This window comes from Hibiscus syriacus, unplaced genomic scaffold, assembly GCF_006381635.1.
Source record: "Hibiscus syriacus cultivar Baekdansim isolate YM2019G1 unplaced genomic scaffold, ASM638163v2 tig00111398_pilon, whole genome shotgun sequence".
Lineage (NCBI taxonomy): Eukaryota > Viridiplantae > Streptophyta > Magnoliopsida > Malvales > Malvaceae > Hibiscus > Hibiscus syriacus.
Window position 1 is genome coordinate 1289218 of NW_024063081.1, and position 60948 is coordinate 1350165.

The 60948-nt window shown below is 34.2% G+C and overlaps 4 protein-coding genes, 2 non-coding genes and 2 pseudogenes across 6 annotated transcripts; 4 read left to right on the forward strand and 4 right to left on the reverse strand.

Annotated features, from left to right (window-relative positions):
• Nucleotides 1–3351: 3351 nt before the first annotated feature.
• On the reverse strand, nt 3352–3424 carry TRNAA-UGC. The gene has a single exon. It is a non-coding gene; the product is annotated as a tRNA-Ala (tRNA).
• A 12768-nt stretch (nt 3425–16192) lies between these two features.
• On the forward strand, nt 16193–16968 carry LOC120161007 (histone H2AX-like). The gene is made up of 2 exons (XM_039171316.1): nt 16193–16486; nt 16589–16968. The coding sequence occupies exons 1-2, from the start codon at nt 16289–16291 to the stop codon at nt 16808–16810; spliced, it is 420 nt and encodes a 139-aa protein (XP_039027247.1). The 5' UTR covers nt 16193–16288; the 3' UTR covers nt 16811–16968.
• Nucleotides 16969–17168: 200 nt separating this feature from the next.
• TRNAA-UGC lies at nt 17169–17241 on the forward strand. The gene has a single exon. It is a non-coding gene; the product is annotated as a tRNA-Ala (tRNA).
• Nucleotides 17242–20165: 2924 nt separating this feature from the next.
• LOC120161241 (serine/threonine-protein phosphatase BSL1-like) lies at nt 20166–26231 on the forward strand. The gene is made up of 21 exons (XM_039171508.1): nt 20166–20549; nt 20640–20700; nt 20800–20878; nt 20981–21060; nt 21163–21257; nt 21677–21776; nt 21876–21945; nt 22531–22632; nt 22748–22829; nt 22919–23089; nt 23535–23721; nt 23813–24014; nt 24091–24258; nt 24332–24570; nt 24719–24803; nt 24900–24998; nt 25074–25273; nt 25354–25429; nt 25608–25743; nt 25818–25957; nt 26043–26231. Exons 1-21 carry the CDS (start codon nt 20345–20347, stop codon nt 26124–26126), a joined length of 2661 nt encoding a protein of 886 aa, XP_039027439.1. The 5' UTR covers nt 20166–20344; the 3' UTR covers nt 26127–26231.
• Nucleotides 26232–26365: 134 nt separating this feature from the next.
• Nucleotides 26366–27793, reverse strand: LOC120161092 (protein VAPYRIN-LIKE-like). The gene is made up of 3 exons (XM_039171376.1): nt 27521–27793; nt 26637–27330; nt 26366–26538 (listed from the first exon to the last, which is right to left on the reverse strand). Exons 1-3 carry the CDS (start codon nt 27791–27793, stop codon nt 26366–26368), a joined length of 1140 nt encoding a protein of 379 aa, XP_039027307.1.
• A 4379-nt stretch (nt 27794–32172) lies between these two features.
• On the reverse strand, nt 32173–33422 carry LOC120161242 (annotated as a pseudogene).
• A 6143-nt stretch (nt 33423–39565) lies between these two features.
• LOC120161093 lies at nt 39566–45274 on the forward strand (annotated as a pseudogene).
• A 532-nt stretch (nt 45275–45806) lies between these two features.
• LOC120161000 (probable indole-3-acetic acid-amido synthetase GH3.6) lies at nt 45807–52067 on the reverse strand. Its single transcript, XM_039171309.1, has 4 exons — nt 52047–52067; nt 47540–47913; nt 47343–47450; nt 45807–47215 (listed from the first exon to the last, which is right to left on the reverse strand). Exons 2-4 carry the CDS (start codon nt 47845–47847, stop codon nt 45877–45879), a joined length of 1755 nt encoding a protein of 584 aa, XP_039027240.1. The 5' UTR covers nt 47848–47913; nt 52047–52067; the 3' UTR covers nt 45807–45876.
• Between the last annotated feature and the right edge of the window lie 8881 nt (nt 52068–60948).

A 60948-nucleotide genomic window follows, 5' to 3' on the forward strand; every position in this document is an offset into this window, starting at 1 on the left:
AAAAAAATCGTTGTTATTCCTAGAGGTCATGGGTTCGAGCACCTGCGAATGTAAGAGTGATTGAACATTCATTGTCAAATGATTGAGAGTATTTAGAACATATATTACTTTGTAGTCACCTTAGCTTAATCAAAAAATAAATACATTTTGTTCTAATATTTTCTTTTAGGGTAAAGAATATCAAGGTTTAAATTATTTTTAATAATAATTTTGATCATTAAGTTTTTTAAAATTATTTAATTTAATAAAATATTATAAAATATTTATTAAATTTGTCAAATAACTATAAAATGTCGTTGTAATAGTATAATAGTTGTATTATATTTAGAGTAAAGAATATCAAGGTAACTAAATTATTTTAAATGATAATTTTGATTATTAAAATTTTAAAAAATTGTAAAATTTATTATTAAATTTAATAAATTATCTATCAAATTTATCAAAAATTTATAAAAAGTTATTTTGATCTTTTAATAATTTTATTATAAATTTATATCATCTTACAATATTTTAATAAAATTTAATAAGTAATTTTTTTATTTAAACGTAGTCCAATAACTCATGTAATTTATTTTGTTTTATGTTTTGATCCTCTTGGATGTATTAGTATATGATTATGATGGTAAATTTTTATATGATAAAAATGAGCACGAAATACGGAGTAATACTTGCTCGTATATTTGGTTCACGGAATGTAAGATTACCAGTGAGAATAAAAGATTACCAGTGGGAATAAAAGATTATCAGAGAATAAGATTACTGAGAATGTTGTATTTTGTGTTTGGTTGGTTTAGCAAGAATGTAAGATTACAGTGTTTGGTTAAATGAATAAAATATTATTGGAATGTATATTTGACCAAATTGTCTTTATTATATATATATATATATATATATATATATATATATATATTAACAAGTTGAATTCTACTATAATATTATTATAATTAATTTATATATTTTCTTTAAAAAATTAAATTCATAAAATGTATATAATTTTTTTTACAAAATTAAAAAGATAAATAGATTTAATGAAAGGGTAAAATTTTATTTTAACCCTCGAATTTCATATAAAATTTTAATTATAGATTTTTTGGTAAATATAAAATAGTTTAAGGATAAATTTATAATTTAACATTCGTAAAATTTTTATTTTCAACAAAAGAAGAAAGATATTTTCGAAAAAAAATTAAGGAAATTTTAGTTCAAAACACCGGTAATCCAACAATACGTAAGGGAATTGAGGTAATCACATTCCCGATAATATATCCCAAAAAGCCACTGTTGGTAATAAAAGATTACCGGGAATAAGATTACCGACCAACCAAACGGGAGAATGATAATTCCATTATCTTGGTAATACAATATTTCTTGAATCAAACGGGGTTAACTGTAGTTGATACAGTACTCTATAGATATAAAGAAAGACAAAATGAACAGAGGCGTAGAAGAAAAATGAAGGAAAGGGAAAGCTATGATTTGGTACTTGCTATTTCCAACCTTTTCATGTCATTCTTTATTCCCCGGCGTGATTAAAGTAATTGTTTATCTTCCTATATTCTCAACTACGATGTATTATGTGATGAGGGTCTTTTTTAAATTCAATATAAGCAAAAAACATAAGTTGTAAGCTTACTATCGAATGTTGAAGTTGACGCAATGGTAGAAGCATGTGTAGCCTTCTGGAGACTCGAGTTTAATTTCCTCCCGATAGTTACTCTCTTTCAATTTGTTTTCCTTTTGTCTCGTCAAATATTATCATATGATTAGAGGAAAAATATTTAAATTAAATATAATTAAGTATAAAAAGTCATCCAATTGTGTCATAAGATACATGCTGTTATATAATTGGAGGATTAAATATATTGAATTAATTTAAAATTATAATCAAATTGATGAAATGTGTAAATAATAATTAATAAATGTGAAAGTACTTGAATCTCAACTTAAAAATATTACATTTCATGGTCTACATTGGTCAAAGGAATTAATTAATCAAATTTCAAAATACATAAGCTTAACTGAGTGTACAAAAATCAAAACTTCATGAACTTTTTTTAAAATATTCAAAGAATTCACATCCTTAAGCTTCTTTTTAAGAGTTAAATAAAATTATTAGTGAGACTTGAATCATAATTTTGATGGATATGTTAATAACGAGTACTTAATTTAACCTACTCATGTTAACTTATGTAACATAGATTTATTTTAATCATTTGTATCTCTGTTCCTTAATTGATTTTGTTACCAATAAACGTATCTTAACTTTTGAAACAATATCCTTTTGGGGTCCCCCATCCAACTACTATCATGATTTCCCTCTTAAAACAAAGCAATTAGTCATGAGTAATGTTTTATCAAGGGTAATCAATGGCACTACCCCTTCGTCAATCAAATATGCTTTATAAATGAAGATCATGATTAAGGTAGAGAATGATGAGGAAAACAAAGCAAATGATTCTAAGCTCATAATTTTTTAGTTATTAATACTGCACAGTAGTTATTCGAACTTAAAATCTCTATAAAAAATAACATTTCCTTTAATTACTGAAAAACGTAATATATTTATATATAAAGGTGAACCATTTCTTTAAATTATACATATTTTATTATCTTATAAACTGTTCTTTTTAGAACCTTTAACTCGATAACTTTTATTTTTATTTTAAATCTTTAACGGTTATATAGAAAAGTATAATGATAAAATTATCTTCAACATTTGTATTGTTTAACCCCAATTTTTTTTAGAGTATTTTAAGTCGTCCCTAAGCTGCAAATCTTCACGTTGTGGTGCTCAAGAACTGCCAACTAAAACAACATTCTAGTTTAAAGGAGTAACTTAACATGTAAGAAGAATCATGAATTAGCAAGGGAAATTCCCCTTGATACAACTGACAAAGAAATTATGTTTCCTTCAAAGGGTGAGAAATCCAGGCGCATTTCGAGTGCAGTAGATGATTTAGCAGGAATATCACAGTAATATTCCTGGCACTTTGGCCCTTCTCTAATCCAACTCATTCAAACTATGACAATGATATGTAAACAAACCCCATTAGAGAAAAACTTTGCTTCGTAATTATGTTTCCTACATAACCAGAATGACCATATCGATCCACACAAAAATTCTTCATCAGTAGAGTTCCAGTTTGTTGGATACATGAGGCAGCAGCATGAGTACGGACAAAACTAGGCAGAGCCTTGAAACTGTCGGATTGAGAGCAGATGAACCCACATTCCTCTTTCACGTGAAGACCTTGGGAAATATTGGAGGGAATTTCCTTAATCTCATCAGTTGATATGAGATAAAAGCAATGCTTCCAGGATCTGCAATAGCATCCAAAAAACGACAGCACTTGGAGATGCAGGGGATCGAACCCTGTACCTCTCGCATGCAAAGCGAGCGCTCTACCATTTGAGCTACATCCCCAGTTGTCCAATTAGCTTTAATAATATTTTTAGTTTATTAAATACTAGATGCAAAATATCATTTTGCTTTTGATCAACTACACAATTTGGCCAATCTTAAAACATCATAAATATAAGGCATGGTAGCAGGTAAACCCAAACGCAACTTAAAGAAAGGAAAACAGAATTTGAATACATCGTTTTATATTATGTGTTTGATTCTATGAACAAGAATGTATGCATTTCAGTTCGCAGAACCTATATGCTATCATTTGAATGTTGAAGAAACAATGTAGCGACACTAGACACGACCCCTAAAAAACGAAAGAAGATCGTCTAAAATTCTTGTGAAGCCCATCCAATATCACCCTTTCCTTTACCACTCTTCTTCGGCAACAGATTCTGATGAATGTTGGGTAAACGCCACCGTTTGCAATCGTAACAGTCCCCAAAAGTTTTATCAACTCTTCATGAACCCCTATTCAAAAAAACTCTTCATGAACCCGTTACGCAACCTCAGAGGTGAAAAGGGAGTATTGTTTTCTTAGAAATTTCAGGTTCAAGTAGTTATGTACTGTGTATGGTCAATAATTAAAATATATTCTAAATATATATTATAATCACACCAGACTATTAAAAAATAGATTAATATAAAAATAAGTGTTCAAATTATATTATTATTTTTTATTTTGGTGCCTAAATTATTTTTTATCAATATAGGTGCCTAATATTGTAAATGTTACTATTTTAAGTTCCCGTCCGTAATGGTCGTTAAAATATTCATTTGAGTGACACATGTCATGTTATAGCAATTTTAAAAGTTTTGTTTAAAATAAAATAAAAACTTTAAAATAAATTTTCTTTTAAGAGAATCCATATTTTTCAAAAATCTTTAAAAACTCGAAAACTTTAAAATAGTTATTTTAATTTCTATACTCACGTTGGCAGCCACCATTTCAATCCTGTCGACTGAAGCTCTACCCGACGACATAACCACCGTAACTAGTGATTCCGGCTGCCATCACCAAATGTTAATATTGGGTAAAAGGAGAGAAAGGGGAAGGGGAAGGGGAAGGGGAAGGGGAAGGGAGGGGTTGGGGGGAGAGAGGGGGCAGCAGGAGGGAGGGGACTGGGGGAGTGAGGGCTGTGTTTTTAAAAAAAATATTTTTTAAATATAATAATTTATTTTTATTTAAAAAAATAAAATCTTGAATATTACCATAATACAACACGTGTTACTTACCGTAAAAGGAGCCATTAATTTCTCTATCTAAGATACGAAGCAATGGAGGCGAATGCAACAAAAAGAATAGTAATCGAACCAGCGAAAGAGGAATTCATCTTTTCGCAACGATATCTGTTGCAGTTTATTTTTTTCTGTAGATTTTTTGGAAGTCTATAAACCATACTTTAGCACAAAGACCAACAATCGCCCTCACCAAAGTAAAAGAGCTGGCATTGGATACATTTTCACAATATATTAGTACCCTGTTACTCATAAAACACATGTAATCATATTTTATCAGATACATAAATCTTTTTATACCTCTTTTTGCCAATAAGTCTTGGTTTGATAGTTTTGGGATGACATTTCCTTCCATTTTCCTAACACCAAAATTAAGTGTTTTAAAATAAAATTAATTTTTATTCATCAGACATACTGTATATTTATGATAATTCATAAGAAATCACTTTACGTCATTGTTTATTAGGGTCATTACCAATCTTAGTTGATCTCAGTTATTCCTAGCACAATCTTAGCATTGTGCTTAGTCTCTAGATTCAAAGCTGACCGTTCACAAAATTAATGATTTAAACAAGTTTCCAAACGTTTTCAACTTTCTTTTCTTTCGTTTGTTTGAGTGACCGTTTTAAATTAAAAAGTTATTTTCACCTTGAAATCTTTATTCTATATTAGTTCACATTTCAATTTCATTTTTTTAACTATAATTCTCATTCTAAATTAATTTTCAAACTTTTGAAAGTTTTACATTTATCTATGAATTATAACCTTCATTTTATATCGGTTCTCAAACTTTTAAATGATATTATTCAAATATTCAAAAGTTTTAAATTAATTTAGAACGAGGATAAATTTAAAATGTTCAAAAATTTTGAAGATTAATTTAGAATAAGAATTAAAGAAATCAATAAATGCTTACTATAGTAACTTACATATTTCTCTCGTTTATACTCTACTATTTTCACCGCTATTGAGCATAACTAGTTTTGGACCTCCATTTTCACCACTTCCATGGCTCCAATCAGTTCCTCTTCTCCCTAATTACCGATCCTCTCTACTTCTGCCACCACCCGCCACCGTATAAGACCGTAAATATATCCACAACAAAACATTTAAAAAAGGCAAGCCTCCCCATTTGCCGATTCCTCTTCTTTCTTTTTTTACCTTTGCACATTCTCTTAATAACTTACCAATAGTTTTTAGAGAAAATAACCTCAGTGACCGAAAATTCCTTATAATATACGATTTTAACCAACTTTTTTACGATTTGCCAAAATGGCCAACAAAATCGCAATGCGATCTCTAAATCGCAACGCGATCTCTAAATCGCTACGCGATCTCTAAATCGCTACGCGATCTCCATTATCGCAATTCAGTTTCCAGATTCGCAACGCGATTTTGACCATCGCATTGCGATTTTCGAAATCCGCATTGCGATTTTAGATAATCGCAATGCGAATATGTAAATCGCAACGCGATAACACGTGCTCGCAACGCGTTTCTGACTATTGCAACGAGATTCGAACTATCGCAACGAGATTCTGACTATCGCTTTGCGATAATATAAAAACGCAATGCGATTTTCAAAGCACCATTAGTATCGCAACGCGTATTTTATTTTCAAATTCCAAACACGAATATTTACCCGTAATCGTAACTCTTAACCTAAAACCCTAAATCACAACTCAATCCCATCTCCATCTCTCACTCTCTACGGCGACATCCGTCCCCATCTCCGACGAAATCCATCCCCATTTCCGGTGAAATTCGTCCCCATCTCCGGCGAAATCCGTCTATCTCCATCTCTCAGATCCAACCTCGCAATCATTCACGATCAGAAATGGAAAATCAACCAAATCAACCACCGAGGGTTAGTTTTTTTAATTATTTTTATTTTGAAATTTTTGCATTATTATTAGGTTTTTCATATTGAAATTAATGATAAGTTTAGTGGTAATTTCAATAATAGATTGCTACCAATACTGCTACTGTTTAGTTTTTAACCCTGTGAAGTTAGTATTTGTCTTTGTTTTGTCTTTTGGTTGAAGTAATGCAATTCATTCAAGTTTCAATTTTAGACAATGACCATTTGAAACCGAGAATCGCAACGCGAAATGAAAATCGCAACGACAAAATTCGCGTTGCGATTATCTCGTTGCGATAGCCATTTCGCGTTACGATAGTCAAATTCGCGTTGCGATAATCATTTTCGCGTTGCCATTTTCATTTTCGTGTTGCGATTTTAAGTTTCAGAAACTATTCTTCTTCTGCAAATTGAAACTTGAATGAATTGCATTACTTCAACCAAAAAACAAAGACAAATACTAAATTCACAGTGTTGCAAAATTAAGTTTGAAGAATAAACTACTACGCTTTATGTTTATTATTGTTTTTGGTATATCTTCACAGTGTAGTTTTTGGTATATCTAACTTGGAATGTTTATTGTTTTTGTAGAATTTTTTTTCGGCTCAATTGACCTTAAGGAATAAAATAAGCCTAGTCACTACAATTGCGTCGAAGCTTTCACCTGTACAAAGACAATTGTTTGAGGATACTTGCTTCAGACCATGGCTGAAAGTACAACATCCGGGTGGAGATGCTATGTTGACCCATTTGTGGCTTCAGACCATGACACGCGATCTACCCGAGAGTATAGAACGTGGTAATGAAGAGATATGGTTTCATTTTCCACCGGCGTATACGTGTTTTGGGCGGGAGGAGTTTTGCTTAATCACTGGTCTACGCTTCGGACACGATGATGTAGGTCGATACACTAGTCATATTACCCGCCCATCATGGTTATCCCGAGTTTTTCCTGAGCTGTCAATGGAGAAGTCGAATTTACACGTCGACGACTTGATGAGAATATTTAATAAGAAAGATGGTTTTACTCGGATGGATGACGTCGATGTTATCCGAGTATGCCTTTTAGTACTTTTGCATACCGACTTTTTAGGTAGAGAGGGCAGACAACCTATTCCTAAGGACCTAATATTATTGGTTGAGGACCTAAATGCATGGAACTTATTTCCGTGGGGTTCGTATCTATGGAAAGCTACCTGGAATAAGTTGTCGTCTGCCTTTGATGACCGCAAAAGTTTGTGTGACGATGGTTCCAAATACACTTTGTCAGGTTTTATTTGGGCCTTTAAGGTAAGAATTTCTATATAATGTTTCCAAAATTATAATTAATTATTTTAACAATTACTAATGTTTGTGTATTATATTGTTTGTAGATTTGGATATTTGAGGCTTTTCCCGACATGCAGACATATGCATTCAAAACTTCAAATGATATTCCTAGGGCTATTTCCTGGAAGAGGAAATGGCGGCTATTGATTTGGGAAGAGTTACTACGGTATACGACAATAAATGATGTAAGTTAACACAAATACTACCATATATAAACAAGTTATTACTAGTACACGTTTAACTTTATTTGAGCTTTTATATTGTTAGGAGGCCAACACTCCATTACAGAGGCTGACACCCACGGAGGCTGAGCTTGCCACTGATTGGTGGCAAGCTAGTAAGCGTTTTTTTGATGGCACGGATGATGAGCAGCCTCCACTTCGAGAGCCATCACCTTACCCAGAGCCATCACCTGATCGACCACACTATACACCTCTACAACGAGAGCCATCACCTATTCTGTCACATCATCGAGCCTCTTCTCCACCATCACCTCATGATAGGCGACCGGCAAAGATACCACGACATTTATCTCCCTGTTCTCTACCTCCACGGGATGAGTTAGGGGAGTTACGTGATGAGGTCAATGCCTTGCGTGAGGAGGTCAGTACTTTACGCGATGACAGTGGTGAATGGCGTAAGGAGGTATCAACTTTACGTGGTGAGGTAGCGGCTCTATGTGAGATGGTAGCATCGTTGCAGAATGAGGTTCATACTCTACGCAACGAGGTAAGTTTAAGATTTTTCATTTAACTTGATTTACTCGTAATTTCACTTAGATTAACCATTTCACTTGGATTGCTTAGTAAATTCATTCGGTTGCTGCCAATACTGCTAAACAGTTCTAAAATAACTTAGTATTTGTCTTTGTTTTGTCTTTTGGTTAAAGTTAGTAAATTCATATTTGTCTTTTGGATTGCTTAGTAAATTCATTCGGTAGTAGTTTATTCTTCAAACTTAAATTTGCAACATTGTGAAGTTAGTATTTGTCTTTATCTTTTGGTTGAAGTAATGCAATCCATTCAAGTTTTAATTTGCAGAAGAAGAATAGTCGCAACACGAAAATGATTATCGCAACGCGAATTTGACTATCGCAACGGGATAATCGCAATACGAAAACGAATATCGCAACGTGGAAATAACTATCGCAACGCGAATTTGACTATCGCAACGGGATAATCGTAATGCGAAAATGACTATCGCAACGCGAATTTAGTTTCGCGTTGTGATTTTCTCGTTGCGATAGTCATTTCGCATTGCGATTATCTCGTTGCGATAGTCAAATTCGCGTTGCGATAATCATTTTTGTGTTGCGATTTTAAGTTTCGTGTTGTGATTTTAAGTTTCAGAAACTATTATTCTTCTGCAAATTGAAACTTGAATGGATTGCATTACTTCAACCAAAAGACAAAGACAAATACTAACTTCACAATGTTGCAAATTTAAGTTTGAAGAATAAACTACTACCCTTTATGTTGTCCTTGAACATGCAATAAACCTATATGTTGTCCTTTTAAATGTTTATATAAGTGCTTACTTCCGGAATGTTATCTGATGCATTTTGTGAACTATGATAGAATAATGACTTGGGTGAATACCGTGCAAGTTTGAAACATATTTGTCTTTGTTTTCACTGTTTAATATCATGTCTGTTTATTTACTGATTTTATGTATTAATTTATTTTTAGCGGCCCGATAAGGTGGATGCTTTACGTTGGGTTTTTCTTGCACGACGGGGTTCACGCATCAGATGACGTGCACGTGCCATTAACTCTCCGTTCACCCCAATAGTGCGAATACTCCGTAAGAATAAGCCCGACTCATCTGTAATCGTTCAAGAGGCCTCTCCTATCGTTCAAGAGGCCCATATCATCCCTCAAGAGTCCCCTCCCACCGTTCAAGAGGCCCCTATCATCATTGAAGAGGTCCATCCCAACATTCTAGAGCCCGATTCACACGGTATATTATATCGAATTATTGACAAACCTCTTCCCGTGCCAGACATGATGGATGAATGTTGGCTTTCGTATAAGTTACCGGCCAGTACCATTCCGGCAGATAAAGTGGAGAGGAAAAAACTACCGGAAACAATTCTGGATAATACCCTTTGGGCTAAGACCGCAGTTGATTTTTATCTACATGAGCGGAGCCAGGGGTGTTACGCTGACATATACAAACTCAACGATGATATGCATTTGTTGATTGATCGGTCTTGGTGGGGTGTGTTATTAGGGGTTGAAGACAAATGCTATTTCGATGGGGGGTAAGTCTTATATTTTTCTTCTTATATTTCATTTTTATTAATTTTTTTTAAAATTTATGCAATTCACTAATATATGTCTTTTTTTGTAAACAACATATTGATGCATGGATGTCACGTCTTCTAATAATAAGGAAAATCAAGAAAAATAAAAAAATACGCGATATACAATTATGCCGACGTCTTTTCACGTAGTTCACATGAAGAATCAACGACAGGAATCATATGTGTTGGCTAATGGACAAGCTAAATTTTATCCTGCATGGTGGGAGGTCGATAAGGTTAGTATTTATTTTTTAAATATTTTAAAGGTGTTTATAAATAAGTACGCAATTGAATTATTACTTATGATTGTAGGTGTTTATCCCTGTTTTGGAACGTACTCATTGGCTTCTCGTCGAGCTTCAACTTCCATCCCTGAAGACAATAGTATATGACAGCATGATAAATTACATATCATTGTCTGATTTGAGAGATATTATTAAGGGATGGAGCTCTCATTTGGCTAAATTCTTGGATGAGATTAATTATTGGACTTATTCTGGAAACAAGAAGCCAAAGAAGTTCAATATTACAGTTATCAGAGACGAGACCGCGCCACAACAAAAGCAAGAAGCCAGAGGGGATTGTGGTCCTCTCGTATGCATGTGCTTGGAGCGTTTGACGACATGAAGTACAGAGTTTCTACCTCCCACCGATAGAGATAGAGGTGCAGTAGGCTTGTGATTTCGGCATTTTATGACTAGAACGATATATGCGAGACGCTGCCTACCTGCATTCGCGTTATGAAAGTGTCCATAAACAATTGGTAAGTCAAATTCAAGTGTTGTTAAGTACCTAGAATTCAATATAATTTGTTGTTTGTTGGTTTTAGATGTGTAGAAAGTGTTGTTTGAGCAAATGTTTGGTTTCTGCAGGTTAATCCTGAAGTGAGCTGCGTGAAATTGATGTGCATAAACAACTGTCTGGGGTACACTTTTTTTATTGTAATTGATTCTTAAAAGTCTGACTTGTTTAATTGATAAGAAAAATAATATAATAAAAGTTGATTTGTTTAATTGATGTGTAAATAATTCTTATTTGTTTAATTGATGTGTGAATAATTATTATTTGTGCTTGTTTAATTGATTAAAAGTTGATTATTGATGTGTAAATAATTCTTATTTGTTCTTGTTTAATTGATTGAAATGTAAAAGTTGATTTGTTGATTTCAATCTGCATCATATTCGCGTTGCGATAGTCTAATACACTTTGCGATTTTCTCGTTGCGATAGTCAAATTCCCGTTGCGATAATCAAATTCACGTTACGATTATCTCGTTGCGATAGTCAAATTCGCGTTGCGATAGTTAAATTTGCGTTGCGATAGTCATTTTCGCATTGCGATTATCTCGTTGCGATAGTCAAATTCACGTTGCGATAGTCATTTTTGCATTGCGATTATCCCGTTGCGATATTCAAATTCAAGTTGCGATAGTCATATTCGCGTTGCGATAGTCAAATGAATGTGTAATAAGTGATAATAACTGAACAAATCATAGCAATGTTCAAACTCAAGTTACTAATATGCATGGGCCTAACTGAAAATGTTAAAAGTTTACACATAAAATACACATAATACAACGTTTGCATTTAAAAATCACCTAAGTTAATAGTCCCAAAAGGTGAAGCCGGTTGTGATTGGGATTTTGATTGTTATTTTGATTGCATTTTGCTTGACACCATATGAGCTTTGGATTTTGATGATGATCCATATTTTGGTAGAGGAAAAGATGATTGTGATGGCACTGGTGATCAACAGTCAACCTTGTATGACCACTTTCCTTGCACCGACTACATGTCGATCTCTTCTTCTCTTCACCCTTAGACGGTATACGATCGTGACTTTTTGGTCGGCCAGGTAGCCTTCTGTCCATGGCTGGTGGCAAAACTGTTTGTAAGTCATCTGGTATGTCCCACTCAGAAGGATGTGGAATATGGTAGATAATCTTGGCATAAGTCTGTTGATATACTTCTGTAGTATAGCAATCCATAGCATATGCGCTTGAATCATCTCGGTTTAGATGAAAAGCAACTTTTATAACATGGCCACACGGATAACCAGATGTTTGTCATTTCATACAACTACACATCTTTGAATTTAGATCAACAAGTCCATTTAAGTTATTATCCAGTACTTCAAACAAAGTGTTTGAACATGGTTCAACTCTCCATGACGTTGAATTCACAACACGTTTTGTTATCTTTTTTTCAATCCATTATGTAACACGATGTTCCAATGTTCCTGTAAATTTAAATAAATAATACTTAGTAAATTATATGATAAGTTACGAATTTAAAGAAATAATATCTGCATGGTTTCTTTTCTTGTAGTACCACTGTTGAATAGAGGCTCGAAAAAACTCCATTAACATAGTAATGGGTAATTTCCGGGAATGACGACTTAGAGCGTTGATTGATTCTGCACTATTAGACGTCATGAAACCATATCTTGCTCCAAGTTGGTGTACTCTTGACCATCTTTCAAACCCGACATCTTCTAGTGTTTGAGCACACTGAGGCAAAACACATCTTAAACAATTTATATGCTTATTAAAATCCACTTCTCGATAAGCTTTTACAGCCTTCCAGTATGTCCATTTGTGATTTTTTATACCAGAAAACCTTGATTTTAGATTTCTATATAAATGAACACCACAAAGTCCATGAAAAGCATCTAGGAAACACCTTCTAACAACGTTGTCAATTGAGTTTGCCCTATCGGATATGATTGTCAGATTGCTAATAGGACCTATGCAATCCCTAAGATGCCCCATAAACCATGTCCATGAATCACAGGTTTCAGATTTGCCAACCCCGTAAGCTATTGGCAATATCCCATTGTTAGCATCCATGAATACTGCTAATAAGTTTACTCCAAGGTATCGACCTTTCAAATGTGCTCCGTCAACTATAATAACTGGGCGCATGCAAGTAATAAACGAACGAATCTACAAAATAATATACATAAGAAATATAATCATTTAAATGTGAAATGCATGTAACTAACTAAAATGAGTCAACAAAATTATATTGATTTACTAACCGTAGCACCAATGGCGATAAACAGCAACTCAAAGCTTCCATCTCTATCTGTTTTGATATGAGTTACCGACCCAGGATTTTTCAGCTTTAAATTGTGACAATAAGCCGGCAGTTGGGCAAACGATGCTTCTGGAGACCCCCTCAACAATTCCAAGGCATAACATTTGGCTCTCCAAGCTTGAGAATATGAGATACTAATCTTGAACCGAGCATTCCTGTCAGTCATAATTTCATGTCCCCGATATACCCTGCCATTCAAAAACATTAACTCAGCCAGAAAACCACCCAACAACTTTTTGTTTGCCTGTCTATGGTGAGGAAAACTTGGGTTATTGAACATGTATGTTTATCAATAAAAGTCCTAACTTAAAACATTTCGCAATATTTTATCCTCTTTGCAATCATACGCCACATACAGTTTTTGTCAATCATACACCTTGTTTCGAAACGATCTTTACTTGATTTGTTAACTTTTAGTTGATAGCCATCTTCCACACATTTCGTATACAAAGCTATCTTCAAGTCTTCATTTGTATCAAAACAATCATCTTTCTTGATACGAATAATTTTTGTGTAACAATCAACTGCTATTTTTACTAACTCTTCTTCCGGTATCTGAAGTAATTCTGGCATATTCCAGTTATACTCCCGTGGCATTTTCTTCGGGGATTTCTTCTTTTTCTTTTTCTTCTTCAGGGTTATATGTATTACAGAATGGATGTTCAACATGTTCATTCGCAGTCGTAACTTCCTCCTCGTTATCATCAACAACATCTTCCTCGGCAGCGGCTGTTTCATCATCAAAATTCGGGTATTGACCAATATCAAAATCATTACACGCAGGGTATGTTTCTTCTTTTGAAACATCATCAAAATCCGAGTATTGACCAATATCAAAGTTCGGGTATTGACCAAGATCAAATTTCAAATACCGACTAGTACTCACAATTTTTTCTGTTGGCTCATCATCGTCTAACTGGTTAATACGAAAATCGGTAAATGTGGTGAAACAAAATTTGCTTGGTGATGAAATTGTGGTGAAACCATTAAATTTTGAGCACCATAAATTAGGGTTGAAAAACTTAGTTGATTACTACCTGCTACTGACCCAACTTCACTACTTCTAGGTTCAACAACATACAATGTAACATCATTTTGCGAAACGCTAATGTAAGCAATGAATCGTTCAACATCTTCATTGTCGGTTAACAAATAAACTTTACATTTTCTCTGATAAGATAGCCTAAATCCACTTAAGGGCTCTAAATTGAATTTATTTGCAACACGTAACATTAGAGTTTCATAAGTTAACTTTTTTAATGACAGTTTTAGTTGAAGATTCATGGGTAAAGGCATATATTATAAAACACCATGAACATTCTCCCATGACCCTCCAAAACACAAATATATCCAAACATGATCAACATTAGATGATTTCATTATTGTAAATTAATTTACTAAACAAACGAGCTGCGAAACTAAAACCTGTTACCGGATGGGGAAGGATGTCGTTGGATATAGAAACGGATGTCGACGGAGAGAGTGATATATGGAGATGGAATGAGTTACGATTTAGGGATTTAGGTTATGAGTTGATGCTGCTACGTAGTAGTTATATACCAATTTGTGTTGCGAAACTAAAACCTGTTACGAATTTGAAATTCAGTGATGCGTTAGTCAGAATCGCGTTGCGATAGTCAGAATTTCGTTGCGATAGTCAGAATCGCGTTGCGATCACGTATAATCGCGTTGCGATAGTCAGAATCGCGTTGCGATCACGTGTTATCGCGTTGCGATTTACATATTCGCATTGCGATTATCTAAAATCGCAACGCGGATTTTGAAAATCGCAATGCGATGGTCAAAATCGCGTTGCGAATCTGGAACTGAATTGAGATAATGGAGATTGCGTTGCGATTTAGAGATCGCATTGCGATTTTGTTGGTCATTTTGGCAAATCGTAAAAAAGTTGGTTAAAATCGTATATTATAAAGAATTTTCGGTCACTGGGTTATTTTCTCTAGTTTTTATCCATAACAATCTTCTCACATGAGTTTAAATCCATAGTTTTTATCCACTCCTGAAATTATGGGAAAAGGCGAGAGAAGAAGGACGAGAGAGGAAGAGGAAGGGAGAAGGGAGAAGGGAGAAGGGAGAATGGAGAAGGGAGAAGGGAGGGATTTATTTATTTTTTTAAAAAAAATTTAATATGATAAATTGTCTTTAAATTTTAAGTTTTAAAATTATCAAAATACAATTAGTATCACTTAAAGAAATATTTTTATTATTATTAATATATGGAAAATACAAGTCAATATTTATTCGAAGATAAACTCTTAGCCATTTGATATTAAATGCTCACACCCTAGCACTTATGCTGCTTTAACCCGATATCTCAAGGAGCAATAACAATTCTTTTACTACCGAGGTCGCTTGATTTGTACACTTAACGGGATTTTTTAATTGTCGTTATGGTCGAGACACTTAAAATGATAACGTTTATAACGTTAGGTACCTGGATTAATTGAAATATAATTTAGACACTTAAATAAAAAAAATAGTATGATTTGAGCACTTATTTTTATATTAAGTCTATTATAAATATTTACAATTAAATTTAAATAGAAACTTAAAAATTTGAATCGACTCCAATCTTATAAACTTGATTCGGCTAAAAAAATTGAAGTCAACTCCAAGTTAAAAAAAATGAGGTTCCTCAAATCAAATAATTCAAAAAAATTTTATTTTATTTGACTGAAAAAAATTTCAAATCAACTTCAAGTTAAAAAATTGAGGTTAGTCAAATCAAATAATTCAAAAAAATTTAACTTCACTCGACTCAATTGAACACTCACTCTTAATTGAATAGTTAAAATCAAAATTAAAAGGTAATAAAAAATCAATTATTGTAATTTCTACGTCGGCAATCCGTGGCTCCCCTTTCTGATCCAATGAAAACTCGCAAGCAGTTTGCCACTCGCTTTATAAACGAACCTTTTTACGTCCTTATTCCAATTGATCATCATCGTTACAAAAAAACGCTAAAATTGAATTTTCCATAATCCCAAATCATTCCCAATACAAATAATCTAGGGTTTTAAACGAAGATGAGCTCTTCAGGATCAACAAAGGGAGGCAGAGGCAAGCCCAAATCCTCCAAATCCGTTTCCCGATCTCAGAAAGCCGGCCTCCAGTTCCCCGTTGGCCGTATCTCTCGCTTCCTTAAAGCCGGAAAATATGCTGATCGCGTTGGTGCCGGTGCCCCCGTCTACCTCTCCGCCGTCCTTGAGTACCTCGCCGCTGAGGTACGTGCCCTTCTTTTTTCACCCTATTCTTTTAACATTCCCCTTTCAAATGCAAATAGGAGGAAATTTGACTGTTTGGGTAAAAAAAACTTGTGGTTGCAGGTTCTTGAACTCGCTGGAAACGCGGCTAGGGATAACAAGAAGAACCGTATTGTTCCGAGGCACATCCAACTGGCCGTGAGGAATGATGAAGAGTTGAGCAAACTTTTGGGGACTGTTACGATTGCAAACGGTGGCGTTTTACCCAACATTCACCAGAATCTGTTGCCGAAGAAGAGTGGTAAAGGAAAGGGCGATATTGGCTCTGCTTCACAAGAATTTTAGACGATTTCATATCTTTTTTTAGGGGTGGTATGAGAGAGGGAGAGTCTGTTGTCGCTGGGTTGTTTCGTGAACATTCAATTGATCCAGCATAATTTTGATCTTGGCTGGCTTTTGCTTTTGTTAAATATAGCCAATAGGTTGTGCGAATTGAAATGCTATTCTTGTTCATATTCTATCTTCCTTTCATTTTGCAATAGTTTGCCGTTCTTTCAGTTAAGCCTGGGTTTACCTAGCATTGCCTGCGATGTTTCTGGTGTTTTAAGATAATCCGAATTGTGTAGTTTGGTGATAAATCAAATTTAGGTTTTCAGCCTGATATAATAAAATAAAAAAATTTCTTAAAGCCTGTTTTTCGATTGGGGATGTAGCTCAAATGGTAGAGCGCTCGCTTTGCATGCGAGAGGTACAGGGTTCGTTCCCCTGCATCTCCAAATCTCTTTGTCCTTTTGCTGTAAAAGATCAAATATGGATGTGCTGTGGTTTTCTCTAGTAATAATTACTTTCTGACAAGTCTTCGAAAATTTACAACTTCCCCGCTACATATCTCAATCCCATTAAGAGTTTTTGCTGGTCTTTTTGTTTCCAAGCGTTATGCTCATATTTAGTTCTGCAAGTATAGGTATCTAGTTCCTCAGTATGCTGAGGCTGAAGGGAAGCCTGAGGGATTTTCATGGTTAGCTTTGCTTCTTGCCTTATCAGATGTTTAGTTTAGGGGTTGGTGCCTTCTCAAGATCAGTGTCCATTTTGATGTCTTTTTGCCCATCATACTCGATCCTTGTTTATGTTTGAGAGTAGTCCAGATGTTTATAGGGCTTTAGCTTAGTTTCCTTGATAAGAAAGATGAAAAAAGGGAACTTGTTCTCTTGTGTTTTGGCCTTTGATCACACTTATTTTAGGGTGGCGAGCCTTGGTTCAGTAGTAGGCAGCACTTCAGTTCAGGGTCTGCATGAGACTAGATATTTTCTAAACCAATACAGATATGTGATAACATTTGGTTACTTGTGCGGTAGATTAAGTTCAAAGTGAAAAGGAATTCCTTTTCTTGTTAGCCGTTAAATATACCTTAAGGTCTGTCGATCTGAATTGTAGCAACTTAGCATGGTGAAGCTTTATAGCATTTGGTTGTGAAATTAGCATGGTTAAATATACCTTCATGAAGAAAATACAGATTCATAATATGCTTTTCAATAAATCTCGGTAAAAGAAGAGTAAATTAGTACGAATTTATTTAATAATAAGAGAACAAAATTATAATGATGATTTTTTTATTAACTATGTGATAATAAACGTTCATACCCCTACATACACAGTACTTTAACATTGGATCTCGAGGGATAACAACAATTTATTAACCACTGAAATCGTTTGATTCAACTATAATGATGATTCTCGGTGACAAAGGCAATGCTAGGTAAACCCAGGCTTAACTGAAAGAACGGAAAACTATTGCCAAATGAAAGGAAAATAGAATATCATGAAACCCTTGTTTTATATTATTCGTTTGATGCTATGAACAATAATGTAGCATATCAAATGCCCTTTCATGTTTATGGTGTTTTAAGATTAGTGAAATTTTACTTTATCAAAACGAAAATAACACTATTTGGTGTGGGGATGTAGCTCAAATGGTAAAGTGCTCGCTTTGCATTTTGAGAGGCACATGGTTCGATCCCCTGCATTTCCAAACGCCATTTTCTTTTTGCTGTAAAATAATCAAATGGATGCTCGTAGCGGAGATTGGAAGCATTGTTTTCCTTCTCATATCCACCGATGAGATTAAGGAAATTCCCGCCAAGGTCTTCACGTGAAAGAGGAATGTGGGTTCATCTGCTCTCAATTCGACAGTGTTGAGTTACTACTCTTCAACTGAACACAAGTATATTCATCAACACAAGCATGCCTTGAGCTGCTCATTATGCAGGCTCTTTATACAAGAATTGCAAGCAGTTACTGCCACACTAACAGCCTAACTAACTGCTAACAGACTCCTAACAATTGCTGACTCAGCTAACTATTATTTACACAGTTTACACAATTTGCACGTATACAACACACTCCTACGTGCATGTATATACCTCTAATAGACAGTTTCAAGGCTCTGCTTAGTTTTGTCCATACTCATGCTCTGTTTTCCTGCTGCCTCATGTATCCAACAAATTGGAACTCTAATCCTTCATCTATCTGGGGTTTTTTCTTTAGTAATAATTAATTACTTTCTGGCAAGTCCTCCAAAATTTACTATTTTATTATGTGTTTTCCATTGCTGGTTGTTTTTGTTTCTAAGCGTTATGCTCATATTTATCTTTTTTGAATGTATAGGTATCTAGTTCCTCACTATGCTGAGGCTTAAGTGAAGACTGAGGAATCCTTGTGTGGATATGGCCATTCTCGTTATGTAGGAAACATAACTATCTAGCAAAGTTTTTCTCTAATGGGGCTTTACCTATCATTGTCGTACTTTTAAATGAGTTGGATTAGAGATGGGAAAAGTGTTTAGATACCAGGAATATTACTGAGGCTATATGATATTTTTGCTAAATCATCTATTGCAATTGAAATGCGCCTGGATTTCTCACCCTTTGAAGTTGTTTTCCTTCGTAATCTATATGCAAAGAAGTTGTGTATAATTTCATTGACAGTTGTACCAAGGGGATTTCTCTTGCTAATTCATGATTCTCCTTGCATGTTAAGTTACTCTTTTAAACTAGAATGTTGTTTTAGTAAGTAATTTTAAGTACGAGAAGAATTGCAGTGAGTTAGTTGTGAGAATACGATGATTCTCTTTATGTGGGCAACATAATTATCCAACTTTGATATTTAGGTATAAATTATATGCAAGTGAAATTAGTTTGAGATTTAATGAGTCATACAATCCAACCATGACTGAGATATTGAAAGTTAAATCATTTTGGTTTTGAATTAAAGGAATTTGCTTGGTGCCAAACCTCACTTCTCTAGATTATTTTGTGAATAACATCAATGACAAAACTTCATTGATTTTTGGTACAACTTTTCAAAAAATGAAGTTAAAAAGGAAGAATTGTTGGAGAAAAACATCTATTCTTCACACCAAAACACGTGGTTATTGACAAAAACTTCGAAGAAAATGCTAAATTTTTCTTCAAACGTGTCAAAGTGATGCAATCAGGTAGGAGGAAGAAGCGTCACGGAAACCGAAGCATTGACCGAGTCGAGCCGCCGGGTTTCATTTCAACAAATCCCATTCTAGAACCCATCATTGCGTTTTTAGCCTTTTGGAGGATTAGAAAGCGAAGTTTGAGGTTCAAATTCAACAGTACACAGATTGCCATTTTCCAACGCGGATTCATTCATTTATTTCAAAATCAAACAGATTTACTTGTGTAAAGAAGAATGAATCCGAGAAAGGAGAAAATAAAGTTCATAAACTTTTAGTTTCGTACCCTTTACTATGCATGAAAAAGTAATTTAATTTTCTCGAAACACCCCGGAAAAGAATAAGAAAGTGGAAGAAAAAGTGCGGGTTAGGGGCTTAGGATTAGAGTTGGGTCCGTGATGGGTTCGAAGCCGTGGCTACAGCCGGCTCCCATTTATCGGACTTTGGAGAGTTTTTGGGACTCCGATGAGGATGCTCCTGGTCCTCGGTGTAGTCACACTCTAACTGCTGTTGCTGCTACTAAGACGCACGGTCCTAGACTTATTCTCTTCGGTGGTACCACCGCCATCGAGGGTGGCGCTTCCGCTTCTGCTCCCGGAATCAGTTAGCCTCTTTCTCTCTGTGGATTGTTGTTTATACTTACAATTTGTTTTTTATAGTAATTTTTCCTCAAATTTTTTTGGGTGGGGTTAGGATTGGCGGATGTTACGAATTCAGTTCATTCCTACGATGTACTTACTAGAAAGTGGACCAGGTGATTATTCTTTTCCTTTACCTTGTCATCTTAAGGGATTTTTTGTTCGAGTTGGAAATTTTAGCTGGTTACTTGGACTGTTTTTATTCAATTGTGCAGAATCAGACCCGCCGGCGAGCCACCTTCTCCTAGGGCTGCTCATGCAGCAACTGCTGTCGGCACTATGGTCGTGTTTCAGGTCAACAAAAACTGCAGAATGGTCGCTAAAGATTGCTACTTTCATATAAGTTTTTTTTTTTGGATTGGTCTTTCTAAATAGTTGTTTGCCTCTGTTGGTTAGGGTGGAATTGGTCCGGCAGGGCATTCTACTGATGATCTGCATATCCTTGATCTGACCAATAATAAGTTTAAGTGGCACAGGTGAGGTTCAGTTGTGTGGCTTTTGAAAATTCCTATTTGTAAATTGTTGTTTCAATATTATCTGATTTCTCTTAATCCTTTTGGCGGGTTTTCTTTGGCTAGAGTGGTGATGCAAGGGCAGGGTCCTGGACCTCGCTATGGCCATGTTATGGATTTGGTTGCTCAGAGATATCTTGTCATTGTAAGCGGCAATGACGGTATGACATTTTCAATTTTCTAGCTGTATTCTTTATTTACTTTTGTAGAAGAGACCATAATGCATCGAGTTCAATGAAGATACAGAAATAAACTTGTTTGTCTTGGTCAACTTATTCACTTTGTTGATTACTCTCTTCAATCTTCAATAGCTTTAGGCAACATCCTTTCCCTCTTAAATCCGTCTAGACGTTAGTTTGCTAGGTAGAACGTGGCTACTTTGATAAAGTGTTCCAAAGTATTTCCATCAGTATTACTATGTGGTAACACATTGCCTGTCTTACTATGTGGTAACCCAGATTGAAGAATGGTGAATTTTGTACGTTTTCAAGTTTGTCTCGTGATTTTCTCATGGTTTTGTTTGTTTGATTGCATTGATATCCGAGCAATGTTGCTCTTATTTCCTTTTATTTTTAAATAGGAAAAAGAGTCCTTTCTGATGCCTGGAGTCTGGATACTGGACAGAAACCATATGTATGGCAGAGGCTAAATCCTGAAGGTGATAGGCCATCTGCTAGAATGTGAGTTTGCTTATTGTTAACAATATACAAGCTATTAATGTATCTATATTTCCATAATATGTTTTCTAATTGTTCCCATTATTTATAATATCTTTATAGGTATGCAACCGCTAGTGCCCGCTCAGATGGCATGTTTTTGCTTTGTGGTGGAAGAGACTCTTCTGGGGCGGTATGATCTGCTCTCATTTAATTTATGCTTTAGGTTCACGTTACAATTTTTTGCTGAACTTATCAAGGTAAAAAGAGAGAGACTCTTAATTTTGTTTGGTTTGAGCTGTTGAAGTCGAAGTGATTGTACATAACCATTATTTAATCAGTCTTTGTTCTAATGACAAGATTGAGGCCCCAAGAATTTTGAGATCCCAGGTTAAAGTTTTGGCATGTGAAAATATCATTTGTGGGTTCAAGTTCAGCTTTATGCTAGTTTAAGTCTCACCAGGTGTAGGTTCAGATTTTCTAGTCTAGGCCCGAATATATTCCGATTATCAGTCTAATAGTGTGTTTTAATGATAGATTTTGGTTGTAGTTATTCGGATTGTAGTATTAATTGTAATTGTGATTTTACTTGTAACACTTCAAAAAGAAAAAAAAATTATGTGATAATGCTTAACATAAAGTTTTGATCTTTATGTTTTGTAACTTTGAATAGTCTATATCTAGCCTGGTATGATTTCCTGTCCAAACTATTCTAAATTGTCTGCCTAGGGGTGAGTTTCTGTTTTCGAATTTATCAATTACATATGTACTTTTACAGCCTTTGGCAGATGCACATGGACTGCTTATGCATAGGAATGGTCAGTGGGAGTGGACTGTTGCCCCTGGAGTCTCCCCTTCACCAAGGTATCAGCATGCTGCTGTAAGTATAAAGCACAGCTATTGAATATACTTGTTAAGAACATAAGACAACTTCAATATGTCTATGACACCTTGTTCGTTTAAAAACAATCAACCTGATATTTGCTTGCTAATAGGTTTTTGTTGGTGCACGATTGCATGTTACTGGAGGTGCACTTAGAGGAGGACGTGCTATAGAGGGTGAAGCTGCCATTGCAGGTAAGCTTCTGTATGTATTCTTGAGGTAATTGTCTGGAGTGTGTGTTTTGTGTATCTCAGGTTTCTTTTCTATGTTCTTTGTTTTATAGTACTGGATACTGCTGCTGGAGTCTGGCTGGACAGGAATGGACTTGCTACTTCCTCATGGAATGCTAAGGGATATGCTGAAGATGATCCTTCTTTGGAACTTATGCATCGTTGTCGCCATGCATCTGCTTCTGTTGGTGTTCGAATATATATTTATGGTGGCCTTAGAGGAGGTAATGATGTTAAAGTTTTTTCTGAAAGTTGTGTAAATGGACTTGTTATTATGAACTGGTTTCATTTTGTCTAGTTAACATAAAAGTAGAAGTCCAATTAAGGTAAAGTTTGGGAAGTTGACTTCAGTGAGCATGGGTGATGTAGTTACCAAAAATAGAACTGTAAGTAAGGACTAGCACCAATATGGTCTAGTATTGAGAACTTCATCGTAGGTTCATGTGACTTCTTACTCTCAAGCCACTGCAAACTCATGCTTGTCTGCATTAGAAATTTGTGTATCCGATATGCACACATACTCTCGCAGCTATATGACATCTCTGCTTTTTCCTTGCTTTTGACAGTGATAGATAACAACTTTGATTTGTTTATCTTAACCTTTTGTGTTCACATTTTTCCTTTTTGAGCTATGTTTAATTGCATAATAAATTATTTTATTTTCCACAGATATGCTCTTAGATGATTTCCTAGTTGCAGAAAATTCACCATTCCAGTCCGACATCAATTCTCCTATATTAACCTCTGAGAGAGTCTCAAATTTAACCAGCCCTAGGTTTAATCAACCTAATTTAAGTTTGTTGCCAACAATAGCTTCAGATAATATTCCGGAGTTCTCTTCATCTGGGGGCATGAGGTGTGACTTGAAGCTCTCTCTCTCTCATTCATGTGAGTATATACACACCACCTATGGGATTATCGATTGATGATGAATCTTTATCTTATAGCATAGACAAAAATTCAATGGAGAAATTGAGGGAGGCTTCTGCTGCTGAAGCTGAGGCAGCAAATGCTGTCTGGCAAGCTGCACAGGCTGCATCTGCTGTTCCTCCAGAGGAAACATATGTGTCTAATGGCAATGCACCTGCTTCCGAAACAAATTCAGATGCTAGTGGTAATGAGGCTGGTGTTCGCCTTCATTCTAGAGCTGTATGTATATCGCAAACACGTCTGAATAGCTCTCTAGGTGTGCATCCACAATATTCTTATGGTTCTTTTACTTCAGGTTGTAGTTGCTAAAGAGGCGGTAGGGAACCTGGGTGGGATGGTTAGGCAGCTATCCTTGGATCAATTTGAGAACGAGAGTAGACGGATGATTCCCTCTAATAATGACCTTTCCTATCCTACCAGAAAGTTTGCTCGACAGAGATCTCCTCAAGGCTTGCATAAAAAGGCAAGCATTAAATGAGTTTATTTGTTTTCTATTTAAAAATTTATTGTAGCTTAATGTTATATTTATTTTTCAGGTTATTTCTACATTGCTTCGACCCCGAAACTGGAAAGCGCCCACTAATAGGAGGTTTTTCTTGGATTCATATGAAGTGAGTGAGCTTTGTTATGCTGCTGAACAGATTTTTATGCAAGAACCTACAGTGCTTCAGTTGAAAGCTCCAGTAAAAGTCTTTGGTGACCTTCACGGGCAGTTTGGTGATTTAATGCGGCTATTCGATGAGTATGGATTTCCTTCAACAGCTGGAGACATTACGTAAGTTTGGTAGTTACGCTGCTTGTGCAAGTTAGATGAATCCCCGTCATATTTGAATCTTTAGGCGTATGACTATTACTTCCTACTTTATCATAGGTTCTGCTATTTTTCTCCAAAATTTCTTATTCGACGGTGTTTTGTTTTTTAGGTACATTGATTATCTATTTTTAGGAGACTATGTTGATCGAGGACAACACAGCTTGGAAACAATAACATTGCTTCTTGCTCTTAAGGCAAGCTTCGGGATCAAATGAGCCTTGGTTTAACTATGAATGTGTCTTGTGTTGTTTCTTACTGAACTAGTTATCTTGTTTGTTATGATTGTGCAGATTGAATACCCTGAAAATGTTCACTTGATTCGTGGAAACCATGAGGCTGCTGACATAAATGCGCTCTTTGGTTTTCGTATTGAATGCATTGAGAGAATGGTCTGAATGAGCATTCATATGTCAATTGATTATTTACTTTAACAAGAAAATGTGCTTATTACCATCTATCTGTAGGGGGAGAATGATGGTATCTGGGCATGGACACGCTTCAATCAACTATTCAACTATCTTCCACTTTCTGCTCTTATTGATAAGAAAATTATCTGTATGCATGGCGGCATAGGAAGATCTATATATTCAGTTGAACAGATAGAGAAACTTGAGCGGCCAATAACAATGGATTCAGGATCCATTATTTTAATGGACCTATTATGGTATGTATTTTTTCAAACCCTTGCTCTAATTTATATATATTTTTCTGCAGATTAATCCCGACTTTCATTTGCCTGGTCAGGTCTGATCCAACAGAAAATGATAGCGTAGAAGGTTTGAGACCCAACGCCAGAGGTCCAGGTCTAGTCACTTTTGGGGTATGAATGTTATTGCTTTATGTGTAAAATAGTTATCAATACTTAAATTTGATAGATATAGGAGCCGATAATGATTGGCGCCAAGGTTCAAACTTTCTAGTTTGAATTTACGCAAGGGATACTGCCTTTTCCTGTTTTGTGAACAATAACCTACAATGATTTATGTTGCCATATGCAGCCTGATCGTGTGACGGACTTCTGTAAGAAAAACAAGCTACAACTTATTATAAGGGCTCATGAATGTGTAATGGATGGGTTCGAACGATTTGCTCAGGGTCAATTAATTACTCTTTTTTCTGCAACTAATTATTGCGGTACGCAAACCACATTGAGTCACATTCTAGTGCAGGCTTATCTTTTTGCTGCCTAATCCAGAATATGCACCCAGGTACCGCGAACAATGCCGGAGCTCTATTAGTGGTCGGTAGAGGATTGTTTATAGTCCCAAAGTTGATCCATCCCTTGCCACCTCCCTTTCAGTCCCCAGAAACATCACCAGAACGGGCTGCAGATGACAAATGGATGCAGGTAATCTTTATAAACTCTGACAAATAAAGCATACTTGCTTACTGCGTCTACATCGGTATTTTATTATGTTGATATTGCACCACAGGAGCTGAATATCCAAAGACCACCAACACCAACTCGTGGTCACCCTCAACCCGGACATGATCGCAGCTCACTTGCATATATATGAACACGGAATAAAAATGTTTTGTAACATACAAATATATGATACTGGAGTCCAATGTTTACTTGAGAAGGTCGATTCTTACATAAATTTCGAGAAGGCTCGTTTGTTTACTCCAGTGTTTTTGCCATTGTACACTATATAGCAGTAACACCATCGGCTAATCTCATATTACAGTGAAAATTTACAGAATTGTACAACTACAAACTAGGAGAAAAAAAAATAAAAAACATGCAAATTATCAATCAAGCTCGTTCCCTCTCGTCATTACGCCAAGGCTGAACAATACAACTCTGATAACAACGATGATTCTTAGAACCATCGGATTTCAATCTAACCCCCATCCCCATACCTTTGAGACTCTTCAAATCACCTTTAGCACCTTGTCCGATCAACAACAAAGCAACTTCAACATGCCCTGCCTCCACGCACAATGCAACGGTGTATACCCATTATCATTGACAACGTTGTCCTCGCCACCGTATCCAAGCAAAGTCCGAACACTCTCGAGTTTACCTTTGAATGCCGCCCTATGTAGAGGCCTCGACCCATTTTGGTCCCTCCCATTCACGTTCGCCCCTTTACCTATGCAACTCTTTATCCCATTCACATCCCCGGGCCAAGCGGCGTGGCTCAAAGCTTCGCTTAATTGCAGCGAATCGTACACATTCGAACAGTCATTTTCGAAGGCGAGTGCAAATGCGGTCTTCCCTTGTTTGTTCAATGCGTATTTGGTGTAATTTGATGCCTCTAACAAGCATTCCACGATGTCTAAATGACCTCCCTTGGCAGCTAAATGAAGTGGGGTGCATTTGTTAATATCTAAAACATCAGGGCTGGCACCTACTGTTAAACAAAATCGAGTCACTTCGGTGTATCCGTGGATTGCAGATATGTGGATTGGGGTTCTACCGTGAAAATCTACTGAATCTATCGAATCCGTGTTTCCATAAGCTCGAAACAAAGCATCCATCAAATCCACACTGTTTATTGCTGCTGCATAGTGAAAAACATGGTCAACTGAGTTATCAATTTCACAACCAGAGGAAATCAAGACATTGACCACATCAAGATGCCCAGCTTCAACAGCTAAGGAGATCAAGGATCTTCCATTTGAGTCCTTATGATTTACATCTCCACCACGATCGATTAACGAACGGACCAGATTGGCTTTCCCTGAAACCGCAGCGGATTTGAGTAACACCGTGAGCTGATTCCCAGAACACCCAGAAATTGCTTTGTTCAATAAGAGATTGATATCTGAAATTTGGGTATTGCCGGAAATGAGATGCTCGACCACTTAAGAACCCAGAAAGGAGATCGGAAAAGTAGCATCCTTGAATATGTGGGGTCTGGGCTTGGAAAACCGACGGCGGAGATCATCGTGGTTGGCAAGGAACCATGGTGGTTTTGACGGTGATGGCATCGGGAGGGTCGGTCAAAGGAGGTTGATCGGACGGCTGGGAGAGGAGAGTGTAGGATGAAGATGAAAGGGGAGGGATGATGGAAAGAGGCTTGTTGAAAGATAAGAAAGCTGGGGTTTTTGTGGATAAAGAAACGGCAACAGACATGGTGTGCATAAGATTTGTTAAAGTGAAAGTTGTGGAGCTCTTCTGACCTCTAATGAATACTAATTCGATTCCCTTAACATCTGCTTTCACTAATCTGTCCATGGAGTAACCAAGTTCCGGCCTTTTTTTCCCTGGAAATTTTTTAGATTTAAGAGGGGCTTGGTTGGTTGCCGAGAAAAAATAAAGGAAGACAAAATAAGTTAATTACTGGGTTGTTTAATTTAATAGTTATTAATTTTTAATGTTAAAAGGGTGGGTTTAGGTTTGAATGGAGCAGGTGAGGAATGAATTTGAAGATCAAACATTGAAAGCAAGAAAGGGTCGTTGAGCTGCGTTTTGAAACGTGATATTAGGTATTTAGTTTCAGAATATAATATAAGGTCTAATTTTGTAACATTCCATTTTATTCGTAATTTAAGATTAGATATATATTAAACTTAATAAATGTTTTTAATCATAAAAGAAAATATTATTATTCTTTTTAAATAATTTAAATTTGAATAATTGTATCTACATGTTTTATGTGTATAGTCAATAAACTAATTTTTTTAAAATATATATTATATTATAATCACCTCAAATTATCTAATAAGAAAAAAAAGATTACATATATCTTGTATCCCAACTAAAGGTCTCCCACACACTATTTTCTTACCTCACAACCACGTAGCTTGAAAGTAATAACTATGTCAGTAGACATCATTATAAATATGATTTTTGTTATATCTCATTCAGTAAATTAATGTCCAGTTTAGACGGTCGTTAATTTTATTATAAAAAATTATTAAGTTTGAAATATATGAATAATCAGATGATTATTTTAACTTTTAATAATTATAAAAATTTATAAAATAATAATTTATAATTAAAAAATTATAACTTTTAATAGTTAAAAGATTTAGTCTATAAAAATTTAATTATATTTGTTGAATTTTAAAAAGGTATGAGCAGGACAAAAAAGCACTTTTTGGTGATTGATGAAAAGATGAAGCGCATCCTTGAACAAGAAAATTGGGTCTAATTTTCGGCGTTTTTTTTTAAAAAAAAATCATTTTTTTAATTTAATATTTTTGATTTAACATCTTTTGTAATAAGGTGCGTCTCCTATATTACAATATACGCTGAGTTGGCATCACGTGGGGTAAGGCGTGCCTTATGCTAACACGGATACACGTGTGAACGGGCGAGGGTATGTTGATAATTAAGGGTATGACACAGCGCAGGGGTCGCGTCTTACCTGTGATTCTGACACGCGTGAAAAAGGCGCGGGCTCTGCCTCGTGCTATACCCTTAATTACCAAATTATCCCCGCTCATTCACACCCATCCCTCCCTATAAATACCCCCATTCTCAATCACTTTCATTACACCAAATCCTCTCAACTTGATCAACTTATTCAGCCAGCCCATAGTATGAGCTTAATGGCTGAACTCGAACAGCACGCACTCGAACAAACTTTGCATACATCTCAATATCGCCGTCTGAATAATTACTTTGAGAATCAACCATCATTTCAACATCATCATTGTTCGATAGTTCGAACGTTGTATAAATTAATGGCAACAATGATGTTGAAAATTTGTACTGCAACGACAAGATTCTTCTACTACTTCCAACATGAACCTTCCTCGAAATCTTCGTTATCAGCTCCTTAAGAGTTATGTTTCTCTTGAATGATATTTTAACACGCTCATTTGATACGAATACAACGCCGGTTTCATCTTCTCGAATTTCTCCATCATAATAAACAATAGCTGAAAGTTGCGTCATTCTTAGAGTTTAAAATTGCAACAATATTATATCTGCAAAAAAAACAGAAACAAACCTAATTAAATAAATAATATATGATCAAAAATATAACAGAATAAATTTTTTACACATAAACTTAAATAATATAATTTTATATTATTACCTGCACCGCAAAAATATTTTGACGTATGCTCCGACTTTCTAATTCTACAAACACATAAATTAATTGAAAACAATTAGTATAATATTTTTTCAAATAATTCAAAGTATTGTTAGTGAGAGAGTTTACGGGAGATGGCTATTTATAGCCGAGAGAGGATGCCTTAAAGTCGAGAAGTTTGGAAAAATAATGCAAGGCGCGGTCTTTGCACCGCACCTTGCATGCTGCATGTTTGATAATTGAGATAATTGAATAGCGCGGCCATTGCCTCGCGCTATATCTTACGTGACGTAAGGTGCGGCCCTTGTCCCGCGCCATACACACGTGTATCCATGTCAACATAAGGCGCGTCTTACTGTAAAAGGTGTTAGATCAAAAAATATAATTTAATCGGTACCTGATCGAAGATATTAAATTAAAAAGATGATTTTTCGGAAAAAAACACCCTAATTCGCAGCGTGACATTTTCAAGGAGACGACACCATTTGTTGTTTGAACCAAAAAAGATTAATCAGCTGACTGTTATGCTTTGGATTTACTTATCATTTTTTTCTTTATCAGGACTTTGAATGTGTATTTAAAAAATAAACTTACAAGTAATTATATAATAATATAGGGTTGGCTTAAATCATTTGTATAATTTTTATAAAAAAAAAGTCAACTAAGGGACCAAATTGTATAAAATAGGATTTAATTGTAAAAGAATAATTTTGTTGTTAATAATAGGAATTGAATTTATACAAGTATTCTACTGTGTTAATGGAGCATGTGGTTTAAATTTAGTCAAAAATGAACTTAAAACGAATGAGTAATTTGAGAAATAAGACAATCATGCAAAGTTGATGGACTAAATTTAAAAAATTAGAAAAATAATTTTCAAAAGAGGTAATTGAAGTTAAAATGGTATTCTACAATAGTTTAGGAGTGTGATTCAAATTTGGTAAAACAATATATACTTAAAATGAAGAAAGAAAAGAATAAACAAAGAAATCAAAGACTAAAGTGTAAAACAACTAAATTCAAATTTTTATTTTTTTCAAATTAAAAAATTTGAACTCGAAAACTGAAATTGAAATATGAGTTGGTTCCATTAACTCAACTCGAATAATTTAAAATTTTAAAAATTAAAATTTTTAAATTGAATTAAATTTTGTTCACCTTTAATTATTAGATGGGAATCTGAAAGAATAAACTTGGAGATTCTAATTAAATAACATGGGATTGGCTTAAATTACTTGTTTCAGAATATAATAATGCTTATAGAGTGCATAGATTGAGTAATTCTAAACCACCTTCTTTCTTTTTTAAATAAACATTGGATTGGTTAAGTTACTTACCTATGGTTTGGGTAGAAATCATCTAGACGTTATTTTTTCAAGTTTATAATGACGTTCTTAGGTTTAATGATATCGGTGTTTTAAATAAAACTCATTTATCATTATAAATATGATAATATTTTTATTAAACCGATATGATTTTAAGGTAATATTTATTTTAAATATTCTAAACCATTTACGATGAATATTCACACACCTCTATAAACGTTAGGACTCAAATCCATAATCTATATAAACAATAATTATTTCTTTGTTTCTTTAATCATAAGATAACTTAATTTATGTATAAATCAAAATTTTAAATTCCATTTATTAAATTATAATCATACAAGAATTAAATAAGATAAGTTTTTGCTCTCATGCAAAATCCTAATTTTTTTAAAAAAAATCTATAAATTCGTTCTATCAAATGGATTTTTATAAATATGAGATGAATGAAATATAATATATGTTTAAAGATTTTGAATCTTTTAAAAATGAATGTTTATACTTTTGTCTATGCGGTGTTCAAATTCAAAATATTAAGGATAACAAGAAATCCTTTAACCAGTAACATTATAATTGTATTAATATTAATTTATTTTTTAAACGAAATTTACTTTCAACATTTATATTTAAAATATATAAATTTAAATACATAGAATAATTTCAAAATTTTATATATATGAACAATTATCTAAAAGATGGGCTTAAAAGAATTGTCAGGTGTTTGGTTGCTTAGCTCGTGGCTGTGAGGCTGATCTGTGCAATTAGAGCTTCTATTCTATGTTCGTTATCTGGCTTTTTGGTGATGACTATACAAATGGCTATATTAAATTAGTCTCATGCAGGCACCTTTGCCAAGAACTTGGTTTAGGCCTATAGGCCCATTTGAGTTTTGCTATATTTTTATCATTTATTTCAAGCTTTAATGTAACTTTTATTTTTATTTTAAAAATATAGGTTATTTTGGTTTTATCTGGAAATATTTTGTAAACATCAATTCCAATTCTAATTATTCAGATCATTTATCTGTATATTTGTAATCATAATAAGTTCAAATATATATTGTGAGAAATCATTAAATTAACGTTGACAAGTTTACGATAATCAAGAGCATAGTAAACCACTAAATAACCATTACAAATAAATAACATAACATACAAATTACAATTCATAATGTTTTTGAAAATTTTTCATCTACCTAGAAAAACAAACAAATGAATGAATGAAAAATTTCTTCCCAAAGTACCCCTACAATGCAATATAAAATTACAGATCTAGCCTTTCCATTCGTTGCAGAGGGCAGTAGGCCTAGTCTTCTCCGTCTCCCCCTTCAACGGACAGGGCGTCTGTACAGGCGGCACCATACAGTTATACTGTATACACAGGGAAATGCTTCGAGGGATCTCCGCCGTCGGATTAATCTCGATTCCGGTCAAATAATTATGCTGCAAATAAAGTGTCTGTAAGCTAGCGGATAACAAACGGTCGACCAAGCTGACCGGGACCTGACCAGTGAACCGGTTGTGATTCTAGTAAAGATTCTGCACCGTCGAGAACATTGGTGATATCTGACCGGAAAGCATGTTGTGGCTCAGATCGACGGTCGAGATTCTCACCTGATCAGACAGTTGGACTAGACCGTCAAACGAGTTTCTTTGCAAGTGAAGGTTTATAATAGGAAATGAGAACAACGGGACAGGAATTGAACCAGTAAAACGGTTAAAACTCAAGTCTACGAAGTTTAACTGGTCGAGCTGGGATAGAACACCGTCCACCGGTCCCGTCAGCTTGTTCCAGGAGAGAGAGAATAACTGGAGAGAAGGAGGGAAGGAGTCGGGGAGCGAACCGGTGAGCGCATTGCGTTTGAGGTCCAGCCGGGTTAGGGCTTGGGAGAGAAACGGAGGGACCGAACCGGAGAGGTTGTTGTGGCAGAAAATAAGGTTGGTTAACTCCGGTAGGGTGCCGATGGAACGAGGGATTCTTCCGGTGAGTCGATTGTAGCTGAGATCAAGCGTTTTAAGGCTTCTCAATCGACCAAGACTCGCCGGAATATTTCCGGAGATGAAATTCCGGGTGATGGCAAGAATCCGAAGGTTCTTCAACTGCGAGAATAAACGAGGCAAACGCCCGAAGACCCCACCAGGAACAATGGAAAACTCGGTAAGTGCTGATAGTTTACCAATGGCGGGGTCTATCCTTCCGGTTAATCCGGGAAAACCAGCACGCTGATCACCCAGATTAAGAGCTACTACCTTATCGGACTCACAGTAAACTCCGGTGAAGTTACAAGGATCGGAGGTAAAATCCCAGGAAGCAAGAAAATTAGAGCCCGGCAAATCATTGAGAGACTTTCTAATCAATTGTAAAGCTAAAAAATCGAGTGGGTCTAAAATCGCAACAGCCAAGAATCTACACTGAAGCAGAGCAACTAAAAACAGAGCATAAGAAGAAACCACTCTCTTTCTTCCCATTGAAGCACAGAGTTTGGGTTTAGAGCGACTTACACAAGAGGAGGGCTCTGTTCTTAACTATCAGATAAAAATGAAATGGAAACAACAAATAATGGATTCTACAAGGACATGCAGAGCTTTGAGGCCTAAGCCTTACTGTTGTAAAGGACTGATTCCGACAATGTATATTTATTTTACTCTAGTGTTTTTATTTGTTTGTTTCTTTATTGGGATAGGTTCGGGCTCAAACGGTTTTCCGAACCTACTCGTAAGGTACAGATTTAGGTTCGGTTCATGGCTGAAGCTGTTATAGTACAATTATGTTCGCTTATTAAAAGTAGCGTACGACAGAAGCAATTTACTTTTCGGATCCAGGCAATCTCATGCCATAACCTCTCAAGTCTCAACGCCGGAAAATTTTATTTATTTATTTAATAAAAGTTTTTCATATATAAATATAAAATTTTAAGTGTAAAAAGTGTAAGGGTAAACTATATCAAGGACCACTTAATTATTTTGTCCTTTTACTTTAACCATCAATCTTTTAATTTATTCAATAAGACCACCTAAGTATTTAATTGTTGTCAATCAAGCCACTGGTCATTAATATTAAAAGGAACGTGTCAGTTCAAAAACTTGATATAATTACACATTTGGTCACTGTTATTTACATATTCTATTAATTTGGTCCTAATTTTAATAAATTAAAATAAATTTAACCATCGAATCGGATGGTGCTATGTGTCACCCTCTGGTAGAAAGAAAACAAACAACATAAAAATATGAGGGTTAACTTCATATGGATTTAAGTACTTGCTGTTTGTTTTCTTTCCACCAGATAATGACATGTGTCACCCTTTGATTGGTGGAAAATAAAATTATTAAAACAAAATAAATTAAAATAAACTTGGTCATCCAATCAAATAGTGACACGTGTTGTGAAACCTGACGTTAGTGACACATGACACCATCTTATTCGAGAGTTAAGTTTTTAATTTATTAAAATTAGAATCAAATTAATAAAAAATGTAAGTAACAGTGACCAAATGTGTAATTATACCAATTTTTTTAACTACCGTTAAATGTTAACAATTAAATAGTTGAGTGATCTGGTTGACAAAATTGAAAGATCGATTGTTAAAATAAAGAGCAAAATAGTTAAGTGGTCATTGGTATAGATTACCCAAAGTACAATACAAATTCATGAACTTTTAATTTTAGGATAAACTATATCATTGACCACTTAACTATTTAGCCTTTTTACTTTAATCATCAGTCTTTCAATTTTTTCAATCCTATCATTTGTTGTATTAAAGACAACATGTAATATATATACTATATCTTAGTGTATAAATGCAAGCTCATAATATTTTATAATCTTAAATTTTAAAAATGTGTTTTATTTTTATCTTAACTTATTAGATATATTTTATGTTAATTTTAGATTAAAAATATATATTATTTTTATTTAACTTAAAATTTATATTTTAGTCTTATCTTAAATTTTAAAAATAAATATTTTTATCTTAATTTAACAATATTAAAAAATATATATATTTTGTTATTTTCTTAACTCAAATATTTATATTTTATTCTTATAATATTTAAAAACATTCTTGCATTAACTTAAAAATTCAAAAAAATATTATATGCATATTAAAATTAAAATTAAATATATTTAATAAGTTAAGAAAAAAATATTTTTAAAAGTTAAGATATAAAAAATATTATGAGTTTATATTTATACACTAAGATATATTATATATATTAAATATTGTCTTTATTTCGTCAAAAATCAGGCTTGGCTCAATGGTTAGGGGTATGACATTGTCTGATTTAAGGATTAAATTTTTTATTTTATTAAAATAATATTAAATTGTGAGAATATAGAAATAACAAGGATAAAATATGTAATTATATTAAAATATTTAACTATCATGTCATCTAATATGTTAAATGTCGTTAACGATTGATAGTTAAAATAAAAGTGTTAAATAGTTAAGTGGTCTAATTTACCTTTAATTTTAATAATCTATTTATATTTATTTGATTATATTAAATTACTATAAATTAAAAAAATTTAAACAGAACAATTAAATCTTATCACGTGTAATTAATTTATTATTTCATTCTTTAGATTCCAAATTTTAATAAAGTTAGAAAAAACTCATGCTATTGAATCTAAAAATTTGATAATGAAAGGGTATAATAGTCGATTAATAGATTAAATATCGATAGTTATATGATAATTAATAACCAGTTGCTCTAGTGGGAAGATATATTATATTCCTTAAACAAGGTCAAAGGTTCAACTTCTAATGTTTACGAATGAAATAAATTGAATGGAGAGAGTCACTCCACTATAATAAGCATCTACAAAACTTGATTTGAATTAATCAGTTAATAAATTAGATACTAATAATTAATTCAAAAAAATTAATAATTATTTTATTTTATTTAATTAAGAGTAATCACCTACATTATCAATGGTTAACGGATTGCTAAGTTGGCGTGATAATTAAATAAAACAAAAAAATATATAATTTTCATTGAGAAGACAAAAGTAAAGAGACGGGCCCCACCCATCAAACTAGGACAGAAGGGGTAAGAGTAAGGTCTGAACAAAACAAAGGTTAAGTCAAAGACTGAATGGCAAAAATTAAACACAAAGCTAGATCTGCATGTCGATTCCATGGACCAGAATGATGGAGAAATGCAGAAATAGATGAATCTATGGATAGAGACATCGCGTCAGAAAAGAAATATCACCGATGAGCGGTGGAAAGGGGAACCATGGGGCATGGGACCGAAAGCAATAAGACACGTCGTGCCGTTTTGTATTTCAGGAACTTTAACAGTATCTTAAAAGGAATTAAAAAAAACCCTTCAACAAAAACAACTTAGATTTAGCAGAGTTTTGAAGTCATTTGATGCTTTGGCCGGCAAAATAATCAAACTTGTGACTCCCTAGTCTTGTTCACGTTGATGCTGAGTTTCTTTAACCTTTACATTTTTGTCAAATCTTTAAGAGTGCATGAGTTGCTAATCACGAAACCCTTAAGGACTTGGAGCTTCTCAAGCTTAGACAAGTTTTTGGGAATGTCTTGAAGCAAATAGCACTCGTAAGTGAGCTTCTTGAGTAAACTAACCTCTCTCGAAAGCTTCTCCAGATTGTGACAAGCACTGAGATCCCTCAAGAGTTGTAAAGCTTAGAGAGAGATTTTGGGTGCTCGTAGATTTCCATCAAGACTAAAAAACCTCAACTTATTCACATTCTTTAAAAAATCTGTCTTCTCCACCTCCAGATGTCGCTCGGCTGAGCCTGTTCTCTCCCACCTTCCCAGATAAAGCACGCCTATGTTGTTCATCTTAGGGAACAACTCCTCCAGCAGTTCTGGAAACTGCTTACTCACATTCCACAACATTTTTAACTTAATTTTCCAGATATTCTACTCGCTTTTTCTCCTCCTTCATCTTCTTTTCCGCCGCCTCCTACAACTTCTTCTTATCCTCCTTGTACCTTTTTCAGACAAAGTTTGGAGACGGTAAAGCCTAAAATCAGTGGTGAAATCACGATTTAAGAGGATTGGTTTAGTTCCTTGTATTTCACTTTTATATTATTTTTTAACTTAATCCACGTGGAAAATAATATATATTTTATTTTACATATTACAGTGTCAAATTAACAATTCGTTAATATCTAATGACAATTAACTATTGATGACTATATTATGATTATATTTTAATTAAATGGAAATGAAAGTGACTAATATTAAGTTTTTTTAATACAATGAGGAAAAATGAACAAATATTAAACAAAACTAATCAATTTTGTAGTTTATCCAATTTTAAAAATTAATATTAAAAAATCAGAAATTAAAATTAATAGAACCAAATAACCGATAAACTGTTCAATAAATTAACCAAAATACATCCTTACAAGGTGACGCTGGCTTTTAAGGACAAACAACGTCATTTTCAGCATGATGAGGATGTGGAGACAACATCAGAGGATGTTTGGCCGTACAAAAACGCCTATATGGAGCAGAAAATGTCTCTCTATAATAACAAAAGTTGTTGAAATTAATTAAATCCATGCATCTTATGTACATGACACGGGACAAGCTGATTTTTTGGGCACTTCGACTCTAATCAGAAAATATATTATTTATACTTGATTCCGTTTTGTTCCAATAAATTTTAACTTTTTTTTTGTTCTTAAACTCACCTTGATTTTTAGATTAAAACCTCAATCTTGATAAAATTTAATTAGAATATATTAATATTTTAAAATAGTTAAAATAATATATTTTATAATAATTTCTATATTTTTAATAATTAAAGAATATATTTTAACAATATGAAAATAAAAATATATAAAATATAAAATATTATATATATAATAAATTAATAATTTATATAATATATAATTATATAACTTGATAATTTTTTATCTTAAACTTGATCTCATCTCGTTCTAAAATTATATATTATATATTTCGTCATGTCTCATCCTAAATTTCAAAATTTTAAAAAAAATCTTATAAGATCAGGTTGAGTTGGGATGGTAAACCCATCCCTGTATATGAATGTTAAAATAATAAGGTATCATCAGACAAAATTATCAAAATAATATATACTTTTTATTGTTTTTATTAAAACAACACTAAAATCATTTTAATCTCATCTATTTTGACCATATAGGACGAAAGCGTTGCTAGTGCCCTCTTTTGATAAAGATTCTTTAGTTTAAACAATATATATATATATATATATATATAACGGATAAAAAATATATATAATATAAATACATCAACTCTTAATTTTAATTGTTTATTTATATTCATTCAATAATATTAAATAACTATAAAATTAAAACAATTAGTACACATTTAATATTTCAATTATCGTTTTTATTCCGTTTTAGTTATTAATTATTATTTTTCTCAAAATTATGTTTAATGTTATATTTTAGTTTTATTTTAGTCATATTCATTAAAAATTAACAAAATTATTGACATACCGTTTAAAAAATTAATAATAATGTAATATTAATTTAGGATGACACATCATTGAGCTAGATTTGATATTTACACCCTAATTAGTCATTATTGAGTTGTGATAATGTTAATTTATCAACCATGCATCATTGTTATATGTATTATTTAGTTAATGTTGATAATATTATCATTCAAAGACGATAATAATATTGTTTGTATCTTTTATTGTTTGAATTATTTAGTTAGGTTTTTAATATTCTCTTTGTATTATATTATTTTATTCTTAAAATTAATTTTTACGCTTTAAGAACCTTAAGAGAATATCTAATTTATATAACTTATTTACTCTTATTTCTATGATTTTCTTTTTATAATTTTAAATATTTTATCTTTATTTAATAAAACTAGGGCTACTAAAATAAATTCCAACATTACTTACTGAAATTTGTTTTTCTTTCGACATTGACATCTATAATTGTCAAAGTCAAAATATCAACATTCAAACCCATGTGCGTTTTATTTTTCTACGTAAAATCGGATCGAGTAATTTCAGTTTAGTCCCTATATTATGCAAAAGTTTCAAAAACATTCTATATTTTTTAGTTTAACAGAACTTGATCGTCTTACTTTGTTGTGTTTTAGTCCAAATTATTAACGTCTTTAACTATGAGTCTCATTAAAGTGTTGACATATATCTATATATATCTTTTGAAATAAACATGTTAATCAAATACTCAAGGATGCATTTTGATCCTGGGAAATATAAAAGAAAAACTTTTATGCTTTCTGATATTCATTTAAAAATTTCACATAAGCAATTTAATGAAGACAATTAACAATTTGAACTCATCAACACGACAAAAGTAAGACAATCAAATTATGTCATACTAAAGTAAAGAGAATAAACCTTCATAATAGAAGGACCAAAACCAAATTATACCATTCATCTTGGACAGCAAACAAAAGGAAGGAGCAGGGGTTTGAAGTTTGAAATGTAAACTTGATGAATCTTTCCACTGAACACCTCAATAGACAAATAATGTTGCAACATTCTGACTTTGGGGAAATAAAACAAACAAAACCAAACCAAAGTCTTGTTCCAAAAATTTGCTCTTTTTCAATCTCCATAGAACTCTCAACTAAAGCATCAAAGTTAAACCTTTTTTCAAAACAACTTCGGCAGTTCGGCCAGAATGTCCTGTAAGTACCTTTTCTTCTTCCTGCTCTTGACTTACCTCCCGTTTGGGCTTGCTCAAAACGGCACCTTATCGTGACCCTTGTCCTTCTCCATCCTCCTCCCCATCCTTTTCCTGCCAAACATGCCCCTACTCTTCACCTCCTTCCGGTGCCACTTCCTCCGCCAGGTCTCCGCCTCGTGCTCTCCGACTACCTCACACGTACCGGATCATTCTTTCCTCCCTCAAAAACCTCCAACTCCTGTTGGCAATCTTTACAATCTCTCTTCCCAAACTTCAACATCCGTTCCTCCTGCGGTTTCCAAACCGCTTGAATCTCCCAGGGCTGCATGAGCTTAACCACAAACGCCGACTTTGAAGCTTTGATCCCAAACACCACCTTAATCAGCGTTGCCTTAAATTGTAACCAGTCGTTGAATGGTACCGCTTGTGCTTCATGTACTAGAAGCTTGGCCAATTTGCAAGCTTTCTACTCGAGGGACAGTTCAATCTCGATCGTGTCTGGCTGCGTGGCCTACCCGTCTATTTATGCAGCAGGTGCTGCTATTTACTGGGGAGCAACTGAAACAGCCTCTTGTTTGTTTTCAATTGGATTCCTTGACAGCAACAATGGTAAGGATAAGAGCAAAGGTGTGAGTCTGAGTGTTTTGATCGGTGTTGGTGTTGGTTTAGCTGTTTTAGTTGGTGTCTGTCTGTTTGGTTTTAGAAAACATCGAGATTCAAGGAAGAAAAGGAGGGATAGGGTTAGGAATCTTGAGAGCGGTTCTGAATCGGATTCAATAGGTGAAAGTACTGATTTGGTCAAGTTTACATTCGATGAGATTAAGGAGGCTACTGGGAATTTCTCTATACATAACATTATAGGAAGAGGAGGTTATGGGAATGTATACAAAGGCTACTTATCTGATGGCTCTGAGGTTGCTTTGAAAAGGTTCAAGAACTGTTCGACCGCCAGTGATGCCAATTTCAAGCATGAAGTTGAAGTTATTGCTAGTGTTCGGCATGTCAATCTTGTTGCTTTAAGAGGATATTGTACAGCTGCGACGCCATTAAAGGGTCATCAAAGGAAAATTGTGTGATTTAATGAAGAACGGGAGCTTGTATGATCATCTCTTTGATTTGACTAAAGTGAGACTTAGCTGGTCTATTCGTCAAAAGATTGCCCTCGGGACGGCGAGGGGACTGGCTTCTTTGCATTACGGGGCGCAACCAGCAATCATTAATAGGGAAATCAAAGCATGTAATATACTTTTGGATGACATATTTGAGGCCAAGGTAGCAGATTTTGGACTTGCCAAGTTTACACAGGAAGGGAGGACACATTTGAGACTAAGGTTGTAACACCCATAACCCGTATAATTATACTTATACAGATTATAGATGTTATCCGAATTTCTTAAACCATTTCCAATTTCAAAAGTGATTTAAAATTTATTTTCTTAAAATGGTAAATGATTTTATAAAAATATCATATCATAAAAATCATGTTTCGTTATAACAAATTTAATTCAAAAGATTTTTTTATGAACAATGAGGGAATCAGTTGCTGTAGCAGGAGAATCGGTACCCCTTAAGCAATCTAGAAATTTTCTTAAAACATGGTTACTATTCATTACTATTCGCTGCTAGAGTAACTTCCGAAAATTTCATATAAAACTTATAAAAATTAACCTTTCATCACTATCAATTTACCAATTTGTTTCCAAATTAATTTAACAAAATAAATTAAACATTATCAAATTACATGCCACTATCTAAGTCAAATTCCATCATAAGATGTCTTACTGATATTGAAATATACGCCTCGATGCTTTAAGTCGCTTGAACTCTTTATTCCACTACTGGCTTTTTACCTATACGTGAAAATCATCACACGCTAAGCATATGCTTAGTGAGGCGATTTAAAACAGTAAACAGTGCAATACAATTCATGCATGAATTTCAATGTCAAACTCAAAATGTCATAAGATCATGTTACCAACATATCCAATATTTTTCCATGATCACAATAAGATAAAATATCTTACCATTTATCCCATAAGCTCGTAAGCTTATTTTACCAATATACTTACCATTTATTACCATAAGCTCGTAAGCTTATTTTACCAATATATTTACCATTTAGGGGGTGTTTGGTTCAAGAATTGTGGGATTCCCATGGGATGGGAATCCCACATTCCCATGTTTGGTTGGCCGAGAATCTCATTCCCGGTAATATTTTATTACCAATAGTAGATTTTTTTGGGTATATTACCGGGAATGTCATTACCTCCATTCCCTTAGGTATTGTAACATTATCAGCATTTTGGACTAAAATGCCCTTAAATTTTTATTTTTTTTCAAAAATATCATTCTTCTGTCATTGAATAATAAAAATTCTACGAATGTTAAATTACAAATTTATCCTTAAATTATTTTAGATTTGCAAAAAAAAATCTATAATTAAAATTTTATATGAAGTTCAGGGGTTAAATTTTTTTTACCCTTTCATTAAACCTTTTTTATATTTTTAATTTTGTAAAAAAAATTATATAAATATTATGAATTTAATTTTTTAAAGAAAATATATAAATATTTTACAATTTGTAATATTATACAAATATATAATAAGGACAATTTGGTCAAATATAAATTCCAATAATCTTTTATTCCTTTAACCAAACACGGTAATCTTACATTCCTGCTAAACCAACCAAACACAAAATACAACATTCCAGTAATCCTATTCCCTGGTAATCTTTTATTCCCACTGGTAATCTTACATTTCGTGAACCAAACGCACCCTTAATCCATAAGCTCGTAAGCTTATTTTACCAATATACTTACCATTTATTACCATAAGTTCGTAAGCTTATTTTACCAATATACTTACCATTTAATCCCATAAGCTCGTAAGCTTATTTTACCAATATACTTACCATTTATTACCATAAGTTCGTAAGCTTATTTTACCAATATACTTACCATTTAATCCCATAAGCTCGTAAGCTTATTTTACCAATATACCATAAATCATAGCCCATAGTATAACTGTATGAGGAACTCGGTATAGAAGTCAAATATTGCACCGAAGTGCTGAGATCGAGTTTTGCTCACCTAATAATGCACCGTAGTGCTGAGGTCGGGATTTACCCACCTAGTACACTGTAGTGTTTTGTACCGTGTCTTCACTAGACACTTTGAGGCCTGCACTATGTGCCTTCTCTAGACACTCTAGTGCTACCTAATATGCAGCTGCTAGACTCTATGGCATGCCATTAATATCACTGAACCTCAATAACATATTTGGGCATATGGTCAATTTTATTTGATCCATCCATGACAAAGTATATTATCGTAATTTAACAATGGCACAGTTCATACCCAAAATAACATTCAGGATAAAATATCACATTTTCCATAATCAATGCATTATAATTTCATACTGTGACATATCAATGTCATGTCAATTTATAAAAAATAAGACATATTATCATGCTGATATAAACAAAGTCGACTTATCACAAGTCTTCCTGATGATGTATAAAACATCCATGTATAATTTCATTCATGTATTGCACTCACCTTGACACTTTATAATTTTCCAAAATATGAGCCTCACTAATGTCCACAATAACTCTTTTCTTTTATACTCGAATCGTTTTGAACACCGAGTAAATCACGATCTGTACAAAATATAGATTCATATCCATATATATATGTTAGTATTGTACAAACATAAATACATTTCCAAAATAAATTCCATAATCATACTTGAAACTCATTTTCTATCAAAATACTCAATACTTAATAATTCATTTTTAACATTGGAACCAACTTTTCCAATTTACACAAAATAGTCCTCCACCATTTTATCACTTAGATTCTTAATACCAATAATTCCAACATTAAAATATATTCCAATTCAAATGCTTTTACAAAAACATAATTACATTTAAGTATACCAACTATACAATTGTTGTACTTAAATCACTAATCTTTTCAAACTTCCAAAATAATCATATTTCACATTCTAACACTCATTACAATTCCAAAACAGCATCTTCCAGCAAAGTACATCAATTATACAACACTTACACAACAACCCATCAATTTTCCAAAATTTACGAATTGATCTCCCAACTTTTCAAAATTTATGATATGGTCCCCAATTTTTCTAAGACTTGTAAAATATTTCCTTAATCATTTCCAACCCATATATAATTTTTCCATAATTTTTGTCACTCATACAATCCATGGCCAAAACTTAAAGAACAAGTTCTAGAAATATTAAACATGTTCTAATCATTACACATGCTTGAATATGAATCTACTACCTCACAAACATCAAGATCGATCATCAATTTCGTGATCCCTTATATGAACACAAACCTTTAGATTTGGGATCTTTGAACACCAACAAGATTATCATACAATATTGATACCAAAAGATAGCCTTTTTTGCATATAACAATTTCCTTTTTACAACTTACTTAAAATCCTAAGTAAATTACTTGAAAATTGAGTTGAAGTTTTCTCTCACCTATGAAGAACACCCACGGTATCTTGGAGAAGAAGATGAGCTGAAAATGCTCCCCCATCATTGATACTCTAATATTAAATAATTCTAGCACATGGCTTAATATAGTATAATGGAATTTTTTATTCAAATCAATAGAAAATTCCATTTTTGCCATTAATGAATCTCCATATTCACCATAAAACCATGACAACTCATCCTTATCATTTTCAAAGTCAAAGATGAATTATTTTGACTTTGACTCACGAAATTGCCCATAAATTTTCAAAAATTATGTTTTAGTCACTAAATTCCTCTGTTTCGTTAAATCTGAAAAGATACACATTTCCAAACCAAATTTCTCTGATAAAAAATATTGAAATAATATTTCCAACCATTTTATAACATCCTTCAAATTTTTGTAAAGTTCCAATTCGATCTGAAATTACCGATTCCTTATCGGCTTTAACCCTTTTTAATTTTTCTTTACTAAAATTCTAAATCCAAACATATGATTTCTATAAAACCTTACTCTCAAGAGTAAACCATCTATTTATGAAATAAAATTCTTTTTAGGAAATTTATCACTTAATTTCCTAAACTTTTTCCCAATTTTCTACTTTGACCATCAAACTTTCAAAATTTTCATTTTGGTCATTGCCTAAATTTTTAGGGTATTACAAAGGTAGCCGGAACAATGGGATATGTTGCCCCTGAGTACGCTTTGTATGGTCATTTGACTGATGGGAGCGATGTGTATAGCTTTGGTGTAGTGCTTCTTGAGCTGTTGAGAGGAAAGTAGGCGCTCACTGTGAGTGATGAGAACCGGCATTCTGTAGTGGCAGATTGGGCATGGTCGTTGGTGAAGAATGATAAAGCTTTGGATGTTATCGAAGACGGCATGCCGGAGTCAGGGCCACCAAAAGTTCTGGAGAAATACGTTTTGATAGCACTTCTTTGTTCTCATCCAGAGTTACAATGCTGGCCATCTATGGATCAGGTAGTGAAAATGTTGGAAACAGACGTTCAGGTTCCCTAGATCCCTGAACAGTCAATTGTGCTGGTTGCTCTTATTGATGACAGGTAACGGCTCGGGTCAGGTCTCCAGTTTTGGTGGCTATCAGATCTTTAGTTACGAAAGTAATCATCATTCTGCTGATAAAAAAGTAAGGGACAAGCACAGGCCCTTCAATAGAAGTTTCTCATAAGCACAACAGAACATAATAGGGTCATTAAGCTCTGCAATGGTGTTCCCTGATCGGTTTAGACTTTGCTTCTTGAGCACAACACAGCATAATGGGTGTTAGAGTTTAACTCGAATTTAGAGAGTCACAAATTAATTAATATATAAATATTGGAAAAGTAGGAAACACAGTTTAATCAAAAGTAAAAAACTTTATTAATATAGATTTTTACTTTATTTAGTTTTCCTTTGTAATCAAATCTATCTCTATAAATAGATACTAAAGGTCAGGATTATATATCAAGTTCTTTTCTTTCACCAAAATTCTCTTGTATTTGTTCGCGGGGGTCATCAGCTTGATATCTACAGTATTTTTACATATCTATTTTTTAAAATCAAATCAGCTGATTCAACCAATTAACGAGTGTTTATAAACGATATTAGACAAAAATTGCATTTAATGAGCACCATAAATTTTCAATATTATATTAGAAATATGACCATAGACTACACATGTTTTCCATTTATAGTTTGTATGACATTTCATGCTCATAATAAAATAACAAAAACTTTCCGGGTATTCCATTAAGGATCAAAAGGCTGAAAGCCACTAAGCACATAGAGGTCTTAATCTAAGGTTATATTCACAAGAACATATTCCTCCAAAACATCAACAATGCTAGGGTTTCTTATAATCTTAGGTGACTTATATTGACTAGCTGGAGTTCCATTCTCTATTGCTAGCTTTAGTAACCTGTCAAAGCTACCACAATTCAAAATTGATAGTGACAAAGGGCTTATCTCACCATTGTTCCTCTGCACCTTATAGATACTTCCCAAACCATCTTCGACAGCAGAACAACATTTTCTAAGGTCTGATCCCCGCAACTTTTCCTGCAAAATCGTATCACAGTCTTGAGCTTCAATAAAGATCTTCAGTCTCTTAGGACTGCAATCGAAGTCAATGGAACTCGTAAAGTCCACTATCTCTATTGCCAAGCCCATGGTATTTCTTATCACAAGTTGAAAACTCTCCATGGCAGCCATCAAATCTCCCTCGGTCACTATCTCGAATGAAGTTTTGGGAGCACGCATCACAAACTCCAGCAATGGAGATGTGTTATAGAAACCAACAACTCTTACAATGTCACCAAGACGATATCTATAAAATCCTCTATATGTAGTCACTACTACTTCGTACATCTTCCCTACCTCAACACCACAAACATACACAGTTTCTTCACCAATGACAACTTCGTTCTCGGTTGAATTAAATGGAAGGAACTCAAAATATCCGGTGGTGGGAAGCATAACAAATCTAGTCTGATCTGGTGGTTGCTTGATATCCAAGTTAATGGCCACGGGGCATTCTGATGAAAAGTAATCCCCACCTACCAGAGGTACCTCTCCTGCAAAGTGCTTTAGTTTGGAATAATACTGCTTCATACTCCCGGTTGTGACACATCTAATATATCGAACATTTGGCCATAATTTATGCAAAATCCCACCCCAATCCTTCTTTTCAAAAATCAATCGAATTCTATTCGATAAATATGGTTGTGGTCCACTGAGAACCTCAACAACAGAATCTCTCATTCGGACATCATTAATCTCTGAACACGGAAACCCTTTTTCGATATCATTACATAGTTGCTCCCACTTGGATTCCAATGCCCTGAAAGCTCTAATCAAACCTAATGCATATGGGGCATGAATAGCATCTATAGAATCAGAATTTCTAAGACCACAGAGAAGGTGACAGTACAATTGGTGCTCAACATTTGATCCAAGAATCACTTCCATGGGGCTAGCGAAAGACATAAACAGAGAATAGTTCGCATTACTACTATTGTGGAATGGGAACGAAGAAGCAGCCATTACCTTGAAGCCGCCTTTAGTAGTTGTAATGCTATCGGCATATATAAATGCCAGTCTCTGGTTCACTTCAGGCCTTGGAGGAAAAAACCTAAAAATTGGAGAAAAAAAGTTTATCATTGTCTTTGAATTGAAAAGAAGATCAAATCATAATTCATAACTTACTTGAGTAAAGGTCATTTCTTTTCACTTATTTAACAAGGGAATACAAATTTTACCTACGAAGAACAACAGCGCTTCCTTGATGAGCTATATACGACGCCGCCTTTGAAAGCGCTGAATCGAAGTAAGGTATCAATTTAGGCTTCATTGAAGTTGTTCCAGAACTACCCAAAACAAAGAAGATTAAAAAGTCAAATAAATTTAAAAAAATTTAATCGAGTTTTAAAAGAAATAAGTGGAGCAGAATATTCACCTGTAAAAGAAGCAAACGAGACGGTCGACGGACAAGATGTGGGGAGGATCGTGATCATCACTGTAGTTGTCTCCGTTGGCTAATTGATTGATGTAATCGACGTAATCATCGTAGCAAGATAACGGCACGGAGCATCTAAAAGTGGCGGCGTCAATCGGGAGATAGCGATCTCCGATGTCGGGGAGGTAACGTTGGAGATAATGAACGCCGCGCTGGTGCTGGAGGATGGAGCGGAGAGTGTCGGCCTGGTGACGGGAGAAATCCTTGGTTGACTCCTCTATTTGCTTCAACAACGCGTCGTCTGTCATCTTAAAGAAAGGCCGGTGGAGTTGGTAACCGGATTCACTAATTGTGGATACCTTGGCGGTGACGGATCCTTTAAAAATGAAAAAAGAGAACGGGTTTTATCATCAACGTGTTCTACCCGTTCTCTTTTTTTCTTCTTTTGAATTTTGTCAGATTTAGACAGCTAGATTTAGGTCATGACAAAATGTTAGAATCTAGACTTTTATTTATGGGTAAACTACACGTTTAGCAATTAGAGTGTTACTTTATGTTCTATTTTGACATCTAAATTTTATTATTTTTTAATATCATACTTAATGTTTAGTTTATGTTTCATTTTGGTATCCGTTATTAAAAATTTAATGGTGATGTTGACGTGTCACCATAAGATAATATCACATCATCATTTAAAAATTTAAAAAATATCACGTCAACAAATTTGTTAATATTTTAATGATGAAATACCAAATCAAAACCTAAACTAAACGTTAGGTATATTTTTTTAAAGGATAAAGTTTAAGTATCAAAATGAAATAAAAGTAATAGTTTAAGTACTAAATTTATAGTTTATCCTTTATTTATTTAAGGTGTATAATGTTAGCCAAAAAATATGGTAACTATTTAATTTTGTTATTCATCTATATAAACGTAAGATTTTAAGTTATGAGAACGAATTTTTAAATTTTTAGGAAAAAATAATAAAATTATAGGGATGAAAATAAATTATAATAAAAAAAAATTAAAATATTTAATAATTTGAAATTTTCGAGTGATTACTGTAACATCCTCCATGTCGGGTTAGTGATTAATTTGCAAAGTTTCAACATTTGGTGATTAAAGTAGAATAATTATATAGTTTAAAAAGAATGGTTAGTAAATATGAAATGAATGTAAGGACCAAATGGTCATTTGTAAGGAAAAATTATAATTAAAAAATGTTATGGGGTTATATTATAACCCACGTGGGGCATTAGTATTCCAGAATCCTCTCATCTCTTCTTCCTTCTTTCTTATCTTCTCTTCACTCTTCTCTTCTTCCAAACGTGAAGACCAAGTTTAAGGTAAGAATCTGAACCTTGGTAGTTTCTTTGATTTTTAGATTGGAAATGGAAGTTTGGATGTTATATAAGCTAAAGGAAAGCTTATATGACATTAAGACAACAAGATAAGTGTTTTAGGTATAGATTTGGAAAAGGAGTTTTTAGATGAAATTTTGATATGGATGAGTTTTTGAAGTTTGAATAAGATTTTTAACTTGTCAATAAGTTAATTAAGAAGTATGAGGTAATAGAATTGAAATTAGAACAAGTTGGAATTTGAGTAAGATTCTTCAATTCTATATGGATGATTAGTTTTTTTTAGTTTAGAGGTATTGAATGGATAATAATTAGTTTAAGTAAGTGTATGAAAGCTAAGAGTATTAAAGGGAGTGAAATATGTATATTTGAGCTGAAAGGAGATGATTTTCGAGTTCAAAATAGGATTTTTGGGCTAGGGGAATCGGTACCCATTCAAGGGGAACCGATACCCCCTCAACGAATATGGATTTCCAGAATGCTAGAGGGGAATCGATACCCCCAGGGGGGGAACCGATTCCCCCATGAGAAAAAAAAAGAAAGAAAAGAAAGAAAGACTAAGCTATTAATTCCTTAAATTAGTAAGTTATTAAAGCTTAATTTCAAGACATAGACATCTGATAATCATCTTGGAAATTATGTTTATGTAGATACCGAGCCTACACGAGTTCGGGAACAATCTACAAGTAGGATCGATCGAGGAAAAGGCAAAGAAATATAGGTGAGTGCATATGCATAGCATAATTATAGAAATATACTCCATTCTAGACTTGTGATAAGTCTAGATTTTATATCTTGGTACATGAGCATATTCTGTATTATGAGACATGACATGAATTCATATAAAATGCATTATATGACATGAATATGCAAGAAAAGTTATGAGCTATGTGAAGAGGTAAGAATTTACATGTCTACGCGATAAGGACTACGTGAAATGTAAAAGCCCATGTTATGTAGATGAGAACTATAGGTATAGTTGGCATGCCAAGGGTAGAGGGTCTACGCGGTCCTTCGGGACATATGTATATTCTTTGGAACATGTGTGAAGTCTTGAAAGACACATACTTGATCCCTAGTATATGTATATGATTCTTAAGGAATTCTATGTGGTCCTTATGGACATTATTATATGGCACTACGGTGCAATTCTACGCGGTCCTTCGGGATATATATATATTCTGTGGAACATGTGTGAAGTCTTGGAAAGACACATACTTGATCCCTAGTATATGTATATGATTCTTAAGGAATTCTATGTGGTCCTTATGGACATCATTATATGGCACTACGGTGCAATTCTACGCGGCACTTCGGTGCATTTATACGAGCTGTGGTGACAGCATAGTGCACAACCTCACATTACTCAGATACCTTAGGTTCTCAATATGCTATCATGGGCCAATAAACTTATTAATACAAATTCATGAATGTTAAAGTCATACGCTTACAGGTATGGATATTGATGATGTAGACTACATTGATTAAGTACATGTTTGCATCTTATTTCATATGATCATGACATTTTCATTACATTGCCTTGTTATTATTATTGCCTCACTAAGTCGATGACTTAGCGTGTGAGTGTTTCACACGTAGGATCCGAGAAAATAGACGAGACAGGTGAAGCAGCTTGACACCATTACTCCTGCAACCATCAGATCAGAAGCAACTTAATCAGTAGGTCATTTTGTTATGCAAATGGCAGTTGGCATGTAATTAAAGGGTTAAGTTGTGTATGCTCTGAATATTTTGGTAAACTTATATTACAATATGTATATTATCGTATTTTCTTAATATAAGTTCAAATATTTTGCTATTATTTGTTAAGAGTTGTGTTTTAAAGTCAATGTAGTATCTCTGACTCATATCCGGGTCGGGTACGGGTTGGGGGTGTTACATTTAATGGTATCAGAGCCAGGTTTAGCCGATTCTAGGCATAAACCAGAGTCTATAGAGTCTTTAAATGGAATACATGCCAACAAATAGTGAGAACTTCTGATCTGGTATAGTATGAGTATGCTGTCTTGCTAATAGAACAATGTGTTTATTCTTATTAGATGTCCGGACATAATAGCTCCCGAAGTGAAGCGGGAGAAGATAGGCATGCTGAAAGCAGTAATTCACCTGCCCTGGCCAGGCAAGGTGAAGAACAGGCATCTCAAGGAGTGCCTGTGCAAGATCAAGATACGTTCTTCAGAACGTTAGACGCTATTCTGACGCGTCTTCAACCTTCTGCTCCACTAACTCAAAGAATTAATGTAGCAAAAGAGTTGAGAGGTTTAGGAGCTTCCGAATTTAAGGGAGAAGTTGAGGAAGGTCCAGTGTCAGCGGATCTTTGGTTGAATGATTTGAAAATCATGTTAGATGGTCTCCACTGTTCCGAAGTGGAGAAATTAGATGGAGCTGTGTCTTTATTGAGGGGTCAGGCGAGGATATGGTGGACGAACGTCACCATGAGGATGTCAACCGACCAGTTAACTTGGTCTTTGTTTTTAGAAGAATTTAAAAACAAGTATATTGGAGATCAGTTTATCTGGCAAATGAAGCAGGAGTTTATGAATTTGAAGCAGATGAGCCGCTCTGTATATGAGTACGAATGTGAGTTTAATAAGCTGAGCAGATTTGCAGTTGAGCTTGTGCCTACTGAAAAAGATGCTTGCGAATGGTTCGTGGAGGGCTTGCGCCCCAAACTTAAAGAAATGTTGATAGTATTAAACTTGTCCTCGTTCCAGGAGGTGATCAATCGTGCAAAAGCTCTTGAAAGGGCTCAGAATGAAAGATTTGGGGACTCAAGAGTTCAGACATCAAAGAGGACGACTACTTCTTCTAGCTCAGTATCAACAAAAATGGGAAGAGACTCGGGATTTCGATCACAAACTAGATCAGAATCAGTTGCATCATCTGCTAGGGGAGCAAGTCAGGCAAGACCTAGACAGACGCAGTCAGTGGAATCTGGTACTGGGAGATCTACTCCGAGTCAAGGGAGACAGTGTCAGCACTGTGGGAAAAACCATTATGGGGCTTGTCGTATGGCTGCTGGGACTTGTTTTCGATGCGGAGATGCCGGACATTTTATTCGGGATTGTCCATTGATTGTTGGTGAGCCTGCACCATCTGGAAGAGTTGGTTATTCCTCACAAAGAGGACGAGGAAGAGGCAGAGGAAGGAACCCGTCTGAATTCTCTGCTCAACCTGAAGTTCGATCCACTGCTCGGGTATATAATCTAAAGACAAGTGAAGACCGTGATGACCCTGATATTATAGCAGGTACTTTTCAGTTGTATGATAAATTAGTATTGGTGCTGATTGATCCGGGTTCTAATTATTCTTATATTACAAGTAAGTTAGTAAAGGAGTTGAGGATTCCTATAGAAGCTACGAGTAATGTGATGATAGTAACTAATCCGTTAGGGCATAGTACTCATGTGGACAAAGTCTGTAAGGGGTATCCCATAAAGGTTCAGGGAATTGAATTCTCTGCTAATCTGATGGAATTACCCTTTGACGAGTTTGAAGTGATTCTGGGAATGGATTGGTTGTTTCATTATTATGGGAATGTCGATTGTAGATTGAAAAAGGTAACCCTGAAGAGTCCATAAGGAATAGAAGTTAATGTGATCAGTGAAATGTGTAATCCTTTAGCAAGGGTAATATCAGTGATGTCTGCCAAGAAATTATTGCTACAAGGATGTCAGGGTTTTCTTGCAAATGTGATTGATTCAAGAGCTCAAGAGAAAATGTTAGAGGAAATTCCAATAGTTCGAGAGTTCCCTGATGTTTTTCCTGCTGAATTGCCAGGATTACCTCCGGATAGAGAGGTAGAATTTCAAATTGAAGTAATGCCAGGAACCGCTCCAATTGCAATGACACCTTATAGAATGGCTCCAAAAGAATTGCAAGAGTTAAAGAATCAATTACAAGAGTTGCTAGAGAAGGGATTTATCCGACCAAGTGTATCGCCTTGGGGAGCTCCAGTGTTATTTGTTAAAAAGAATGATGGATCAATGCGTCTCTGTATTGATTATCGACAGCTTAATAAGGTGACCATCAAGAACAAGTATCCCCTTCCTCGCATTGATGACTTGTTTGATCAACTGAAAGGAGCTTCGGTATTTTCGAAGATCGATCTACGTTCGGGTTATCATCAATTGAAGATCCAGGAGAAAGATATTCCGAAGACACCTTTCAGAACGAGATATGGTCATTATGAATTCATCGTAATGCCATTCGGAGTAACGAATGCACCTGCTGCTTTCATGGATCTCATGAACAGGATTTTTCAGCCCTATCTGGACCAGTTTGTTGTTGTCTTTATTGATGACATATTGGTTTACTCGAAGTCCATTGAAGAGCACATAACACATTTGAGGCTAGTTTTGCAAATTCTCAGGGATAAAAATCTCTATGCGAAATTGTCTAAATGTGAATTTTTGCTAGACGAAGTAATTTTCTTAGGACATGTGATCTCGGCAGTTGGGATTAGAGTAGACCCTCAGAAGGTTAAAGCTATAATGGATTGGGAAGTTCCTAAGAATGTGTCTGAAGTTCGGAGTTTTCTTGGACTTGCTGGTTACTATCGAAGATTTGTTAAGAATTTTTCGATGATTGTGCTGCCTCTAACAAAGCTAATGAGAAAGAATGTACCATTTGTTTGGACTTCTGAATGTCAAGAAAGTTTTGAAACTTTAAAGAGAATTCTGACGGAAACTCCGATATTGGTTCAACCGGAATCTGGCAAGAATTTTGTAGTATACAGTGACGCATCCCATAACGGGTTGGGGTGTGTATTAATGCAAGAAGGAAAGGTGGTAGCGTACGCATCGAGACAGTTGAAACCACATGAAAGGAATTACCCCACTCATGATTTAGAAATGGCTGCTGTAGTATTCGCTCTCAGGATTTGGCGTCATTATCTTTATGGGGAGCGTTGTTACTTATATACGGATCATAAGAGCCTGAAGTACCTGATGACTCAAAAAGAATTGAATTTGAGGCAGCGTAGATGGGTAGAGTTCTTAAAGGATTATGATGTGATAATTGACTATCATCCCGGAAAGGCTAATGTGGTAGCAGATGCTCTGAGTAGAAAGACGTTTGCAGCTTTACGAGCTATGGATGCAAGATTATCTTTAACGGGAGACGGTGGTCTTTGTGCAGAATTAACCCTTAAACCAGCATGGTTGGAACGAATAGGAGAATTGCAAAGTAAAGATGAAATGTGTTTGAAAAGAACGGAACAAGTAAAGAACAAAGAGATTAAAGACTTTGAGATTAAGTCAGATGGAAATCTATATTGTAAAGGAACAATTGTAATACCCGACAATGACGACTTGAAGAAAGAAATATTATCAAAGGCTCATTGCAGTCCGTTAACGATGCACCCGGGTGGAACCAAGATGTATATGGATTTGAAGGATCGATTTTGGTGGTCAGGGATGAAGCGAAGCATCACCAAATTTGTGTCTAAGTGTTTGATATGTCAACAAGTCAAAGCCGAGCATCAAGTTCCATCAGGATTATTGCAACCGCTTTTCATTCCTCAATGGAAATGGGAAAATGTTACGATGGATTTTGTTTCGGGGTTACCCTTGACTCCGAACAAAAGAGAATCAATCTGGGTAATTGTTGATCGATTAACTAAGTCAGCGCATTTCCTTCCGGTTAGAACGGATTTCTCTATGGAAAAGTATGCAGAGCTGTATATTAGAGAGGTTATTAGATTGCATGGAGTACCTGTTTCTATAGTCTCTGATCGAGACCCTCGATTCACTTCTAGATTTTGGAAATCTTTGCATGAAGCGTTGGGAACTCGTTTAAACTTTAGTACGAATTTTCATCCTCAGACTGATGGGCAATCAGAGAGAACTATTCAGATATTGGAAGATATGTTGAGAGCATACGTAATGGAATTTAAAGGATCATGGGAAAAGTATTTACCGCTGAAAGAGTTCGCTTACAACAATAGTTATCAGTCGAGTATTAAAATGGCTCCCTATGAAGCTCTTTATGGAAGGAAATGTCGTACGCCTTTGAACTGGTACGAGCTCAAAGATAAAGAAGTGCTTGGTCCTGAGTTGATTCAGGAAGTAGAAGAAAAGGTCCTGATAATTCAGAGTAATCTCAAAGCTGCAGCAGACAGACAAAAATCATATGCAGATCTAAAAAGGAAAGAAATTGAATTTCAAGTTGGAGATAAAGTGTTTTTAAAAGTGTCTCCATGGAAGAAGGTGTTGAGATTTGGTCGAAAAGGAAAATTGAGTTCTCGGTTTATTGGACCATATGAGATTGTAAAGAGACTAGGACCTGTGGCATATCAGCTAGCTTTACCACCTGAGATGGAAAAGATACATGATGTCTTTCACGTTTCAATGCTTTGAAGATATCGATCGGATCCCTCTCATATCGTGACACCAGAAGAGATTGAGGTTCGACCTGACTTGACTTATGAGGAAGAACCGATTCAAATTTTAGCTCATGAGGTTAAGCAATTGAGGAATAAGACTATTCCATTGGTTAAAGTTTTATGGAAGAATCACAAAGTAGAGGAAGCAACATGGGAGTGTGAGGAGGATATGAGGAATCAGTATCCCCATCTCTTTTCTTATTGAAAATTCGAGGACGAATTTTCTTAAGGGAGGGAGATTTGTAACATCCTCCATGCCGGGTTAGTGATTAATTTGCAAAGTTTCAACAATTGGTGATTAAAGTATAATAATTATATAGTTTAAAAAGAATGGTTAGTAAATATGAAATGAATGTAAGGACCAAATGGTCATTTGTAAGGAAAAATTATAATTAAAAAATGTTATGGGGTTATATTATAACCCACGTGGGGCATTAGTATTCCAGAATCCTCTCATCTCTTCTTCCTTCTTTCTTATCTTCTCTTCACTCTTCTCTTCTTCCAAACGTGAAGACCAAGTTTAAGGTAAGAATCTGAACCTTGGTAGTTTCTTTGATTTTTAGATTGGAAATGGAAGTTTGGATGTTATATAAGCTAAAAGAAAGCTTATATGACATTAAGACAACAAGATAAGTGTTTTAGGTATAAATTTGGAAAAAGAGTTTTTAGATGAAATTTTGATATGGATGAGTTTTTGAAGTTTGAATAAGATTTTTGACTTGTCAATAAGTTAATTAAGAAGTATGAGGTAATAGAATTGAAATTAGAACAAGTTGGAATTTGAGTAAGATTCTTCAATTCTATATGGATGATTAGTTTTTTTAGTTTAGAGGTATTGAATGGATAATAATTAGTTTAAGTAAGTGTATGAAAGCTAAGAGTATTAAAGGGAGTGAAATATGTATATTTGAGCTGAAAGGAGATGATTTTCGAGCTCAAAATAGGATTTTTGGGCTAGGGGAATCGGTACCCATTCAAGGGGAACCGATACCCCCTCAACGAATATGGATTTCCAGAATGTTAGAGGGGAATCGATACCCCCAGGGGGGGAACCGATTCCCCCATGAGAAAAAAAAAGAAAGAAAAGAAAGAAAGACTAAGCTATTAATTCCTTAAATTAGTAAGTTATTAAAGCTTAATTTCAAGACATAGACATCTGATAATCATCTTGGAAATTATGTTTATGTAGATACCGAGCCTACACGAGTTCGGGAACAATCTACAAGTAGGATCGATCGAGGAAACGGCAAAGAAATATAGGTGGGTGCATATGCATAGCATAATTATAGAAATATACTTCATTCTAGACTTGTGATAAGTCTAGATTTTATATCTTGGTACATGAGCATATTCTGTATTATGAGACATGACATGAATTCATATAAAATGCATTATATGACATGAATATGCAAGAAAAGTTATGAACTATGTGAAGAGGTAAGAATTTACATGTCTACGCGATAAGGACTACGTGAAATGTAAAAGCCCATGTTATGTAGATGAGAACTATAGGTATAGTTGGCATGCCAAGGGTAGAGGGTCTACGCGGTCCTTCGGGACATATGTATATTCTTTGGAACATGTGTGAAGTCTTGAAAGACACATACTTGATCCCTAGTATATGTATATGATTCTTAAGGAATTCTATGTGGTCCTTATGGACATTATTATATGGCACTACGGTGCAATTCTACGCGGTCCTTCGTGATATATATATATTCTGTGGAACATGTGTGAAGTCTTGGAAAGACACATACTTGATCCCTAGTATATGTATATGATTCTTAAGGAATTCTATGTGGTCCTTATGGACATCATTATATGGCACTACGGTGCAATTCTACGCGGCACTTCGGTGCATTTATACGAACTGTGGTGACATCATAGTGCACAACCTCACATTACTCAGATACCTTAGGTTCTCAATATGCTATCATGGGCCAATAAACTTATTAATACAAATTCATGAATGTTAAAGTCATACGCTTACAGGTATGGATATTGATGATGTAGACTACATTGATTAAGTACATGTTTGCATCTTATTTCATATGATCATGACATTTTCATTACATTGCCTTGTTATTATTATTGCCTCACTAAGTCGATGACTTAGCGTGTGAGTGTTTCACACGTAGGATCCGAGAAAATAGACGAGACAGGTGAAGCAGCTTGACAGCATTACTCCTGCAACCATCAGATCAGAAGCAACCTAATCAGTAGGTCATTTTGTTATGTAAATGGCAGTTGGCATGTAATTAAAGGGTTAAGTTGTGTATGCTCTGAATATTTTGGTAAACTTATATTACAATATGTATATTATCGTATTTTCTTAATATAAGTTCAAATATTTTGCTATTATTTGTTAAGAGTTGTGTTTTAAAGTCAATGTAGTATCTCTGACTCATATCCGGGTCGGGTACGGGTTGGGGGTGTTACAATTACCCTCGTCCACACCTCGATACATCCTTAAGGCCAATGCGTCTCTGACTCTACTCCTTATCAGTAGCAACCTTTACCTTCTCCTGAATCTCCCTCAGTTTAGGGATATAAAGTGAGTTCAGAGAATAATTTGTTTCAATTAGAGCTCCATTCAATAGTCAATATTTAGAAGGATAATCGGGTTTGAGTTTAATTCAACATCAAAAAATATAATTTAATTTAATATGACTAAGTTATTCAATTTTGACTTTAATTATAATTTTTATTTAGATTTAATGGATTTGGTTAAATTTATATGTATTTAACTTCAAGTTTAAATTTCAATTATCTTTTATATGCAAAATAATACTATTTATATAATTTAATAATATAAAAATATTTGATTAGATTAATAAATTATTCTATTAGAATATTATGAGGCTTAAATTTAGATATAATGTCAAAAAAATATCAGATTTGATTATCGAAGTAAGGTATCAATTTAGGCTTCATTGAAGGTGAGTGTTACATCAAGTCAAATTGAGTTAGAAAGTTTCGAGTTATTCGAGTTGACGAGTTTTATTTTATAATTCAAACTTTATTTGAAAATTTTCGATTCAAGTCAAATTGCTCGAGTTTTTATTTAAATTTAATTGTAAAATATGAGTTAACTGAATCATATGTCCCCAAATTATAACTCTCATTTTAAATTGGTCCTTAAACTTTTGAATAATCTAATTTCATCCTCAAACTATGACTCTCATCCTAAATTAGTACTTAAACTTTTGAAAATTCTAATTTTATCCCTAAATTATGACCCTCTTTCTAAATTGGTCCTCAAACTTTTGAATATTCTAATTCCATCCCCAAATTCATCGAAATATGTAATTAGTTTCAACCATACTGTAACCTAAATTTTTGTTATTTTCAAACATATAATAATATAACTTGGCTTAACATTTTTATTAAAAAGGGATGTGATTAGGATATATGTATAGTTTGGGATGAAATTGGAATGTTCAAAAAGTTTGGGGACCAATTTAGAATGAAGGTCATATTTTGAGAATGAAATTGAAATGTTCAAAAGTTTGAGGACTAATTTAGAATGATAGTCACAATCTAAGGATGAAATTAAAATATTTAAAAGTTCAGGGACTAATTTAAAATGAGAGTCATATTTTAAAGACATATCATGCAATTAACTCTGTAAATAATTGTAATATTATTATACTATTTGATTTCAATTTAAATTATTTTCTATAACTATATATAATACATATATATTTATTCGTATTTTTTATATGTGATATACATATATCATATAGAGTTAATAGACTTGATTCAAATTTAAAAATCAATCCTCTAATTACTAAAGTTTTTGAGCTATTCGAGTTTTATTTTATAACTCTATTCAAATTTGAAAATTTTTAAAGTTGAATTTATAAAAATTACAAGTTAAAATAATTCTAGTCGAATTTTTCTGAGTCAAATAAAATTACAAAAGTTTATTTTTTGAGTCGAATCAAGTTTTACTCTCCTAAATTATTCAAAACAAGGAAGATTAAAAAGTCAAATATATTTAATTTGTTTATCAAGTTTTAAGAGAAATAAGTGGAGCAAATATTCACTTGTAAAATAAGCAAACGAGAGGGTCGACGGACAAGATGTTGAGAGGATCGTGATCATCACTGTAGTTGTCTACGTTGACTAATCGACTGATGTAATCGGCGTAATCATCGTAGCAAGATAGCGGCACGGAGCATCTAAAAGTGGCGGCGTCAATGGGTAGATCGTGATTTCCGACGTCGGGGAGGTAGCGTTGGAGATAATGAACGCGGCGCTGGTGTTGGAGGATGGAGCGGAGAGATCCTTGGTTGACTCCTTTATTTGCTTGAACAACGCGTCGTCTGTCATCTTAAAGAAAGGCTGGTGGAGTTGGTAACCGGATTCAGTAACTGTGGATAACTTGGCGGTTTAAAAATGAAAAGAGCATGGGTTTTAATTTCAACGTGTTCTTTCTTTTGGAATTTTGTCAAATTTGGATAGCTAGATTTTATGGCCAGTCAGGGTATATGTGTCATTTCGTCGTGTTCCTAATTAACCATGAATCAACTCTTTATTTGTTTTGACTCTCGACTTTCATTAAAGGGATAAATCTGGGTGAATAAACGATTTTGGCAAATATTTAATTCCGGCTCTCCACCATGAGGCCAATGCATCTCTAACGCTACCTTATTGTCACATTCTCCTCTCAGTTTAGGGCTACATAGGTGAGTTTGAGTAGTGATTTGTTTGAATTTAAGTTCGAGTCAACATCAAATCATGTTGTATTTATGGAATTATATGCTGCACCGGTAACATATTTAATTCTTTTATAAGATCCAAATCTAATGATTGACTATTGTATTTATTCATTATTTATTCATTATGTAAATTTACGAATAACAATTATAATTCTAAATCTGACATAAGGTTAATTTACAAATTTTTATGCGGGGCAAAAAAGGAAAAGAATCTTCTTCCTTTAAGATCTTTGAACTCTTTACCTTTTAGATCCTTCCCTTATGTCTTTTCTATTATCGAAATTATTGATCTACAGTCAAAAGACCATCGTCTACGATTTTATGTCCAAATCAAAAAGAATGAATTATCAACGATCGACATAATACACATTTCCATACATGCAACACATCTCAATCGGAATAAATTCCTCAAAACAACCCTCGCTACAAACCTCACTAAAGTGCCCATCCCGGTCAACGAGAGGAATTATTATTTATTAATGTAACAACAGGAGATTTAGAAATTCGAAATCATCGAGTAAGAAGTCACACTCGCGAAGTGTGATGTCCATGGAAACTACAGTAAAGACCCCAATTAATAGAAGATTAAAAAATCAATTTTAAAGATCGAAATTCATTTTAGGTTCTCGACAAAATCGTTGATAATATGCTAGTAGTGTTGGTTAACATCAACGATTTTACTGTTAGAAAAATACTGAGAGACAATGGAAGTGTTACAACAGAAAACCTTCTAGAAGATAGAAGGGTCGAAAGAGTAACTGAAACCTTGTAGACGTATCTATGGTTTCTCCAACCACCTGGTACAGGTAAAAGGACCCGTTAGGCTACATGTTATCCTGGCGATGGCAACCAATCCATATTGTCACAATCAACACAGAGTTTCTCCTAGTAGACCAACCTTCAGTATATAATACTATT

Excerpts from the sequence above, each read along its gene's own strand:
- LOC120161007 (XM_039171316.1), top strand. The coding sequence starts at position 16,289 with ATGAGCTCTTCAGGATCAACAAAGGGAGGCAGAGGCAAGCCCAAATCC. Across the intron at positions 16,487-16,588 it reads TTGAGTACCTCGCCGCTGAG|GTTCTTGAACTCGCTGGAAA; the intron begins GTACGTGCCCTT and ends TTGTGGTTGCAG.
- LOC120161241 (XM_039171508.1), top strand. The coding sequence starts at position 20,345 with ATGGGTTCGAAGCCGTGGCTACAGCCGGCTCCCATTTATCGGACTTTG. Across the intron at positions 22,830-22,918 it reads GGGTGAAGCTGCCATTGCAG|TACTGGATACTGCTGCTGGA; the intron begins GTAAGCTTCTGT and ends TTTGTTTTATAG. Across the intron at positions 25,744-25,817 it reads TTCTGCAACTAATTATTGCG|GTACCGCGAACAATGCCGGA; the intron begins GTACGCAAACCA and ends ATATGCACCCAG.
- LOC120161092 (XM_039171376.1), bottom strand. The coding sequence starts at position 27,793 with ATGGACAGATTAGTGAAAGCAGATGTTAAGGGAATCGAATTAGTATTC. Across the intron at positions 27,331-27,520 it reads TCACCGTCAAAACCACCATG|CTCACGGTGTTACTCAAATC; the intron begins GTTCCTTGCCAA and ends TCTGGGAATCAG. Across the intron at positions 26,539-26,636 it reads ACATAGGGCGGCATTCAAAG|GGCATGTTGAAGTTGCTTTG; the intron begins GTAAACTCGAGA and ends GCGTGGAGGCAG.
- LOC120161000 (XM_039171309.1), bottom strand. The coding sequence starts at position 47,847 with ATGACAGACGACGCGTTGTTGAAGCAAATAGAGGAGTCAACCAAGGAT. Across the intron at positions 47,451-47,539 it reads CTCGTTTGCTTCTTTTACAG|TTCTGGAACAACTTCAATGA; the intron begins GTGAATATTCTG and ends TGTTTTGGGTAG. Across the intron at positions 47,216-47,342 it reads AGCGCTGTTGTTCTTCGTAG|GTTTTTTCCTCCAAGGCCTG; the intron begins GTAAAATTTGTA and ends TCCAATTTTTAG.